Here is a 72089-nt window from a genome sequence, read left to right as displayed (position 1 = left end):
CCTAAAGAGGGAAAAAATGCCCCGGCGGTCCTAGTGTGTTCACACACATCACTACCACATGTATATGGTAACACAATGCTCCACCATTTCCCTGGCGCCGACATACAGTCGTTGAAAGCGCTCCAGATTAGAGATGAGTTCATCATCCTCAAGATACCGCCTGGTTATAGGAGCCTGCTGATGTCTCAATCTCTTGTTCAGCGTGATGAGCTGTAATGAATGTTGCTCATCACCTGCTAGTCCCTCAGTCACACAGCTTGAGTTTCCCTTAAACATCCCAACTGTGTTATGACTGGTGTGCCATTGATTTTCGAGTGTTGCTAGGTTGTTGCTTTCCCAGCTGTTGATGGCTCGACTTCTGCCCTTCAGGCTGGTCTAGTTGGTCTGCCTGAGACTGATCATTTCCTCCTGTTGTCCCTGCACCACCAGTATCAGGTTCTGAAGGTGGAGATGGAGGAGAGGCATCATCATCATCATCATCATGCCCTTTTTCTGGTTCACCCTCTTTCTTTGCTTCTTCTTCCTCCTTATCCTCGTCTTCCTCAATGGCGTTCTGATGTTCAATGTAATCAAGGATAGCTTGATTTGTCAGAGCACTGTTATATTCAATAACTTTATCCTGCAAATCACTCTGCATCGTCTCCATAAGAGACTTCAAGTTATCTATATTGAAAACAGCATTGCCTGCTGGATTCAAGATATAGGCCAGATTATTATAGATATATCTTTCTGTTAATGTGGCCTTCAGAGCATTGTGGCAGATCAGTAAAGAGTTGAACTCAGCTCGCTTCATTCTCAACATGGTTTCAAACCGATCAGCAGCTCCTTCAGCTTCTGCTTTTTCTTCCCGCATGGTCTGCATCTCAAGCTTTACCTTGGCTAGCTTACTTTGTAATTGCTGAATAGTCCTATCTCAATGATACTGTGGCGCAGGTTCTGGGCTGCTTTCCCTTGCTCGAGCTTTTCAATGTGCTCCTCAGCTTACTTTAGTTCCGTTTTTACTTTATTCAACTCACCTTCTGACCCTACAGCATCTAGTATTTGTCCCATGCAATTGACAATAGTATTCCATGATGACTGAATGAGTACTGAACAACCATCAGTAAGTGTTGATGGGTTAGAGTCAGTTGGCTCATAGACTGTGATAGAAGCCAGATAAGGTAATGCAGCATAATCAGATTTTTGCAATAGGAGACGTCCCTTGAGCGGATGAGTTTGCAGCTGTTGTAACCTGTCTTTCTTTGTTAAGTGCAAGGCTTCTTCACTATATGGGATGGAAACTCTACCAAGTGGATTTGGAGAAGCTGGGCCTTTGCCCTTATCAATCTGGTCTGCTGACTGGTCAGGACTGACCCTTTCTCACTCATCTTGTCCAGTACTGGTGGTTACTGAAATATGGACTGCTGACTGGTTGATTCCACCAGTGGTCTGGTCAGTATGTTGTTCAGTCTGGCTAACTGGAATCCTTTCAGTAGACACTGTTTTGATTTGACTTTCCAACTGCTTCAGGAGAGCAGTGCTTTTAGTCAGTGTCGTCCTTGGCTTCTTTGAACTGGCTTCATCTTGTTTAGCCTTTTTTTTCTGTCTAGTGGGGGTTGACTGGCTTTGTGGCTCTTCTTCATCCGATGACAAGTCTATATTCCTAGATATTGGGAACGGCTTTTGGCTCCAAGCCATTCTCACCTGATCACGGGTGTTTGGAGCAGTTGCCCAGTACAAAAACTGCCAAACATACCAAGCCTTGAATACACTTTGAGATTTCAGCTTGGCAGTTTGTTGAAGCACATTATGTGACAATATCTGGCAGACGTTGATAGAGACTTTGAAATCCAGACTTTTTGCTAAAAGCATAGCAAAACGTTTCTCTGACATATATATCGGATTATTCTTCAAACTCGCAGCTTCAGCCACAAATCGGTAGGCAGCGGGACCTTCCAGTCCTGCTACTGGAATCCCTTGCGCACTGTCTTTCCTTTTCCTCCTGGCAGCATCATCTTCCTTCAGAGCTGCACTGATCTGCTCTACAGTTGACACAAATGGCTTGGGCTCGTTTGGCATGCGGAATGCATAAGCAATACTTTCTGGTGTGACAGACACCTTCTTGCCATAAACCACAGCATTGCTATCTTCAGCATTAAAAGAGTCCAGGACTTGCCTTATGATGGCTGTATCAAACTCAATTCTCGTGGCTTGCAAAACCACATGAAATTCCCACAGTTGGAGTAGAGTCTTAGCTTGCTCAGTAAACACATAGCGCTGAATTTTGCTATGCAAGATGAGTGGAAGAGTTGCCTTTGTAGCAGTAATAAGGGCTTGGGTTTCGTCAATAGTCTCCTGCATCTTTTCTGACAGTTTCTTCTACCCATGCACCGTGAAGATGATGAAGCAGGAGAAGAAGAAGATGACTTACTTGATTCTTTGAAACCGTATCCAGGTGTGGCTGGCAAAGACAGACGACAATCCACGATCTCCTCAGAGGACGAGGTTTGCGGCTGCAGTGAAGAAACTTCAGAGCTCGGCGATGGTGAGTGGACAGCAGAAGGTAAGTGTCACGCAGGAGATTTGCGAGGAAAAACGCCTACTCGCCTTACTATTATACGCGTTTGCACCCAAATGCTCCACCACTTACCATTCCTAAACTTCTGTGCACCGCAAATGACATGGCAGGCATGCATTGGACAAGAATTTTGCCCGTCTTTGAAATGATTACCACTGATATTTCATCTGACCATTGGTCCCCTAAAAATTGATAACTTTGTCCCCACTTTTCTGGTCTTGGTATAAGCATGGCTTGGTCGTGTTGGTACTGGTTTGAAACTGGCTCTGGAACTGGTTTTGGAATTGGTTGCACATGAAAAAGTCCCAAGATAGCTAATTCTGGAATTTCTTGATCTTCAGCGCCCAGATCCTCAGTACCTTGTTCCTGGCAAGTCTCTCTGGCTTCTGAATAGTAGAGCTTGATTTTAGCTCCATTATACACCCCTGGCAGCAATAATCCAGATGGGTCTTTCAATCTTACCGTGCCGTTGGAGAAAACCCAATCCACTTCGAATGGTCCTCCCCATGCTATCTTTAGATTCGGCTTCTTAGGACCCAATTTGGACTGATATAGGAGTACCAGATCCCCATTCTGAAACTCCCGAACCTTAATTCTTCAATCATGCCAGTGTTTCCTTCTTTGCTGAACAATCTCCTGTTCCAGCATAGCCCGTTGTCTCAATTCATCTAACTGGGTAAGCTCCTCCAGTCACTTCTTAAGATTGTGATTAAAATCTAACCCATATTCTACAGCCATTCTGAGACTTGGAATAACAAACTCCATAGGGACAACAGCTTCAGTGCCATATACCATTCTAAATGGTGTTAATCCTGTAGTGACCTTATAAGTTGTCTTGTATGCCCATAAAGCAATCTAAAGCTTCAAATCCCACTGGTCTGGCTTTTTCTGCATAATCTTGGTGAGAATAGTCTTAATGGTCTTATTACTGCTTTCGGCCTGTCCATTGCATCTAGGATAATAAGGTTTGGATTTCCGATGCTTGACTGAAAGCATATCCATAAGGATCTCCATAGTGTCATTGATGAAGTGTGTCCCTTGGTCCGACACAATCTCCACAGGACAACCATAGTGGCAGACAATATTCTCAAATAAAAATCTTGCAGTGGATATGGTTGTGTTGTCAGGAAGAGCCTTAGCTTCTACCCACTTGGTTACATAACAGGTAGCCATCAAGATATACCTGTTCTTCCTAGGAGTAACCTTCTTGGAAGGTCCCATAAAATCCAAACCCCATTTCATGAAAACACCCAGTGGATGTACTGGTGTTAAAGGAGTCATGTCTGTTGCTATGGGTCTACCCATTCTTTCGCATATGTCATAGGTTTTGCAAAAGCTTTTGACATCAGATATCAATGTTGCCCACCATAAACCAGCCTGCAGAATCTTCTTGTAAGTAATATCAGTAGAAAAGTGTCCACTAGATTCTCCATTATGCGCCTCTGAGATAACTTGCATTCTCCCCTCCATAGGCACACATCGGCGAAGAATCCCATCGACACCTTATCTGTAGAGTGAGCCCCCAATGATGGTAAACTTAAGCTTTTGATAACCAGAGCCTTCTTCTGATTCTGCTTCCAGTCATCTGAGAAAGAAACTGATATACTTCATATAATTCAGGATCGACTGATTCTGCCGCTTCCATCTGAAATAATTCAGCATCCATTGGTTCGTCTCTTAAAGACGCTTCAAAATAGCCCTCCGTACTCCTAGAGAGGAAATCAGCGCCACAATGGTTCTTGCCAGGTTTATGGAAAATTTGAAATTCAAATTCCATAAGGAACATCATCTACCGTATTAGCCTGCCTTGAATAATGACTTTATTAATCAAGAATAATAGGGCCTAATGATCCACATAGAAATGAAACAATTTGCCTAGCAAATAATGATTTTGTAGCACTGAAAACCATCCCTAGAGCCTCTCGTTCAGTGGTTGTATAACCTTGTTCAGCCTGGATGAATCTGTGACTAGCAAAGTAGACAGGATAGTCAGTCCTTCCATCTGGCTGGGCTAGTATCGCCCCCATCGCTAGACCCGACGCATCCACATGTACATGGAAGATAACATCCCAATTTGGTTGCCAAAGGACTGGTTTACTGATAATGGCACTTTTTTAATTTCTGGAAACTTTCCTCACACTCAGCAGTCCAATTGAACTTGCTGGTTTACTTTGTGAGCTTATACAGTGGTAAAGCTTGGGAGGAAAATTTATGCACAAATCTTCTGTAAAAGTTAATATATCCCAAGAAAGAACTTAACTCAGATGCATTCCTGGGCGCCTTGGCCTACTGAACGCACTGGATCTTATCGTTGGCCATTTCTATTCCATTGCGGGATACCACATGTCCCAGTAGCTGTCCTTTCCAAACTAGGAAAACAGATTTGAATGGATTCAGACAAATCCGCTTCTCCTGACAGCGCTTAAAAACCATTTCCAGGAATAATAAATGTTGTTCCTCGGCTGAATATACAGTGAAATCATCCATGAATATGGCGAGGAACCGATGAAGAAACTCATTGAATATCTCCATCATACATCACTGGAAAGTGGCTGGTGCATTGCATAGGCCAAATGGCATTACCAGATACATAAATTCTCCCCACTCTGTAATGAAAGTGGTATTCCCCCGATCCTCAGGAGCAATTTGTAACTGGTTGTAGCCACTATATCCATTTATAAAACTGTACATCTCATACCTTGCAATCTCATCAAGCAACATATCTGTGAAGGGTAATGGGAATGGATCCTTGATGGTTTGAGCGTTGAGTTTCCTATAATCTACACATACTCTCAACTTCCCATTCTTCTTGGAAACAACTACAATAGGAAACAACCAATTGCTACTGGCTACTTCAGTGATAAACCTAGCTTTGAGAAGGTTGCCAATCTCTTCCTTGACCTTCTTAGCATAATTGGGATTCATTCAGTACCGCTGTAGTCTCACTGGCCTGGCATCTGGCTTCAGTGGTATCCTGTGTTGGCAGACCTCTGGATCCACCCCTTTTAGATCAGTGTGTTCCCAGGAAAAACATCTTTGTAATTCTGGAACATTCTGCGTGCTTTCTCCTTCATTGTAGGGTTGAGATGTTTGTTAACTTTGATCATTTTAGGGTGTCTTCATAGCCTAGATTCCATTCCTTGATCTCTTGGTCATCTGGGAGTAACCAGTTAGGCCCGCCGCCTTTTCTCTTGGTTGACTCTTCGGTGTAATCCCAAGATGGCCCTTTGAGTTCCGAATTACTATTCTGATTTATCGTGTCCTCCCCAAAATGTGCTGGCTCATTTGGCGTGCTGGATTCAATTGATTCTTCCGGCCTTCCAGTTAATTGAACTGAACGTTCTCCTGAATTGAGTTCAGTAAACTGGTCTGGAAACTGCTTCTTCTGTTTGTCAGCCTGCTCCTTGTTCAGTAGAACTGCATTGAGATCAATTTGTGCTAAGGGAAATTTTTTTAGAGCTACTAACATCCTTTCAATCTTCTTGATCTTATACTTCTGGCATATTTCTTTAGGTCTCAGCTCCTTTCTCTAGCTTCTAGTGTTGTTTGTCTGAATCTGGATCCTGCCCCACTGGCCCCTTGTATAGTCAAAGTTTGATTAGCATAGTCATGAAAATCCTGTGCCGTTTGCAACCATGGGTGCCCTAGTAGCATTCCATATGCTCCTTGCACATCGAGAACTAGAAAACTGGCCTTGAACTTCTCCTTGCCCACTCGTATCGGCATTTTCTCAATCATACCAATAGCTTGCACTACTCGATGATCTGCCATCCGCACTTTGAAAGGTGCTAGCTTCAAGTTTGTGATGCCCATCCTCTGTTGAAGATGTACTCCCATGATGTTTACTCCTGCTCCTCCATCCAGAATGACACTCGAAAGTGGTTCCCATTTTTTTCCAACTTTGTAATCTACTTGAATTAGCAGCACTTCATCATCTCTGACAGTCGTCAAGTCAATTGTCATGGCCTCCACCTCAGCCTTCCTTCGTTGTCTAATGAATTTCGCTGCTTCAGGGAAAGTTCTTCTGATGTCTTCCAACTCCACAGTGAGTTTCTGGATTCTGTCACAGATTTTGACATGAATTTCCTCTTTCTCATGATCAGAGTTGTTGTCGGAGCTTGAAGAACTGGTAATATCTTCACAATGCCATTCCTTCATTTTAGTGCTTTGAGCTCCTCTCTCAACTCCCAACTCTTCAATCAACCCTTGTACTGCAACCAACATGGTCTCAGGTATGCCGGGCTTTGACTGATCTATCTCAGTAGATTGGGCTGGTATCTTTTGAATGACCCATGCTTCAGAACTCTCTGGCTGCTCTGGCAGCTTCTTGGCTAAATCCTCTGTGATTTTTGCCGCTAGTTCTCTCTGCTCCTGCCATTCATCAACCACCTTTTCTTTACCCTTGGCCTTCCATACCTCTCTCTGTTGAGCCCATTTGCTGCTTTCAACAGTGACTGGTTTTTCTGGAATCTCTGGGATTTCCGCAATCACTGCCCCTTTGCTTCATGTAACTGCTCGTACTGGGACTGGCTCTAGAATCTTCACCTCAGTAGCCGCAGCCACAAGTGTTTCTGGACATTGAGCTACAAAATGCCCATACTTTCCACAAGTATAGCAATTCAGACTTCGGCTCTAGAAATTACCACGCCCTCGGCCCCGGCCAATACCTTCTTGGTATCTGTCGCGCCCTGTACCAGTACCACTAGTACCTGGTTTCTCCTCCTGAGAAGCGTTGGCAGTTTCCACTCTTACTAGTTCGGCATTGGTAAATGCCACCACTGACAATTCTTTGCCCTTTTTGAAATGATGAATCCTAATGCCATAGTTATTCCATAGATAGCCATAGGCTTTACAATAAGTACACTGTGGGCACTCATTGGAAACATGGTCCTTAGATTTACATTTTGAACACCAAGTCTCCATTCTTCTCACCAGTTGTCTGGTCTGGCTAATCTCAACAATTTTTCGAGCCATCTCTTCAATCTTCCTAGCCCAAGACCCCTTTTTAGGCTTATCCTTGGTCTTCTCATCGGAGCTACTCTCAGAACTACTAGAAACTCCGCTTGAATCAGATTCATCAGTAGAAGGACTGCTACTACTGGACCTCCTCTTCTTATGACCCTTTTCCTTCTTAGCTTGTTGTTCCAGCTTCAAGGCTCGCTGCACCAAATCATTGAATTTCTTTGTCGGTGCTGGCACCTCTTGCTCCCTAAGCTTCTTGCTGCGAAAGCCATTCAAGAACCATGCTCGCAGTCACTTTTTCGATGGTGGTTCCTACAGCTGCCTTGACAGCTCTTTGATTTTCTCAACATAGCTTTGGACTGCCAATTTCCTCTGCTTAATCTTATCCAGTTCACAAAGAATATCTTCATCACCTCTGTTGTCGGAATATTCCAGTCTAAAGGATTTAAGTAGTTTATTATAGGATCTAAGCTGGCAAGCTGGGTAATGGTAGTACCACTTCCTCGCTGCGTCCTTCAGCGTTTGCGGAAAGTATTCACCCCATTCATCCTCATCAATATTTTTCAGCTCAGCATACTGCTCAAAGTCTTGGATGTGAACATTCAGATCATCCTTCTTGCCCCCTTTAAACACGGGAAAAGAGATTTTCAACGAGGATGTGTAATCATGACGATCACCGTTGGTCCTTCCTCTTCTCATCTTGGTGTCTAGATGCCTCTTTGGATTTTTCTTACAATTGTATGTATCTGCATCCCAATTAACATCTGCCTCTGTCTCAGTTTCTGTGTCCTCCCTAGCTTGTCTACTGGAAGTATGGAGACTTCCTTTACTGCCTTTGGCGCCCTCGTCCCCCTGCCTGGACCGAGACTTTTAGCCTTGCGTGCTTCCCTTTCTGCCCTTCTGCGTCTGGACTGACTAGAATGTTGTGAGTCCTGCGCCTCATCAGCATGACTGTGCTCCTCCTAAGCCTCAGTGTCAGTCACCAGCTCATGCTTGGGGTCAGAGTCTCTTTCTAACTCCTCAGGAATAGGGTCAACACGGTAGGATGGTTTCTGGCCACGACTGGGTTTGGGTGCCATTGCTGCAACTAAAAAACTTCAAACTGGGAGATAAGTTTTCTAGTCAACGAGCAACAGCTCTAGCCACCGTGATTGCCAAAATGGAATTGGAGCTGATCTCTTTAGATAGCTGATTCCAGTGTTAGAAGTTTACAGCTACTGGTGATGTGTTAGTTCAAGCAGTAGAACTGGAAAATGAGATAGAAACTGAACTAGAATACATCTACTGAAATGAGAAACAGACTGAAGTACTGAGAATGATGTTCAAATTCAGATTCAGATTCATAGAGAATGAGTACAAAGTATGTATGACTGAAGTACACTGGACTGCTGTATTTAGGATTACAGATAAAGATGATGTAGCTCAAGAACAGCTCGGGAACTAAGGATTATGAATCAAAAGCTAAGCAGAATAATCCCGACAAATTCCAACCCGATTAATGTCAACCCGATTACAATGTAATGGATCCTATTTATATGCCTTGGGAGTTACTGTGGTAATTGCCGTGGTAATTAGTGACTGATCCGCTGTTCGTCTCACAGGAGCCGGTTCCCACCCATGAGACTATCTCCGCCATCTACAACTTGACATTCCGTCTAACCCCTTGTTGGAAATTGATGCGTGAATCAACCATGGTATGGTGGATTACTTCGTTGATAGAATGAGGCCGTTGAGAGTTGACATACTTGGCCATCTCTTCAGGTAATCCCGCACAGAATTGTTGCTTTTGCTCAACAAAGTCTGTCTTTTGAAAGAGAGTAGCCTTGAGATGTAAATCCCAAAACTTGTCCACATATTTGTGGATAGACTCATGAGAGAGAAGCCTTAAACTCCGCCATTGGGTGAGCACTTTGTCCTTTGCATCACTTGCAAGCAATTGCTTCATGATGGAAACTCGTAGAGTTTTCCATGTCTTTGGGGCTTTGCCATTGCCACGAAGGCTAGCCCACCATTGACGAGGAAATTTTTGGAAGTGCATAGCTACATGGCATACCTTGGAGGACTCTTTGAAGCCCTCGTCTCCAAAGGCCGCATTAAATTGTTGGATGAAGGCCAATACTTTGTCGGTAGCACCAAAGGTGCCATCATAGGTGAGAAAAGAGATACTCTTTCCTCCATCTTTGACCTTCTTGAGCTTTTGTGACCTTCGCCATGTAGGGTAAGATTTGTGATGTCCTCCCCTCTTATATTCTCTAGGAGAATAACCATAGATTTCATCGGTAGAGGAGGAAGGTGAAGAAGAAGGAGAAGAGGGTGACCTCTTTCTTGCCCTTTTCTTCCTTGGTTTCCTCTCTTCCCTTTTGAACTACGAGGAGAAGGACTATGGGTTAACCGTTTCCTCTTGGGAGGAGTTGGCGATCGTTTAGTCCGCCTTCTTCTTGGAGCCACATCTTCGGAGGAATTTAGGGATTCATTGCTTTCTTGACCTTTGGATTCCTCCTCTCGTATGGGAGAGAGTCTTCTTTTGGGGGTCTCATCAAGAGGCCTCGTAAGCTCTCTCTCCTCTTCGAGAGGAAAGGAAATCCCATAAGCACGAAGTTGCTGAGTAACTTCGGCTTGCAAAGTGGGGTTGCCCATAGCTTGTTGCAACCTAGTGACAACATAATTAACAAACATGGGGGCATCATCATTGGCACCTTCATGTGCAAAATCAAAGTTATCAATGTTCATTCTACTCTCTTGGTTATTAACAGCCATGCTAATTAAACTTATGTGTTTACTTAGTGTATGCTTTGGAAATTCAAAAACTTAGTTGCTACTCCTCTTAGCCTTTGAAAATAGGCACTTAAGTATCTACACCCACGGATCGAATTGGTTAGTTATAGAGAGTAGTGGAGTGATTTTAACATAACGAAGTTGACGAGGGACAACTCCTTTCGGACTTCTTATGGCTCAATAATGGTAAAGCCGTAGGCAAGTTTTAAAAGACTCCATTATTAAGACCAAAGCTCCCAAGGCATGCACCATATCCCACATAGTGGACTCAACAAAACCGATAATAGATCCCAGTCCAACACCCTAATATAATTAACAAAAACAACCATTAATAGGCTACTTAAGGACCTCTCTTCTTAAGAAAGAAAAGAGAAACCAAATGCTCTGATACCAATGTAATGAAAATGGCCTATGAATTTTGAGAGTAGCGGAATTAGGAAATTAGATGAAGCACTTTTGTGAGATTACTTTGTGAGCATAACGAGTGAACTTAATTGATGGTAGCAACATAAACATGGTACTTAGTTAACTTGGCATGAACAATACTTTTGCAAGAGAGAGAGAGAGTTTAGAGAACATGACAATAGTTGAGGCCCCGATTCATACGGAGCCGGTCCCCCCTCCAATAGGCATTTATATTATAGTTTCTCCCATCAAGAGAGACTTGGTACACTACAATCTTTGTGTTCCTTGTGACCTAGGTGATGCAATGAAGATGGAAAGCTTCATGCATCACAAGCATAACATAAACTTTGTAGAAAGCATTAACTATCCCAAGCCTCAGTCCCAAGGCCTCAAACACCTTCGAAGGTGGAGAGAGCTAGCGGGGAATGAGGATAGGGAAGAGGAAGACGAAACATTCCATAGGAGAAAGAAATAGTTCCTCACTTATCATTACTCTTCTTGCTAGCATACATAATAGCATAGTAATGAAGATGGAGAAGATGACAAGCTTAAGCATTGAAGCATGGCTCTTGGTTGGATTTGCATTTCATAGCCAAGAGTGTTGGTGTAGGCTCTCACTTCTCACAAGCTTGGAGAAGGAGGTGGAGTTCCTCAACTTTTTCCAAGTGAGAATCGTTCCACAAAATGAGTGTGTGTGTGTGTGGTGTATATCCCCCTAGCACCTCCCTTGCTTGCTTGGGGCGAGTTGTTGCTTTTCCACATGCTTCAAGCTCATTGGACCCCTCTCTCCCTAGCCAATCGCATGCAGCATGCAGTCAAGTACATGGGCAGACAAGTGTCCTCCTTACTCCTGAGAGAGAGAGAGAGAGAGCTTGAAAATATCTACATATTTGTTGGATGGAACTAGAAGCTCATTGGAACCCTCTTTAGCCCAACCAATAGCATTCAAGCACACCATGTGGTTAAGCTTAGGGAGAGTCTGACATGTGTCCCATGTGCCCTTTGAGAAATGGGATGCCCTTTGGGTGAGTGGAAGGCTAGGTCAAAGATTCCCCTAACTTTGGGACTTTCATACATAGGAAGCTTCTCAAGCACCTTCCTCATTAAATTTGTAGAGTCTCTTTTTGACTCAAGCACCTTACCCCCCATGCATGGGAATCTTCTCAAGCACCTTCCTCATTAAGTATGACAAGTACCTCAAGTACCTTAGTCATCAAGCATGACAAGCACCTTAGGTGGAGTTCCCACCTCAAGCTCAACCCTAGCTTGCCTAAGGTCTTTCCTAAGGTCAAATGCAAGTTTAGGTCGGTGAAGGGGATCGGGGAGCACCACAGACGGAGAGTGAGAGAGAGAGAGAGAAGGAGACACACACTCGATGTGGGTGGGGAGACTGTGAAGTGGCAGCTCCCCCTATACAGTATACTCACTATAAGTATAGGGTAACAGTGGGCGGGCGCCCCTGACCTGGGCGACCGGTCAAGGCACATAGGCCTTAACCCCAATGAAGTGACAGCTCCCCCTATACAATATACTCACTATAAGTATAGGGTAACAGTGGGCGGGCGCCCATGACCTGGGCGATCGGTCAAGACACATAGGCCTTAACCCCAACAACCTCCCACTTAAAGGCCAATGTGCCTTTAAGCAAGATCTACTAGTGTACAACTAATAGAAGGTGAGATATTCTCTCAACCTATGCCCACTGACTCTCGATGAGCTAGTGCATCCGGCTCTACTGATAGACAAACATCCCGCTGCGGAAGCCACACAGAGCTAGCTCCAAGCTCTGCAAAGAGTCTACAAGAGCTCATGCACTCCTGCAAGTATCGGTCCAATACCTGCAAACCTCCCCTATGCTCTATGCCGAGATCAGTCATCGAACAACTAATCAACCCTGCTGCAAATGCTCCCACTGCAGCTGCTATGTCGGGCCTCGAGATCAGCATCTCATACATGAGGACACCGAACGTTGATGCAACCCTGGCAACCTCTGCCACCTCCAACTCAGAACTCAACTCATGGTAATCCTGTCCCCTATCATAGAGACCATGGCACTCTGACTCCGAGCTCTGGAGTGACTCCTCGTGCCCACCACATATCACATGTGTACCAAGAGTATCCATCTGTCCTGAATCTGCATCAAGCTCTGGCATAAGCATATCAAGAAATGACTCCACAACATCCGACATCTCAACATCCATGTGAGTCATCTTTGTCATCACCTCTGATGACTCATCCTGATGTGACTCACGAGAGCTGTCCCTCTCTACCTGTGCATCCGTAGACGCAACCTGCACAACAAGGTCACTGCTCTGCACTCCATGCAAAGCATCCTGCAACCCACAAGCAAAAGAGACTTGCCTGCTCTCTCGCTGTCTACCTGGCTGCATGATCACAGAGACAACACCGTCTCTCTCGTGATCCACATGCAATGGGTAACCTGTACCACTCCTGGCACCTCTCGCAATCACTAGCGAACCCAAATGCATCACAAAATCTCGCTCTCGTAGCGAAATCTGACATCCACAATCTCTAAGATGACCAATCGAGATCAAACTGACTGTCAAATCTGGTACATAGCGCACATGTCGTAACAAGTAAGATGCACCACTCGGTAATGACACTCTCACATCTCCTGCACCTGCTATCGCATGCATCGATCCATCGGTCAAATGTACACTGCCAAGCATCCCGCTAGAATAGCTACAAAACCATTCACGATGCGGCGTGACATGAAACATAGCATCTGCGTCTAGCAACCACTGCGAAGGGAGTGCACTATCCACATGTATAGCATCTCGTGCATAGATCGAGGTAAAAGTGACATCCCCGTCACTAGTATACTCCGACACTACATTTGCCTCAATTGTCAAAGCAACTGAGTCCATGGCATCACTACATACATCTCTGATACTGCCATGTCTCCTACGATGTCGCATACGACGAAAACAGCGCCGTCTAACGTATCCAGAATGACCACAATACCAACATGTCACCTGTCGGCGTGCTCGTGAATGTACATGTCTCACACGAGTCCATGATGACTCAGATCTATCATACATTTCATGTAATCTGCGCCAAAGTGCTCTCGAAGTAGTCTCATACATAACAAGAGCATATACAGATTCCGCAAGGTGCAAAGAGAGTGTAGATAGTGCCATCTCCTCTAGCTCTTGCCACTGATCGTCAGACATGTTTGAAGGTCTACCTACATCACCACTCAATGGTCGATGCAACCCTCGCTGTGTCAATGCATCAAGCATACACTCTCTCCATGCCGCAAAGTCTGACCCATCAAACACGCGCATCTGTGAGAGGTCACAATCTGATCGATCGCCTGTCTCTGCCATGAGCACAATGTAGCAAACTAGAAAGCAAAACCACCTCACCAACAACACCTGGAAACTCTCTACCAATATGGCCAGAAACACAATGTAAAACCTGTGAGACACACTCCAAAATAGAGCTCCTGCAATGTCAACCAAATCAGCCCTAAACTGGCTCGAATCGCATCAATAAAAGTCTGCAAATATGGCTGTAAGATATGGCTGCAAATCAGTCCCAAAACAACCCCAAAATTCAGCTCTTAAACAACTGCATAAACAAGTCACAAACATGTCCCAGATCAGCCTACAACTGAGCCATACATGGACACCTGCAAAGAGGAAACAATGGCTGAAAATTCAGCGCCCAAATAAGCCCTCAAACCTTCCTGTAAACTTGTAAACCTGTAGCTGAATCCTGCTGAAAAACCTCAAGCCATTAGTACTCAAATCCAGCTACCTAGCTCGTAGCCACACAAGCATACATCACAATACTCACTCCTGTGAGTGTGCCAAGATAACTGTACGCCTGTCAAACCCATGAGCTAATCACCAAGCCCACAATGTGCGGTATCGATGCATACACACGCACAAATCTCCCACCTGCAGAGAACACCGCACGCAAATGCTGAGTGCAACCCGCAATCTCTACCTAGATCGCATAAATGATACGCATAAAACTCTTGGGAAAATTTCGCCAGAGTTTCGTCAGTAAAACGGCCACAAAACCAGTAACCAAACTGACTGCACGCTCAAAACCATGAGCAACCAAAGTACATCAAACCGCACTCCAAATGCATGCACCAATCTCCACACTTTGCATACATCATTGCAAACACCTGCAAATCTAGTACACAAATATCTGCTCTACCTGTGATTGCCAAAAAACATGCTCGAGGCATACATTGCCGAGCTCAAAATGCAATCACATTAGTCTCCATGAGCATCAAACCACATAAGGCATACATCGTATCCTCCCACTTGTGAGGAAACTTGCAGCAAATATCACTCTCACATTTGAGAGCAAACCATGTGTGGAATCCTCGACACACAATAAACAACTGCTGCTGCAGAAAATTTAGCGTTCAGAATTTTAAAATTCTGATATAACGAGTGCGTCCGGAGCATGCCAAAACCCCAAGGTAGACTCCTGGATCACACGTATCCGAGTCCGGGTGTGAAAGCTATGCCAAAAAACCTCCGTTTCGATCCAAAAACGCGGCATAAACTGTCAAAAGAGGGCTGAAAAATGCAGCTCCTCAACCGTAGCTCGAATGAAGTTTTTGATGGCTCGAATGGCTTCGAAAGGGGGGTAAAATGTCAAGACGCCTGGTGGAAACGCTCTCGGAAAGCTGAATTTGCCGATGCCGAAGTCGAAACCCTGTTTGCACTCTTGAAAGTGCGCTCGCGTGCGGACGCGATTTCGGGAATGAAACTGGCTCTCCGCTGTCGCCGTGACTGTGCACACACGCGCTCCCTCCGCACCTACGCTCTGATACCAATTGAAGGGGATCGGGGAGCACCACAGACGGAGAGTGAGAGAGAGAGAAGGAGACACACACTCGATGTGGGTGGGGAGACTGTGAAGTGGCAGCTCCCCCTATACAGTATACTCACTATAAGTATAGGGTAACAGTGGGCGGGCGCCCATGACCTGGGCGACCGGTCAAGGCACATAGGCCTTAACCCCAACAGTCGGGTTCCCACCTCAAGCTCAGCCCTAGCTTGCATAAGGTCAAAGGTAAGTTTAGGTCGGGTTCCCACCTCAAGATAAGCCCTAGCTTTCCTAAGGTCAAAGGACTTTTAACACTAACCATTGGAGGTCTTTAATGAAGCTAACCCTAAGGTCTTTTAAGCTCCATTAGTTAACCTTGCTCTTTGACAGACCACCTCTCATTTGGGCCCCTTTACCATTGGCCCCATGTTGAGATAGATCCGTAAGCACATGTCTATATTCTAACCCTTGTTCCCGTTTATTATCCCACATTAAATGATCAGTTTAATATGAGAAAATCATTTGGGTTGGTTAGATATTAGATTTAATGACAATAAATCACAAAGCATATCAAATGACAAAAACTTGTGGTTTCGTTGTTTAAGACGTCCCACAAAACCCTAGAATCAAGTAGGAATCGAGTGCATTTTGTAAATAGTGGGGTGATAGAGCAATTTCACATTGACTCATTACAATATTCTATGAGACAAATAGTCTCAAGTGTACACACATCTGCATAGAAAGTAATGAACAAACCATTGTTAGTTTCTTTTGATAAAGTTCTCCTATGAAGTTAGCGAAGAACATGCAAGTTATATAAAGAAAGAATTTGGGAGATTCTATTAAGTTGTGGTCCTTGCATGTAGAGTATATTTTATAAAGGTGATAGAGAAACTTTTTTTGACTCTTCATCTCGACCAGATCAGTAGACAAGCTATTTAATAAGAAAGATACAAAAATGTGAGCTCACAAATAGTAAATAGGTCATTGTGATTCTCATGATGACACCATTTCATTGTTTCGATCAAGTAAACCAACATTATTGAAAGAGGAATTCCCTAAGCTGCATGGATTTCTTTACAATGTGCTATGGTCAAACAGACAAAGATTTTTGCAAGACAAGCTCACTTAGCTATGTTGATTGCTTTACAGTGTGGTATAGGTCACATCTATCAAGTATCATTGTAGCTAAGCAAAAAATTTAGCTCCCAGGTAATTAACTATCATTGTGGACAATGCATCTTTTGAAAGGGTAGAAAAATTAGTAGGAAAATTTTCACTGCATAGAGAGTCATAGACTAACAAGTACTCCGTATATCATGACCATTATGATCATTAAAAATAATATTAAAAAACTCTTCATATTAAAAAAATTATGATCTTTGATGGGAGTGTTAGATTGACTTTGTGACTTTAGCTATAGCTTTTTAGTAAGTAGATATTGTAAGGGGAAATATATAGTCCAAGTCTGGACAAGACACGACGTTACAAAATGGTAAGTTGACCATAACTGATTTTTAGCTATAATCTAGCACAGGTTTTGCATACTAACTACACCCTTCAAAGTGATCATTGAGGACAATAAGTTAGGTTAAGAGGGTGAGAGGGTGAGAATGTTAGACGTCAATTAAAACTTGACGTATTAGGAAGTGAAAATTCAATGAATCTATGAGATCTAGGAATAACTAGGGTCTTTGGACAAGGCATAGGTTCCAAATATAGACCAAGAGTAAGTATGTAAGTAGGTTAGATGGCTAGGCATGTCAAGTGTGAGTATAGCACACAAGGACGAAGGTGCCACGATTAGCCATGGATTGCAACCCCGGGTGATTCACTAGTATTACTAGGGAGATGTCACCCACGTACACCAAAATTTCCCTTTTGACCCCTTTTGGGTTGCAACCCTGGGTGATTCACTAGCAGTACTAAGGAGATGTCACCTACGTGCACCAAAATTTCCCTTTTGACCCCTATATACAAGACATTCCTTTGTAAAATCTCTCATTTTTTCCTTATAAAATCCAGCTATTGTACACCCATGTGATAGCATGTGATAACCCTTAGGTAATACCTCAGGATTGCAACAAGTAGCTAAGAATTTGGCCTACACTCAAGGGAGCTTAAAAGAAGAAATAGTTTCCAAGGGATAATGGAAGATGCTCCAAAGGGCAAGGTCTCATGGATTGTTATGAAAGGGAAACTGATTTTCTTATACAAGCTAGGGTTGGTGGTGGACAATTCAGCACACTATGCTCATTTCTGACCTTCTCTCTCTCATTTTATCTACGAGTGGTGGAGTTCACTATCTTAGTGAGACTAGTGTCTCACATCATCATGTTTATAATTCGAATTGCATCTGCATAATAATAGCTGACAAATCGGGTGGCTTTGTCACTTATGGTTTCATTGAAGGACTCATGTGGAAAGAAGTCTCAAAGAAGTAGTGTTGGCCCCTAGCATAAGGGCACCAATGTTATGACATAAAATTGAGGCCCTATGATTTGCATTCCATGAGTTGCATACGGACTTTTGCGCCAATCATCTTCTTTGTGAGGATCAAATCTGCTCACATAAAAAAAAAGTAGCCCGTTTTTGTGTTCTTTAAATGAAGCTCGTGGGAAAAGAAACAAGGACACCCATGAATGATTTTAAGCACATATTTCATCTCAACACCTTTGCTTTATTGGCCAACACATCAACCACAGTGATGAGATGCTCCCCACAAAATTAGATGTGGAATGTAACACAAATAGTGGAAGAGGTCACTTAAATTGGGGGTTGTCACTTTTCTGGCCCCCTTACTCTAGTTCGTGTTTCTCTCTCTCTCCCTCTCTCCCTCTATCTCTCTCTCATCTCCTCTCTCATGTACATATGTAGAACTCTAATCTAGGAGGTGTGCATGTCCGCTTTCAATCTCACGCTCCCCCCCAATGACTCACCATGAGAACTATGTAGCAATTGTCATTGAAGATATGCATGTTCAATTGTCCTCTTTTGTATGTCGTATTTTTGTGTGTTTCAAGACCGTCATGCCCACAATTGTTGCATGTCCTCTCATATTCTATAAGTTTTGCTAGAATGTTATAACTTACATGATTTTCCCTCTACATAATAACTTTTACCTTCTCGGATATTCATATAAGGATTAAAAGTAATATAAAATATTATCATCATAAATACTTATGGATCTTTGTTGAAATGATGATTAAGATCAATGGCATTTTGATTTGTCAAGATCTGAAGCATACTACTTATTCTGGTAGTATGGGACACTAAAATATCAGTATTTGGATGACTCAAGGCGTAAGTGGTCTCTATTATCATGCACTTTTAAATCTTGTGAACCAAAGCCTATGACTTACAAATCATTTACTTGACACATAACTAAAAATAGTTTTGTTCTCGTAATGGGGGAGTATATTATGATAATTGTAATATGTTTAATAAATATGATTTCAAAATTATCATAAGGTTTTAGAAATCTCTATCATCGGGCCATCACTCACTAAGCGAGCGGCATATAACATTGGATGCACACCCAAATAAAGCTATGTTATTATTAACAGAGATATGTATTTTTGTAACCTCTCTCGAATCAATAAATAAGCTCACATCGGTTCATTGAGGGACTCGTGTGGAAGGGAATAGTGTTGGCCCTAGTCTCTCATCTCTCTACTCCTCTCTTGCGTGCATATGTAGAACTCTAATCTAGGAGGTAAGCATGTCCGCTCTCACTCTCACACTCTTTCGCATGACTCGCCTTAAGATTTGTGTAGCAATTTTCACTGAAGATATGCATGCTTCATTTTCCTCTTTCGTAAGCGATATTTTTGCATGTTGCCAAATCATCGCTCTCCCAGCTTTCGCATCCTCTCTCAAACTTTATAGGTTTTTCTAGATTGTCAGACCTTTCCTCTTGTATTTTATAATTTTACCATAGCTTTATCAAATCCTTTCCCAAGACTCTTTTCTTTCTACGCACCGCCAAGTGCACTTATTACATGTTTCAAACAGTGGAAGATTGTGCCGATGCTATGATGTTTAAATTTTGTAATTTTTTTCCTTAAAATCACATTAAGGGTCAACTATGGAGGATTTGATGCGCATATTTATACAATGGCATGCATCTCTACCCTAGCCCTTACCCCTTTGCACTAGAACTCACATAAAGAGTTAGTAATGTAAAACTTGTTTGTATTATTCCTTGGAGAATTCGTTGTTTAGCCAAATTGTGGGCACTATCTTAAATCTTGGTTTTTGAATTACCTTGCCCACAATGGAAAGGTTGAAGAAATAAGAAGTGTTTGGCACTACCTAGATTCTCACTTATTCACATATTTTTGTTGTCTACCTAAAGAACAAACTTTGGGAAGTTTGTTTTATTGAAAGGCAAACTGTTTTGATTGGTGGATGAGCTAGTGGCTCCCTTATTGTATTTTGGAGTTAGCTCCTGGATTAAGTATAATCCATCACAATGGCATCAAACCCTGGTTGTATTCTCTTTCTCCATGTGGGATTTTGACCTATATATACAACGTCCCTTCTTTCAAATCTCTAAGGATCTTGTCTTTTGTTAAGAGAGTTCTAAGTCCTTTAGTCTATAGACCTAAAGACTTTAGTCTCTCTTTCACATTTGAAAGATTCGAATAATTGGATGACATAAGAGTATTATTTTGTTGCCACTAATAAGCCACATAGAAGAAGGGCATATCACCATTCTAATGCTTTGGAATTGAATGTGTGTGTGTGTGTGTGTGTGTGTGTGAGAGAGAGAGAGAGAGAGAGAGAGAGAACAAGGATTTGAATAGGAAACTTTTTAATCATCAAGTTTTCCAAGCTCCATGGGATAGGAATTCATGAGACCTAGACTTTAGGTTGAAATTTCAAAATCCCGGGTAGATTTCAAGCTTGTCTTGATGACAATTAGCAACATTTTCACATATAATGACTTAAAAACCGACAAATTCTTAAACTTTTGACACAATAACAAGATAATTTCAATTGTGTCCTTTTTTCTTACTAGTTGGTTCCTATCAATGATTGAAAAAAAAGAACTCAATGTAATGTAATCCTACATGTAAATTTTAAAATTTAATTCTAAATTTTAACTTTGAAGGTGAGAAAAAGTACAAAAATTATAGCTTTTTTATGTAGAACCTTAGCCTCATTACGCCTACACCTGATGGCTTAAGCCACTCTAATCAATCTACCTTTGAAGGTTTCCTTGTCTAGGTTTTCCAAGTCATCAAAAAAAGGGTTTATTTTGAGCACTTCTTGTCTTGAACATATTGTAGTGTAAGAACGAGCAAATCCTTCAACATTTGACAAAGGAATTAGGAGAATTTTACCGGTTGGTATGGGATAATTATACAGAGCTCGAAAAAAACTGGATGTTTGTATGCCAAATTCAGCATAGTTACAAAAAGACTTGCATAGTTGCACACAAGACACATAACTGGTACACGTGACCATGCATGAGACACAGTTATTTCAAAAGGTAACAGATAACTATGCATCGATTGACCTATTAATACTTAAGAAATAGGAAGGAAACAAGTTAGCCATCATGTAGTTGCCATGTGACATTTATCGACGACAAGCTGTATCCAACGGTCTACAATTGCTCCCAAGATTCCATGTTTTACTATGGCCTTATGTAGCCCAAAAAAAAAAGACTTTGTGCAGAGAATATGTCACTAGTTTCTTCAAATGCTCCTAAGCTTGTCGTGTAGGATGTGTGCATGTGTGCGTGCCGGCGGAAAGGCCTAGCAGAGAGCCGGCCTTTTAAAGCACGATGAGCACCCCGCCCTTGCTCAGACCCTGCTGCTGTCGCTCGCATTTTGGACATGGAGGAGCGCCCGCGCCCGCGCCCACTAAAGTCGCTCTCTCACTCTACCTCCCTCTCTGTGTGGGGAAGAGAACCCCCTGATGCCCCCATGAAGTATGCGCGCAACCCCCTCTTCGCTGCTGCGGCGGCAGCAGGCAATGACCCGCTTGCCTCCGACACCTTCTTCAGCGCTAACGACGTATCCACCACATCAGAAGCTTCACAACCCTCTGAACCAGCACGGAAAGTAGCCCCTCCCAGCCCCCCTTCTTCCTCTCCAGCACACGGGACGGAAGCTGTGAATGCGACCAATGACGACAACAATGTCGACGGCCACAATGACCCCCATGAGGAGGATGATCACGATGAAAAAGATGATCAGGATGCGGTCACCACCACCCCCGTCTCTTTGTTCCGCATGCTTTCTGCAGCCTCCGACAAATGGGACTGGCTCCTCATGATAGCTGGATCATTGGGAGCATTCTGCTTCGGCCTTGTGCAGCCGGCATTCTTCATCTTCTTCGGGAAAATGATCAATGCTGCTGGGGACAATGCCGATAAACCCAAGTATCTTCAAGCAGAGCTTTCTAAGGTAACTTTTGTGCTTTTCTATGGGTCCTAATGGGCTTGTTTTTCATATGAGGGTATTCCTTGTTTGCTTCCTCTCTACATCTCCTTGTTTATGATAATTATACACATAGTAAGTTCTTCTCTTGGTGTTTCCCTTGCACTATGTCACATGTATGTATCGAATTTATTCTTTGGAAGCTATTAGGAGTGAATCCTATAGGGCAAGTACCCTCAATCAAAACTAGGGTGAGTCGAAGGGAAGTTGTGCAAGCAGCGAGCCGTGTCTTTGACCGGTATTGCGAAAGCTAGAAATTGAAAATTACTTAACACGATACACAAGACTATTGCTGGTGATGTGCTGAAGGCAAAGACAACAAGAACTAACTGCCCTTGTTACCTTTTGTCTAGTTTTCTAGCCTTGCAGATGCCCAACAAATAATCGCAAGTCCCGCACATAATCAAGGAAGTATGGCATGAGGACGAGGAAGACAATGGATGAACATGCTATGAGAAACTTTTGAGGAGTATTTCAAGAGATTATTCAATTTTTCTAAATTTAGAACCATTTTAACAATGTGAATTCATACAAAGGAATTAATATATTAAGTTCTAGGATCTAGGCTAATAACTATCCACTACCTCAATTAAGGGCTTTCTTGGGGGGATCAATAGAGGAGCTTAAAACTATCTTCTCACAAATGTTGTTGCATTGGAGCTTTCAAAAACTATATTGATTTAATGTTTGTGCTTTGTAAGGAGTGAAGTAAACCATTAAAGCTTAGAACTTTTCACACAGAGGAGGGAGGAGGCAATGAACCATCAACCTTTATCTCCCTAGGTGTGATATGTCCATGGCCACTTAAAGTTTTTACTTGCTTTATGAAGCATTCATGTCCATCTGTCCAAACACACATTAGGCACATCAGTCACACGACCACCCTCGCACACACTCACCGACATGCCCAAACTTGCACACACGACTCACAAAACATGCTCACTTAAAAGACAGCCATAACATGCTATTAATCACAAGTGCTTTTTAGTCACGACTCTTTGTGTGTGTGTGTGTGTGTGTGTGTGTAACCTAAGCCCTAACCCATTGTTTTGTGGATGAATTGCAGCTTGCATTCACTATATTCACAATCTCAACTAGCGCTCTAGTTACTATGTGGGTTGGTAAGCACTCCTCTACAAAACAAGTTATTTGAAACTGATGCCAACAATTAGTCAAATTTTGTGTTTTTTCTGGTGCAAGAGGATTTCCTCGCAGATGTGGAAGCAAGACATCTCTCTCTCTCTCTCTCTCTCTCTCTCTCTCTCTCTCTAGTGTCAAATAGATCTTTAAGGTCTCTTGGAATAGTTTCCTACAACGTTAAAATTCTCTTCTTTTCGGGTGTGTGTGTGCACTAATAAGAAGAGGAAAATGGTATAACCTTTCTATCACCCACGTGTGCAAGAGGATTTCCTCACATATGTGGAAGCAAGACATCAATTAGTCGTGTCTCTCTCTCTCTCTCTCTCTCTCTCTCTCTCTCTCGTCGGATAGATCTTTAAGGTCTCTTGGGATAGTTTCCTACGACGCAAAATTCTCTTCTTCTCAGGTGTAGGTGTGTGTGTGTGTGTGCGCGCGCGCGCGTCGATAAGAAGAGCAAAATGGTATAACCTTTCTATCACCCAAGTGTGCAAGAGGATTTCCTCGTAGATGTGGAAGCAAGACATCAATTAGTCATCTCTCTCTCTCTCTCTCTCGTCGGATAGATCTTTAAGGTCTCTTGGAATAGTTTCCTACGACGTTAAAATTCTTTTCTTCTTCTTCTTCTTCTCCTCTTGTCTCTCTCTTTGATACACAAATGGCACATGATTTGTGTAACCGGCCGGCACCAAGTGCCAATCGGCAGTCACTGATAAAAACTTACCAATAAGTATTTTATGGCCACTTTGAGATTTAAATTAAGTCAATGATGTGACTTTTGGATAGGATTTTCCACAGCTCTAGTGAATCCATATTGCTTGTTATACTAGCCTGCTACTGCTGTATGTCAGTGATCCTTCGACAGAACCAATTAGTGAAGAACCTCCGAATGTTGGGAAAGCAAAAGAGCAGGTCCTCCAAGTAGAGTAGCTTCAAGACTACCAACTTCAGTCTTGTACAAGTCAAGTCATGTATTTATTTGAACTGAAAAGTTACTCCCCTCTAGATCCTCATAGGATGACTCAACACGATTACCGTTGTTGCTTCATCTCTCTAATTCATAGATTCTAAAAAGAGTCCAAAATAGACAACCTATTTCTTGCCATTTTCCTTCCCCAAAATTGCGTATTGAGCCTACGGGTTTTTCTTTCAAAAGATGTTTGTAATCACCCAAATTATCCAAACTGTAGTATCAAACATGTGCCTTCTTCCCAATCATCTGTCAAGATGTTTTTTAGAACATGTCTAAGCATGATCTACGGGCGAAGCTCTTTTGCCAAATAGGCTCTTCAGATCAACAAATCTAAATTTCACCTCTTGAAATCTCTAGAAATTTTATAATGCACAGATCTAAATTTTTGTGAACTATCAAACTTTTAACCTTGTAACACCATGAAAGAGTGGAAGCATGATAAAAAACAAATATTACTTATTATTTATACATACAAAAAATTCCCTTTTTGGTGTCAAGGAAAGTAGGTTGCCACTACCTCAGTCATGCATTCCTTGGCAAGGTCAGTTTTCTTAGTCCTGGATCTGGTCATCCTCAAAAGTATACCTCTATGCCATAGCTGGTTCCCTCTTTCCCTCGGGAGAGATTTTTCCCGAAGGCCTTTCATATTGTATCAACTGTTTAGTATGGTGGTTTTTATCAAGTTTTTTCCCTCATCAATATGTGGCTTTGTGCATCGAGGCTTTGTAGGGAGCCCTTGATCAAGTGGCTTGATGTTTTACCCCCTTTCAAAGCCAATGTACCCTCAAAAGCTCCATTACAGCAATAGTTCAAAATTTACACTTTTGGATCTTTAATTTCTTTTTACTTCTATCAATCTTCATCCGCGCTCTCAACTTCTCTAGATTACTTAATCTACATATAATTTAATTTCTTCTTGTAAAGTTGAGCCGATTCATCATAATAAGAGGTGGAAAGCAAATACGCAAAATTGATAGAGGGGATGGTTGGTACCCAATCTTTGTTTCGTGTAATTTTAGTTGTTTCTTTCATGTTTGGTGCTTGCATTTTTTGTCTATGATTGATGAGATGGCCAAGTTTGTCAACAGAAGCCAAGTAAAGTTCTTGATTTATCAGATAAACAATTGCCTATCAAACAAATCAATACAAAAATATTTGTGTCATGGGTAAAAGAAAAGACCAAAATGTTAACATAGCAAGTCTAACGTGCATCACTACGACATGTGCCAAAGCCTTCTATCGTTAGCATGCTATAAGTATGCTCACCTAAAAAATGACTAACAGCATCCCTAGACAGAAAGTGAGGTGGAGTATGCAGTACATCCATAGCGAAGAGATATAGATATCGCTCAAGACATACAGCAAAAGCCCTCTAGGTACAAGTATGCTCACCTAAGAACGTTACCAACACAATCTTAAAGAGAAATATGGGTGAATAAAATGATACAAGTGTGGTGGTGAGATAATCTCACTCAAGACACACAGCAAAAATCAATGTCTCTCTGCCTCTCTCTCTCACACTCTGGCGCGCGCACACATGCAAGGTTTGTGTTGAAGTGTAGAGCAAAAGGTCACCGTGCATGTTTTTGTTGAAGTGGAGAAAAATAAGTTAATTCAAGAAACACAAAGCTAAGGATTAAAGATAATATATGCATGCTGTGAAATAATAATTTCTTGTTGATGCTAGACTCCACATGCTGGATGTACACGGCAGAGCGACAAGTCTGCAAAATGAGATACAATCTTCTGAAGGCAGTGCTATACCAAGATGTGGAATTTTTCGACACAAAATCAAAGGCAGCTCAGATTGCAGGAGTGATGTCAACTGACATAGGTGTTATTCATTCAGCCATTGGATTCAAGGTAGGTGTGTGTGCATGCATGCATGCACATGTGATCATACGTTTGCATAGTTGCACCATTGCAAACAAACGAAGAAACTAATTTTTTTCAACAGATGGGAAAATTTGTTCAATATATGACAACATTTGTCGCTGGAACATGTGTGGGCTTATACTACTGCTGGCAACTCGCTCTTCTCACCATTGCAACCGTACCCATTACAGCAGTTCTTGCTGGGATCTACAGTAAGGCTGCCGTCAAGCTAGCGGTCAAAGTACAGGCCGCCATCCACAAAGCTGCTATTGTTGTTGAAGAGGTAGACTCTCATTGATTGCTCCAACTGAGGTGAAGTTGAATTTCAAAAAAGGTGAAGTGTGGGTGTGTGCTCCATAGTTGTTGCACACGTGTGGCCGCACACACACAGAGGCCTGTTCTACTTGCCTGCAAACATGTGTGTGTGCAGACTTGTGCATGTGGGTGTGTATTTTCATGAGCAGTCTCATTCAAGCTTGTATCTATGCACATCTGTTCATGTTCACGTGTACCCATGAGACTTATAGCTCACGCAAAGGCCACACGCTCACGTTATCCAGCTGTGCAACAAGTTATTAACTGTATATCTACAGCTCACCCTCCAATGCTTCGCACATTCACATACACTACACGATCAACACATCCCCACATACTTGAAATCAAGTTCCTGTGCATAAATAAGCATGTGCAAACATAAAAAAAATGAGCTGCGAGTAGTAGCCTGTATGAGTTTATATGCCCGCAGATAAAACAAATGTACATCAAATGCTACTCTGAACTGCATGCTGCAGACCATTTTACAAATCAGGACTATCTACTCATACACATCCGAGTCGAAACAAATCAGGAAGTTCACAGATGCATTGGAAGAAAAGGTCCAGATTGGCGAAAGAGGAGGACTTGTAAAGGGATTAGGACTGGGTGCTCTGATCGCATCCGTTCATCTCTCTTGGGGACTGCTGTTATGGTTTGGAGGAGTCCTAGTAACAAAAGAGGACATCAAAGCAGGGAACATCATAACAGCAACTTTCAGCATCATATATGCTGGCCAGTAAGCCTCCTACTTGCACACTCAAAATATGAGTTGCTTGTCAAATAAAATGCATTTCACAAGGCTACAGACACTGCTGACTGTTTACATAGTGACATGACGCATAAAACATGATCAATATACCATAATAAATCTAGGAAAACCCGTAACGGCAATAGACAACCTTTTTGTTGGGTGTTTACACCCAAGGCATATCACAATAGACATGCATAGATAGACACAGGAAAAGACCAAATTCTCGTACAAAGGAAAGTACACACAGAGATGCACAAAAAGAGATGCGGGGCAGGCTGAGCCATGTCTATCCTATCACTAAATAGAAGCATCATGGGACAACATCAAAAAGGTAGTTCATAGGGCATGCTCATCATACAATACTCACTGGCTGCAATCCATCAAAAATTTCACTTATCCACTGATATGACTGATGTATTTCACTAGATTGAGCCAGAAAAAGGTGAAATTCACCAGAAGCATTAGTACAAGTTATGTATTCACAAGACAATAAGAACCATCAGCTCCATTATGCATAGTAATGGCTAGAGATACTAGCATAATCTATGTGTAACTAAGTAGAATGCATGAAGAAGGAAAGCTGACAAATCTGCAGCAAAGTACTAACAACAGATCATTGTCATAACTTCAAAACCTTGTAACTTTCTCCTAGCAAGTTAACTTTATTAATCTAATGATGTCGCCCATTGTTCACTTTGCAGGGCATTGGGTACAGCAACAGAATGCCTACAGAGCTTTGCAGGGGCAAAAATATCAACAGCCAGAGTTTTCCAGCTCATTAACAGGATGCCCTCAATTTTAAACTCAGATGAAGGCGAGAAACCTCATTCTGTCACTGGTACAATTCTGCTGACGAATGTCAGCTTCAGATATAGATCACGGCCAAATGTCAAGGTCTTAGACAATGTCTCCTTGGAGATACCTGCTACAACGATAGTTGCTCTAGTGGGAAGCAGTGGATCTGGCAAAAGCACAATAGTCTCTTTGATTGAAAGATACTACGATCCAGAGAAAGGCAAGTACTCACAGAAAATTCATACACGTCTCCATGAAGATGCTTTCGATGCTTATGATATACCCCTACTGAGCCACTTCAAAGCCAGGCATATCCAATATGCAATTACAGAAACTCTGCATATTTGCTTGAAGCTAGGCTGTTCCTTTTGCCATGGATAAAATGATCTGCATGTGAAAAACTGTGAAAAGCAGTGCATGCATGTACCTCCTGCCACACCAGAGAGCACCGTGTTGCCTCCACTACCAGCTTTCCACCTGATGTACATGCACCACATTGCAGTCCACACCCATGTTCCCAAGCAGCCAGCTATAGAATCATCCACATTGCCTAGGAACCCTGGAGCTCCGTGTCTCTTATATGAACAGAACAACTTTGCTCCAGCACATATATAAAACAGACCAAGGCACTTGCTAAGGGCTTGTCCTGTGAGTACCAAGCACCAGTAAAAGATGCACAGCGTGGGCCCCTCAAGACTCCCCGAAAATTAATTTTCATGCCTTGAGCTAAATGGAATCGAAAAAAGGACATTTCATTCTTTAGAGTAAAGCACAGAAGCACTTACATGAACTCAGCTGCAGATATGCAGATGAACAGACTCCACTTTGAGAGCCTTGTTGCAGCCTGCTATATATCAAGCGAGTGGTAATAACATCTTTGTTATTGCATAATCAATCTGGTAATAAGTACTATCATTTGTTGTAAACACAATCTGGTATCATGCAATAAGAGAAACGCATTTCCCAGCTTGTTATACAAAGTTGGCAGTCTAGACTCGTTAGACAAAATAAATAAAAATCGTTCATGGCTGATTGCCGCGTTCTTCAGAAATTCTGATGGTGTACTGAATCTATGCAGGTGAAATTTTCTTAGATGGCATCAGCCTCAGAACTTTAAACTTGAAATGGCTAAGGTCACATATTGGGCTAGTTGGACAAGAACCTGTCTTGTTTGCAACCAGTATTGTTGAAAACCTGCGATATGCCAGAAAGGATGCAACCATGGCGGAAATTGAAGCTGCCTCAAAGGCCGCAAATGCACATTCATTCATAATGCAGCTCCCTCTTGGATACCAAACTCAAGTATAGTACTCATCTCTTACCGAAGCTTTTGGTAATAGCTAAATCTCTTTCATTAAGCAGTTGCTTCAAGAGCGTTAATTACGAGCACCAGAAAAGATGCTATTGACCTGGATATATTTTGTGTAAATTGGACACTTTTTATCAAAGAATACGCACAGAGTGTCTTGAAACACAGCAGCTTCAAAATGTGACACAAAGAAATTGAAGATGTATTTTCTAATCATCACAATGTGCACAAAATCTCTGGCAGCACATCAGCCTCCTAGATGACATAGTTTGAAACTTCAGGGCCACATGTATCCTAAATTGTTCCATGAACTTCCATCAAACATTGCAATTTTGACCCCTTTTTTGTACACCCCTTTTTGTCATGATAACACAAATCTCAACATTATAGCATAATATTCCGAAATCCTTATCACAAATATCAAGTCACACAAGTGTGTGGGTCTTGAGGAGCGTTGGCCAACCTGCCTGCAGTATGAATGACTTTATACACACAATGTGGGCCACTGTGGGCCTTCAGGTTGCCACCTATTTCTTTAACTCTGTTAAGTGTACGATATTCATCGATTCATTATATGGTACAAAAGTGACATTTTGATGATGTATTTATTACACCAAAATGGTTACATGGTTTTGGTATAAACAGCTTTTCCCTGGGTACCGTGGTTCTCCTCCGAAATTTAGGTTGAGCAATTAATTTAGTAACCAAGTTAGGGCATCCCACTGATTGGTAGCATGTAGCCCCAAATCAATATTTTCGGATGCTACAGAATCATCCATAACACATGATTTTTATATAAGGCCCCTCATGAACATGTCTGCACAGTTTTGTGAAATTATCTGATGTGAAAGAAACCAGATAGAGGTGCCTGATACACCATTCAAAATTGAAAATGAAATGGCTTCACCTTTAGTTTTTAATCAATTTTTCAATAATGCAAAAAAAAGTTGTCCTGGTCTGCTAAATACACAGGTAGGAGAGGGAGGGACTCAATTGTCAGGGGGTCAAAGACAACGGCTTGCAATAGCTCGGGCTATTCTGCAAAATCCTCCTATTCTGTTGCTTGATGAAGCAACAAGTGCGCTTGATACACAATCTGAAAGACTTGTTCAGGAGGCCCTGGAGGGGTTTATGCAAAGCCGTACTACAGTGGTGGTTGCACACAGACTATCAACAATTCGTAATGCAGATAAGATTGTACTCTTGCGCAGTGGTCAAATTGTTGAAACAGGCTCACACGATACACTTATGAACTTGGGACCCAAAGGTGCTTATTATTCGTTGTTACAAATGCAGACCCTTGACCCAGATCAGAAGTAAGAAAGCATACCACCCTTGTTAAATTTTGTGCTAAGACTGATGATGCTAATGCACACCAATTTTGCAGGATAAAGCCTGTTGGAACTCCACATTTGAAGTCCCCACTTATAAAACATAGTGATTACCAGACTCAGCAGCAATCCGTATCATTCTCACCTTCTATACTGAGCACACCCATATCTCCTTGTCTTAGCACGCCAATACACATCAGTGCAGTCTATGACGGAAAAAGCATGGAAATTAGCAAGGCTACTGAAAAAACTGGCTGGAACAATTATGGCAATAGAGAAATGATGATGTCCTTCTTGAGAAGATTAATTTCAGCAAAAAAAATTGAACTGTGCATAGCCACCTTGAGTGCTATTGTCAGCGGTGCGGCAATGCCAGTTTTCCTTTTCTTTTTATACGAAGTGTGTATTGCCTATGTTAACAAGGACAAATCTGCCAGGGAAAAGGAGATAGAGCATGTTCTGCTGCTGCTAGGCGGCCTTGCTTTCTTCTCCTTCACATTCAGCATACTGCAGCATCTCAACTTGGCCAAATCTGGGGAATTCTTGGTGAAAGATGTCATGGACACAAAATTCAGAGGTAAGCATCTTCAGACTTCACAAGAACAGTGTTTTACAAGTAAATCCTTCAACAAAAATGACAGAAAAATTTGACCATTATGGCTTAAATACGAGCACTTTTCTGATGCCCATGCAACACCCAATCCAACTCCAATCTCAGCCAAAAAGTCCTCACAACCATCAAGTAGCTTCTTCCTCTGCTAGAGAAGCTCAAAGCACCCATGCTTTATCCTTTCTTCTTATAGATAATGCTTTTCCTTGTGATCCCCAAGAGAAAAGAAAGCACCTAAATACTTCAATCAATCTGTCACATACACAGGTTCCCACATACTTCCAGTTCTTAGTTAAGTCTAGTCTCTAGAAAGCCCAAAGGATTAGATTCTGCAACTGTGAAAACTTTTCAGAAGACTTGCATAACTAGATGGCAAATTAATCAATTAAGTTGCGATGCACACTGCATAACTCTCTTTGCAAGCAATGGTTAGTTGAAACCAGACTCTTGGTTCAAGCACACGCAGGAGAGAAGAAAACCCTGCAAGCCACAAACACTAGCACAATCAATCAAAAGACAATTCACCACTAGCACAAGTGGCGCGCACACGCAGGAGAGAAGAAAACCCTGCAAGCCACAAACACTAGCACAATCAATCAAAAGACAATTCACCCACCACTTGGCAAAGAAGATTGGCCCCGAGCTCGGTGTCCATTGCAGTATTTCTTTATATAAGAATCCAGGCACGCAGTGCCGATACAACTCTTGCCAACTCTGGGGTGGTTATGCTTGCATACACTTGGCAATCAATTTTTGTATCTTGAGCTCTCAAACTCAATTTGAGATTGTAAGCTCACGCTATTCCAACCTTACTTCCAGCTACCCGCAAGGGAATTCAGAGCTTTGTGTTTTTTGTTGCCATAATTGAAGAATTTTCAAGAAAATTCCAATCTTGGCACCGAGAAAACAGATTACTTGAGCTGAAAAGCAACCACCTTAAATCTGTGAGCTCAAGAAAAGTAGTCGTGGTATGTGTGACACCAAAAGTAGACTCTATTTTTATCCAGTGATATCTCCAACGTTGAGCATCTAACCGGCCTGTACACCGTAGAGGGCGGTACTAATTCAATTACCTGTTAAGCACTAAGAAGAAAAGAGAACACAGATGCGTCCAGCGACTAGATTGTCATTGCACACACAAAGACCGACACCCTATAGGCCCCAAAGACTAGCGCCCCTTTCGGTATTTCTTTATTCGATTAAGAACAAACGATCCGGACACGTAGATCAAAGTCTCACAAAGCTGTCCAAATCTGGCGAGGGATGAAATTGCAGGTTTTTGACTCAATTTTGGCAACATCACGACGCCAAATCCCCTATAGGTCAAAAGTACCTGTCTAGGATGGATTCCCTCGCAATTTAGAAGCTTTCTGGTCAGCTGTAACAAAATTTTAGCGCGCTGTAATTCCCTATTTTTCCATTGTCGGGTGTCCAAAACCCTGTACACGCATCCCAAGGCTCCCTTGGTGCTAATTTGCAGTTTAGGTTCGAAACCCTAAACCCGCAGAAAAACACAACAGGCTGTAATTCTCTGTTTTGGATCGTTTAGCGGAGCAAACACGTCTACACGTGTCCCAAGGGCTCCCACACACAATGGGACAGTCCCCCTGTGATTTGGACGAGTTTTCACGGAAGAAAACTCTCCAAATTCGCAATCTTTCGTGATGGAACTATGCATATTTCTGGGGAATTAGCAATTAGCTAATCCGGTTTCTATTCAAAAGGCTCTTGCCTTGGCAAATGCGCAAAACCCCCATAACTGTACATAGTCAACTGAGAAGCCCAGCTAGTGGGGCATTACCATATGTGCAAAGGGGAGAGAGAGATACACGAGAGAAAATCATCGTGCTACATGAGACAAAGGAGTGTGAGAGTGAGCAGTGGAGAGTGTGTGAGCCACATGCGCCGAAAACGTTGGGGAGAGAGAGAGAGAGAGAGAGAGAGAGAGAGAGAGAGAGAAAACACAAGTGCTTTGCAAATAATGCTCTCAATACACAATGTCTGACTACAAGACCCTAAGCATTCTATTTATAGAATCTTAGGTTGAGGTAGGGCAAAATGTGTAACTGGTGCAAAAAACATAAAAGCCCAAAAATGGCTAAAAATGTGTCCACCCAGCGAGGCTCAAAAAATGACCGGCCGAACACGTGCTAAGTGTCCGCCCATGCAATCTGCATGATGTGCGATGGGTGGCCAACCCGGGACAATCACTAGCCGTACAAAATGGAGAAGCAGCGGTGGTGTAACTCTAACACCCCCTCTCAGCACCGGATGCTGAGACAACACAGATGAGTCCACTGAGGTACAGCGTTCATGAAGATGTCTGCTGCATTGTTCGCTTTAGGGACATACTCCAAATGAAGAACTCCGGCCAAAACCCGCTCCCAAACAAAGTGATACTGCACCTCGATGTGCTTTGTCCGAGCGTGAAAGATACGGTTCTTGGCAATAGCAATGCAACTCTGGTTGTTGCACAAAAGACGAGTCGTAGCAGTATGGGGAAAACACAACTCTCCCAGTAATCTCCGTAGCCATATGGCCTCACAAGCAACATAGCAAGCTGCTCTATACTCCGCCTCTACGGAAGATAGCGCAACGGTGTGTTGCCGCTCATTGCTCCATGAAATGGGTCCCGAGCCGAGTGTGAAAACTACTCCTGTAGTAGAGCACCCAGTATGTGGATTTCCTGCCCAATCTGAATCGCATCAACCAAGTAAGGTGCAACCCTTGGAGCGACCATAGAATACACCATGGTCCAAGGTGCCGCTGATGTACCGCAAAGTACGTTGAGCACATTGTCGATGCCAATTCTGGTGATATGAAATTTGCACGGGCTGCTGGATCAAAGAAAACCACACTGTCTGGTCTCTAACTTTGCTCCAAGCTCTGCACAATTCCATGGCATCCAAATCTGGGACACGTTCTGCATTGGGCTTACAGCATTCATGAAGATGTCTGTTGCATTGTTCGCTTTAGGGACATACTTCAAATAAAGATCTCCAGCCAAAACCCGCTCCCAAACAAAGTGATACTGCACCTCATTGTGCTTTGTCCGAGCGTGAAAGATATAGTTCTTGGCAATAGCAATGCAACTCTGGTTGTTGCACAAAAGACGAGTCGTGGCAGTCTGGGAAAAACACAACTCTCCTAGTAATCTCCGTAGCCATATGGCCTCACAAGCTGTTAGGAAATAAGACGTAGCTAAATAGATATTTGAGTAGATTACTTAATGGAGAGAGATAGATTTCACACACAAGAGATTATAGAGTAGAGAGAGAGAGAGAGTACACACGATATACGTGGTTCACCCAATGTGGGCTACGTCCACAGCACTCAATGGCTTTAGTACTTCAAAACAAGAAGTAGTTTACAAAGGGATTATACCCTTAATGGAGCTCCCGCCTTGCTTCACTCTCACCACCTCACACTCACCTTGTTGCATCAACTTCACACTATGAAATGTGTGTAGAAATGGCCTCCTTTTATAGGCCAAAAGGGCTGTCCTCTCTCATGAGAGGCAGCCATGTGTAGCCGCCCTTGTGTAGATAAGTCCAAATCGGACCCTTCAATCCGCCCATGTGTGGCCGCCCTTGAGAAGACAAGTCCGCTTTTGAATTCAACCACCGGTCACCGGCCATTGACTTCCGACCACCGGCCACCAGCCATTGACTACCGGCCAACCGACGGTTGTTTTCTGACCACTTTCCGGCCGCCGTCCAGCCATAATATTCTGGCAAAAAGGAATATTCCGACGAGGGGAAAAAAAGGCCCCTAAAGTTGCCCCTGATTTTTGGCCGTGAAAATTTTGGTTTCCGGCGAGTGATTTTCCTTCACACACGATGGCTTCTCCTCATAATGGGGGCCTTACAAATGTGCGCTTTTACCACAGAAAATTACAAGGGTAAATCAGGCTCCATACTTAACACAAGCAACATAGCAAGCTGCTCTGTACTCCGCCTCTGTGAAAGATAGAGCAACGGTGGATTGCCGCTCACTGCTCCATGAAATGGGTCCCAAGCCGAGTGTGAAAACTACTCCTGTAGTAGAGCACCCAGTATCTGGATTTCCTGCCCAATCTGAATCGCATCAACCAAGTAAGGTGCAACCCTTGGAGCTGATGTACCGCAAAGGACGTTGAGCACACTGTCGATGCCAATTCCGGTGATATGAAATTTGCACGGGCTCCTAGATCAAAGAAAACCACATTGTCTGGTCTCTAACTTTGCCCCAAGCTCTGCACAATTCCGTGGCATCTATGTTTGACTGATCACCAACCAAATATGGGACAAGTTCTGCATTGGGCTTACAACGTTCATGAAGATGTCTGCTGCATTGTCCGCTTTAGGGACATACTCCAAATGAAGATCTCGAGCCAAAACCCGCTCCCAAACAAAGTTATATTGCACCTCAATGTGCTTTGTCCGAGCGTGAAAGATACGGTTCTTGGCAATAGCAATGCAACTCTGGTTGTTGCACAAAAGACGAGTCGTAGCAGTCTGGTGAAAACACAACTCTCCCAGTAATCTCCGTAGCCATATGGCCTCACAAGCAACATAGCAATCTGCTCTGTACTCCGCCTCTTTGGAAGATAGCGCAACGGTGGGTTGCCGCTCACTGCTCCATGAAATGGGTCCCGAGCCGAGTGTGAAAACTACTCCTGTAGTAGAGCACCCAGTATCTGGATTTCTTGCCCAATCTGAATCGCATCAACCAAGTAAGGTGCAACCCTTGGAGCGACCATAGAATACACTATGGTCCAAGGTGCCGCTGATGTACCGCAAAGTACGTTGAGCACACTGTCGATGCCAATTCTGGTGATATGAAATTTGTACGGGCTCCTGGATCAAAGAAAACCACATTGTCTGGTGTCTAACTTTGCTCCAAGCTTTGCACAATTCCGTGGCATCTATGTTTGGCTGGTCACCAACCAAATCTGGGACAAGTTCTTTGGCTTCTTCCCTTAAAGCTCTGATCCTTATCCTGTGACTGCTTCTGTGGGCATTCATTCGCAAAATGCCCCTCCTCTTCACAAATGTAGCATTTCTTGGCCTCTCTTAGAGCTTTCCTTTCTTCAAAAGATTTGCCACAAAAATGCCTTTTATTTCCTTGTCCTCGCCCAGAAGAAGATTTAGATTGCTTCTTGGACGTGTCAGCTTCATCAATGGAGTGTTTCTTTGTGGGAGGCACAAAAGACTTTGCTACAACATTACCCTTGGCTGAAAACTGTTCGCCTTGGGACCCTCTCTTGTTGCTTTTAAATCCATTGGAATCTCCCTTTGACAGATTGCTGGCCATTCTTGGATTCTCAATCAACTGCGTCATATTCATGACCGTAGTCTTTGTGCAGTAGTCCCTAATTTTCTTGGACAATCCGCAATAGTACTTCTCAACCATGCGGCCCAAGAATTGTTTATTGTACTCTTCCAGATTCGCACACTCTTTAGCATTCAACTCGTGGCATCCTGTCATCACATGCACTCAAAAGTGTTTGTAAGCCATGCAGGTGCAAAAAGCTATTTGAATTGGACCCACGTTGTAGGGGCTTGACCCTGATTCAACAATGCGGTCCACCATTGAAGCGCATTCCCTTTCAAGAAAGTGAAAGCCTTGCATATCTTCAAAGACTCTGTGAAGTTTCCTCCAGCATAAGCTGCATCAAACTGTTGTGTGAAGGTCAAAGCCTTCAATTGATCCTCAGTTCCCCTGAAAGTTTCAAACCTCACTGCCTGCTCACCTTCCTTGTAATCCTTAGGTTGACTCAAAGGACTCACATTGTCATAAACAAGTGCCCGCAAAAGTGGTGCTCCACGATTGTTCATTCGAGCACTCGAATCACCTGTTTTACCTGTCATATCTACATTTTGGGCATATGGCTGCAAAAAACCAGCCATACCAAATTGTGTTCCAAGCATTTGAAATTGACCATAGGCACCCTGAAAACCTGGTTGGACACCCATGTTCACATACATAGGGTTAGCCATGCTTGTTTGCACTGTCCCAAACACATTCCCTGGCATATAACCTGTGGAAGCTCTAGCCATAGCTTGAAACATTGAACCACCTCCAAAATAACCAGGGTAGGAAGTAGGTAATGGAAGGGTCTGAAGCATAGCTTGCTCATTACTCCCTTGACCATTCACAAACGGTTTTTGTCCAGGTAAAGCAAATTGCTTGGGATTAATGGACAATGTTGGTTGCTCAATCACATGGGCTTTCCCTCGAGCATCATGAGTCCTCTGTGCATTGAAAATCCCCTTTTTCTATAACGGCTCAGTCATGCCCTGTGTCGAAGTCTGAAATTCTTGTGCAAGAGCCTACAAGAACTCCTACATCCTTGTGTTGTTAGCCACATGCTGAAACATTTCCATGCAACTACACAATTGAGCCCTGAACAACCTGTCCTCTTTATGAAGAGTTGAAGGAACTTTCTCTCTGCCATGTGAGGAAGATCCCTCTTCAAGTACTTGATCTCTCTTCTCTGCCATAACGACAAGCTCTGTGTTGCTTTCACCCACAACAAGCCACGTTGCACTTTTTGAAGAAAAAGTGGCTATCCCATCGATGGAACCATTTAACCGGCCTGTACATCATAGAGGGCGGTACTAATTCAATTACCTGTGAACTTTACACAGAGCACTCAGAAGAAAAGAGAACACACATATGTCCAGTGACTAGAATGTCACTGCGCACACGAAGACCGACACCATGTAGGCCCCAAAGACTGGCGCCCCTCTCGGTATTTTTTTATTCAATTAAGAACAGACGATCCGGATACGTAGATCAAAGTCTCACAAAGCTGTCCAAACCTGGCGAGGGATGAAATTGCAGGTTTTTGACCCAATTTCGGCAACATAACAACGCCAAATCCCCTGTAGGTCAAAAGTACCTGGCTATGACGGATTCCCTCGCAATTTAGAAGCTTTCTGGTGAGCAGTAACAGAATTTCAGCGTGCTTTAATTCCCTGTTTTTCCATTGTCCCGTGCCCAAAACCTTGTACACGCACCCCAAGGCTTTCCCAAGGCTCCCCTTGTGCTAATTTGCAGTTTAGGTGCAAAACCCTAAACCTGCAAAAAAACACAGCAGGCTGTAACTCTCTGTTTTGGATCGTTTTTAGCGAAGCGAACACGTCTAGTGTGTCCCAAGGGCTCCCGCACGCAATGGGATAGTCCCCCTTTGATTTGGACGAGTTTTCACGCGAGAAAACTCTCTAAATTCGCAATCTTTTGCAATGGAACTGTGCGTACCTGTGGGAGATTAGCAATTAGCTAATCCGGTTCCTGATCGGAAGACTCTTGCCTTGGCAAACACCCATAAAACCTCCAGAACTGTGAATAGTCAACTGAGAAGCCCAGCTAGTGGGGCATTACCATATGTGCAAAGGGGGGAGAGAGATGCACGAGAGAAAATCATCACGCTACAAGAGACAAAGGAGAAGGCAAGCTTTCCATTCAAGTTGTGAACCTGAAGCCACTACTCACAAACACTTTGTGGGTCACACTGAAGACTAAAATCAGCCTTCACTCTCATTTGGGCGCCCCCTCTTGCTGAGGTGTCCTGCAGGTTGCTCTGCTCTATTGCCAAGTGTCCAATGTGCCCCTTTGGTTTAATTCCCTAGTTCCCACCAACTTATAAAGTTGTAATTGACTTGCCAAGTGGCCCAAATTCTCTTCTGGAGCACACAAGCTTCCATACTCATCAGAATTCAATGCTAACTGGCCCGACGAGTCCCAGACTGACCAACCTAGATTCTCGATGTGAGAAACTCGTTTGGCCGCAACCGTTTCACACTGGCCATGCAACATCCACTTGCACCTTTTCAAAGGTTCTGGGGAAAACAAGTAAAAATAAAATAAATAAAACTATGTAGTACATATTTAAAGAAGGCAACAAGAAAAAAACCTCTCTTGGTGACACTGCCGCCAAAGTCGCAAGGAATCACGGCACTCCCGCATGTAGTCGAGGCTACCTTGGAGTCTCTCAAACTGGCCTCTGAGTGTGTGAATCAGCTTGAGCCAAATGTCACGGACAGTCTCTGCCGATGGGACTCGTCGAGCCTTGAAGATGCAGAAGCAACAGGCTCACCAGATGAACCACAGTGTCAGGCTGCAGATGAGCTCCCAACACCACTCTCTATCTCTACTCCACTCCAGAGGGACTAGCTTTGTGGTTGGCTGAAGTGTAGGCCGGCCCTCTTGAATCACAATCATCCTACTAATTAAAGCCATCTCAAAACGAAGTGCTCGGCCCGTGACTGTGGACCAAGCTGTAGCACCCCAAGTGTATTGGCTGGCTGTAAAAAGTGCAGGCATCAGCCAAAGAATCCGAAGCCAAATTTGTTGTGCCATGGGGCGCTCCTGACGGGTTTGGGTTGATGACACAAGTCCTCCGACTAATGCCCGTAGCTTTGATCCGCAGAAAGCAACACTCAGCCACCTCTAGTGCCTCATCAGTGACTCTCTGGAAGCGGCCCTCCCTCTGAACCTCGAAGAAACTGCAAGAACTTGTGATTAAGCAAGCCCTGACTGAGATGAGGACCTCCAGTCGCTGAAGGCCACCATCCAGCACGGTGTTGCAGGCTCCCTGGGGTGTGCCACTCTGCAGGTATAGTCTCTACAATATCCTGACGCTTGCTTCTACGCCCCCCTCATGTCTCGCAGCTGAGTGTCTTGAATCTCCTCAAAAAGTGATGTAAGTTGTGGCCAGTCCCCAAAGGAACGAGCTAGACCCTCTGCCATGGGACCCCAAGAGACATGAGGTCTGCTACTGTGACGCCCTCGTTCGAGGCGTCGCGGATAAGGGGCCGCGCCGGCTCACCTGCGATGCAAACGGGACCTACAGGCAAGCAAACGCATGTACAAGAACGCAACTTGAAAACTGAACGCAAGAGGGACACGAGAGTGAGGGACGCGAATGAATGATCAATATCATAAGAAAGTGCCGAATACAAGGGACGCAAGTAATCACTTGAAAACGGGGCTGGCAAGTTGGGGGAAGTGGCACATACTTCCCTTATATACACCCCCGGGTTGAGAGAGCTTGACGCCCATGTCAAGCCGGGGTTTTGAGAGGTGCCGATACAAAATTTGATGCCGAGGTTTTGGGGCGGATATTTACAAGGGGGGGAGTAAAGTGTTGCCAAAAATGTCTAGCTACCTAGGGTGATGCTAGTTACAAGTGGGGGGGAGAACTACTCTATGTTGTTGTCATGTAGTGTGTTGTCCTCCTCTTCCGTTGGCATGTTGTAAGGGGTCTTCCAAGTCGAAGCATGATTTCTTCAGGTACCCAAGTGCATTCTGTCATGGGGCAATTGCGCCATTTGACATAGAAAAGTTGTCCCCGGCGTCCAAAACGCGACTTTAGGATGGCCTCCGGCTCATGTGGCGGGCCATCCTTTACATATTCGGGGAGGCTTCTACCATAGGTGTTATCCGGCACGAACCTTTTGAGGAGACTTACATGGAAGGCGTTGTGGATGTTGATGTGTGATGGGAGATCCAGCTTGTAGGTGATGTCGTTGTAGGACTTGAGTACTTTGTATGGCCCATAGTAGCGGTGGTTGAACTTCGGGGAGAGACCTGGAGGGAGGGTGATATTCTGGGAGCTGACGAGGACTAAGTCACCTTCTTGGAAAAGTTCGGCAAGCCTTCGCTTTTGGTTGGCGTATTTGGCGATGCGTACCTTGCTTTGCTCGAGACTCTTCTTTGCCTTTGCATGCGGGTTTGCCATTGTTGAAGAAACTCTTCACATTCCAGATCCTGGGCATGCACGTCGCCGGTTGCCAGTGCAAGAGGTGTGATGACTTCTTTACCTGTGGAGAGCTCGAAGGGGGTGTAGCAAAGTGCTGCTATGGATGGAGTTGTTGTAGTGGAATTCCAGGACGTCCATGTATTCGGACCAATCCTTCTGATTTGCTTTGACATAGCTGCGGATGTAGTCTTCAATTCCTTGGTTGACTCTTTCAGTTTGGCCATCGGTTTCTGGGTGGTAGGCGGAGGAGAAGCGGAGCTGGGTGCCTAGCAGCTTGAAGAGCTCGCGCCAGAGGTCGTTGAGGAAGCGGGTGTCGCGATCAGAAACTATGGCTAAGGGGAGGCCATGGTATTTGAAGACTTTGGCGAAGAAGTGTTTGGCGACCCGGTAGGCGGTGACGGGAGGCTTTGCAGGTATGAAGTGGGCTTGCTTGGTGAAGTAGTCGACGACCACCATGATGGTAGTGTGGCCGTGGGAGGGGGGGAGGTCGACAATGAAGTCCATACTTACCATGTCCCAAGGCCGGGAGGGTGTTGGCATGGGGTGGAGGAGGCCAGCAGGCTTGACTCTTTGAGCTTTGACCAGTTGACAGGTTGGGCAGGTGCGCACGTAGTCGATTACGTCGTCCTTCATTTTTGGCCACATTTAGTGTTGATGGAGTTTGTCATAAGATCTCTTCTGGCCACCATGTCCAGCTAGCTTGCAGTCATGAGCCTCCCACATGAGGTCTTTCTTTAGCTCTGGATCATTGGGGATGTAGATTTTTCCATGCGCGTAGAAGAGGTTATCTTTGACTTCAAAGAGACCCACTGCCGCTTTCCCAGAGATGTGATCGTTGAGCATGCGGAGGACAGTAGGATCAGCTTTTTGAGCGTCGAGGATGCGTTGGCGTAGGGTGCTGGTTGCTGTGGAGATGGTTGTGAGGGTGGGCATCCGACTGAGGGCATCTGGCATGACATTTGTGGTTCCTGGTTTGTGAATGATGTCGATGTCGATGTCGATGTCGATGTCGTACTCTGCCAGTGTATCTTGCCACCTGGCTTGCTTGGGGGTGATTTTGGGTTGTGTCTGGAAGTACTTGAGGGAGATGTTGTCTGTATAGACCTTTGTGTGTTTGTCTTGGACATAGTGTCGCCACTTTCGGAGGCAGTGGACGACAGCGAGCATTTCCTTCTCATGGGTGGTCCATCTGGTCTCCACATCTGTGAACTTGTGGGACTCGTAGGCGATGGGTTGATTCTCTTGCATAAGGACACCGCCAATGGCACCATCGGAGGCATCCGTGTGGACTTCGAAGGGTTTGGTGAAGTCGGGTAGTCGGAGGACGGGGGTACTACACATGGCGATCTTCAGGTTCTCAAAGGCTTCTTCTTCTTTAGAGGTCCATTGAAAGGGCTTGTGGCCTTTGGTTATCTCTGTCAGTGGCGCAGCAATCTTGCTGAAGTCGCGGATGAAACGGCGTGTGTACTGACAGAAGCCCACAAACTCTCGGACTTCTTTGATGGATGTCGGAGGGGCCCACTTGATGACGGCGTCGACTTTCTTGGGATCCATCATAATGCCTTCTGACGTGACGATGAAGCCAAGGAACTCGATTTTCTGGACAGCAAACTCACACTTCTCCAGCTTGGCATAAAGTTGGTGTTCGTGGAGGCGCTGGAGTACTGCGGCGACATGCTTCTGGTGCTCTTCTAGAGTCTTGCTGTAGATGAGTAGATCGTCAATGTAGGTGATGAGGAAATCATCTATCATGTCCCGGAAACTGTCATGGATGATTCTGCAGAAAGTGCCAGGACCGCCGGTGAGACCGAACCCCAGGACCATCCATTCCCAGGAGCCGTAGCGTGTGCGGAATGCAGTCTTCGGGATGTCTTTAGAGGCGATTCGGACTTGGTGATAGCCTGAGCGGAGGTCGATGCGCGTGAAGTATTGGGCACCCTGTAGTCTGTCCAGAAGATCTTCCATGAGGGGGACTGGGTACCTGTTCTTGATAGTTATCTTGTTGAGGGCCCGATAATCCACGCATAGTCGCATCGAACCGTCTTTCTTCTTGACGAACAGGACTGGGGCCCCAAAAGGAGAGCTGCTTGGCCGGATGAAACCTTGATCCTCTAGTTCTTGGAGTTGCTTCTTGAGCTCTTTGAGCTCGGTATCGTTCATGCGGTAGGGGGCCTTTGCTGGAGGTGTGCTTCTTGGGAGGAGGTCAATTTCATGTTGAATTTGACGTGCAGGGGGTAGGCCGGGGGGGAGTTCTGGAGGCATGACATCCTTGTACTTCTGGAGGATGGGGGTAAGGGAGGGGTCACCCACTTTGGCCTGCTCGATGGTGATGGAGTTGAGCCTTACTGTGGGCTGCTCCTTTGCCTGCATGATGCAGAGGTGAACCTGAGCTCCTTTCTTGAGGGCCTGCTCTGCTTGCTTTGCACTCATGAGGTTGAGCCTGGGGGAAGATGTCTCTGGGACCTTCTGTTTGCCTTTCATCGTTGCCAATTGAGCGGGGTCTTGGCGGTTGATGGGAGGGGGAGTGGTTTGAAGATGCGCCTGGCGGGTGAAAGCTTGCTGCGTTGTGAGTCTGGCGCCTTGGACTGTCACTGCTTTGCCTTGATTATTCAGCAGTAACTGGTCGACCTTCATGCCTAGGAGTGCAATGAGGTACTTGTCGTTGAAGGATAGACCAATGATTGCCTCAAAGTCGTCCATTGGGACCACGATGAAGTCAAGGCGACATGTGAATTCACCCATCTCGATCCTGACTTGCCGGGCTGCCTTTACGTTGCTATCCTTTCCTTGGGCAAACTTAACTGTAGTTTCATTGACAGTGGTGAAGCGTAGGCCCAGGCGAGCGGCGCACTGCGGGGATAGAAAGTTGTGTGTAGCGCCTGAGTCTACCATGATCCATTGTGGCTGGGATCCGATTGTTGCCTGGACATACAGGTTCTGGATGTCCGTTATCGCTGCTGCCATGCATTGAGGGTGGAGGGATACTGCTCCAATCCGAAGTTGTTGGTCAGCAATAGGGTCATCCGTTTCTTCGATTCTTCGTTGGGGGGGGGAGGGTGGTTCTTCGATTTGGATGGTGTTGGCTCTGCTAGATGATGTTGATGCCTGATTTCTCTTGCGGACACAGGCGTTGTTGGGTCCATGGGCGATTCTGCAGTCATTGCACCAGATGCGATCGGGGTGCGACTGGTTATTGTTGCCGTTGTAAGTATTGTTGTAAGAATTGCGCGCAAAAAAGGTGCGTGGGACTAAGGCGCCATTTCCGCGGCCTAATCCCGGGTTGTCATTGGGTGGTGGTGGGCGGGGGTCATTGCTTCTGTTATTATGTACAAATCCGCGGCCTTGCCCGGCGGGTGGGCTAGGCCGGTTGCTGGAGGGCGCGGGGGCAAAATGGTTGGGGCGAGGGTTATTGGGAGGAAAACCTGGGGTTGAATTTGTGTCGCGGAGTTTTTCGGCCATATTGGCGGCCACTTCCCAGGTGTTGGGATTCTGCTTCTCTACCTCGCGGCGGGCCCAGGGCTTAAGGCCGTACAGGAAGCCATGTAACCTGTCTGCTGTGTGCATCAATGGAAGTTGGAGCATGAGTCGCCAGTATTTGACAATGTAGTCTGATATGTGGCCGTCTTGGCGTAGATCGCGCCACGAATCCCTGACTTTGTTTCCTTCATTCTCTGGGACAAAGTAGCTGAGCATGTCTCTTTGTAGGTCTTCCCAGTCCTCCCAGTGCTTTGATGGCTGTTCAGTAAGGAACCATACATAGGCGTCGTCGGCCAGGAAGGTTTTGGCCACGTGCACCCATCTACGTCTGCCTATGTTGTTCCACTGCATGTAGTCTTCTACCTCGCTGAACCACTTGTTGAGTTCCAGTGAGGTGCGGTTGCCTTTGTATTTCTCTGGGGGACTGGGTCTGAACTTTCCCAGTCTGTTTTCGTCTTCTAAGTGTCTGTCAGGACTGTAGTAGCATCTTTCGCTTTAATCATCCTGATACTCTTCGTCTTCGGGTCGCGGTCGTCTTTGTGTGTTACACCGCGTGTTGACATTAGAGGTGCCTGGTCGGTCTTCGTATCGATGGCCTAGCTGTGTCTAAATCAATTCGCCCAGGTTAGCCGACATCAAGTTGATCTGTTGTTCCATGGAGGCCATGATGCGGGCCTCCAGTCTCCGTTCTATTATGTCTTGGGTATCTTGTAATGTCTTCGTTTCCTTCTTCTTCTTCTCCTTCTTATTCAAATCAGGCTCGGTTCGGTATCCGTCATCATATTCTTGATCTCCAGCCATTTCTGTACTTTGGTGGCCGAAGCTGAAAAGAAAAACTCAAAAATGTCGAAAACTGAAAAACTGCGAGAAACGGCTTGAAAACGTTGAAAAACTATGAAACGGCGCAAAACGGGGTCCAAAACGACGAAAACCGCAAAAAACGGCTCAAAAACGGTGAAAACCGGTCCCAAACGGTGTAAGACGGGGCAAAACAAGGTAAAACGTTGAAAAAAGATGGGGAACGTGGAGAAACGCGTCAAAACGGAGCAAAACGGGCCAAGAATGCGGAGAACGCGGTGAAAACGGGGCGAAACGCGGGTCAAACGAGGCAAGACGGTGAAAAACTGTGGGGAACGTGGAGAAAACGCAAGGAACGGGGCAAAACGGGGCAATCACGCGAGGACGTGGTGAAACGGGGCAAAACGGGGCAACACGGGCCGAGAAACGCGGAGGAACGTGGAAAAACGAGGCAGACGGGCCGAGAACGTGGTGACAACCACAGGCCACGGGCCGACGTCGGGTCGGCGGGGACTCGAGCCGAAGCTCTGATACCAAGTGTGACGCCCTCGTTCGGGGCGTCGCGGAAAAGGGGCCGCGCCGGCTCACCTGCGATGCAAACGGGACCTGCAGGCAAGCAAACGCATGTACAAGAACGCAACTTGAAAACTGAACGCAAGAGGGACACGAGAGTGAGGGACGCGAACGAATGATCAATATCATAAGAAAGTGCCGAATACAAGGGACGCAAGTAATCACTTGAAAACGGGGCTGGCAAGTTGGGGGAAGTGGCACATACTTCCCTTATAGCTACCAACCATGTGGCCTCGCTGTGTGTTGACCATAGGGTTCCAAACAAGTGGTTGTCTCAACCGCTCCTCAATGCATGTGGATTGATGCTGCTCAAGGCCACCCAGCAACTGCCCCCAAGACCGAAGCAGGCTCGCAACAAAGCGATCATCCCATCTCGTGCTCGAGCCTACTCTGCATATCTCTGAGAAAATCCAACGGGTTCAGGGCTCCATGGGTCGCCCATTTGTGGCCGAATCCGATGAAGCAACAGCTCCTTCCAGGGCTCCCCCCCTGGAAGAAGTCCGCTAACCACAAGCTTCCCAAGGAGGACTCTACTCTGTCGTGTTGGGTCGATGATCCCTAACCCTCCCTAAGAGCAAGGTAAAGTGATGACCTGCTAGGAGACCATGGCCCGAGCGGACTATGTGTCTCGCCCTGACGTATACACAAGAAATTTCTGATCAGCCGCTCTAGTTGGCTGATGCAAGAGCTCGAGAAAATCGAGTAAGACTAATGTACCACATCGTGTCCAACAGCACCTGGTTGGCCACCCAGCTAGAGAAGTCGTACTGACCTTCATTGTAGCAATATCCTCCTGATGGAAAGGAGGAGAGAAGCAATCTGCTGCTCTGGTGACGGATTCAAACCAACCTAACAGCCCAAGTAACGTGCTAGTGTCCCTGCAAGAATAAAGCCCAGGCCCCTTTCCAGGCAACCAATCGAGCGTGGGAGCACTACTAACCCATAAAGCCACTGTCTTCTGCCAATTGATCAGTGCTCCCGACGCACAACTGAACACCTCGTGAGTGAGTATTCAAAAATCAGGTTCATTTCCGAGAATTCTAGTTTATCAATGACACACTGAGTTCATACTGAACAGAGTGTTTCAATCATTCAGTCTAGTCATCTTATCGTTGTGTAGCCATCTCATCCCTTGGGAACTCTTGATGCGCTCACCACAGTATCCAATCATATCATTCATCATCAGTCATCATCATCATTCAAAATTCATGATTCTTATCTCGAATCGTGATTAGGTTCATTCTGGAGCTGTCATTGCTCCCGATTGCATTCATATGCACATTCGCCATGATCTCAATCTCAATTTCACCTGTTATCTATTTAAAAATAGCCATATCTTTCAAACACATTAATTTCGTACATAAATCAGAGTCATCTTCGAGAATTTCCCATTTCAAAGTTATTCATTCATAAAATCATAAAGTAGAAATATTGTCAGCACATCAATATCCCTTTCAACTTTCTATCCAGTATTTGTTCTGGAGCGAGTATCTCCTCGTCCGGTTTTATTTCAGTCTGCCAGTCGTTCTCATTCTTGTGTCTTTCTAGGGCACCATGCACATATATGTCCTTGTTCCCCACAGTCAAAGCACTTCCCCGTTTTGAGGTATTCGTCTTTCTGTTCCTCTGTCAATCGGGAACGTGCATCTTTCTTTCCTCTTCTTCTGTCGTCATTCGTCGAAAGTTGTTCGGTTGGATAAGTCAAGTTACCTAAATGCATAGCAAACCCTTGATTAGCATGTCCCATCAGCTCATGTATGGACTCAGATTTCTGTAATAAGCAGTAATCTCGTATTTCTTTGGGAAGTCCATAAAGATGAGGCGGGTAGAAAAACATCCCAAAATCTCTCCCAATAAGTATCTAGAGAATCTGCCTTGGCCATCCGTAGATGATTCTAGGCAGTAACCACGTCATGTTTGTACTCTTGAGTGAGCCATGAGGAAATAAAAAGTCCTTTGAACTTTAGCCACTTTGTCGGTACTTCTTTTCGTAATAGAAGAGTGGACCACCATGTCCGTGCATTTCCTTTCAAATAGGAGGCTGCCATCTTGGAGTGCTCTGAATAGCGCCCTCCAGAAAAAGCTATGTCAAACTCTTGAATAAATGCGAGGGCCTTGTCTGCATCTCGAAAACCTGAAAAGGTATCAAATTTATTGCTTGTCTGCCCTCCTTAAATTCTTTGGTCTTCTTGCTCTCATCTTCGAGAAAGTCGTATTGATTGGCTCTATAAAAGTGCTTGCTCTTTGAATAAAACATCTCGTCATCGGAATCCAAGCTCTCAGAAGAGGATGAATCCTCCTCAGAACTCTCAGAAAATGTCCGAGATCTGCGCTAGGATCTGCTTTTCTTGGCCTTCTTGTTCTTTTTATGTGTTTGTTCTTCTTTCGTTTCTTGCCCTTTTTGTCCTCATTACTGGAATCAGAAGAGGAAGAGTTATCGGAACTATCAGAAGAGGATGAGGACGAGCTGGACACACCCTCGAAGCGTACACGCTTCTTGACTTTTCGTGCATTTGCAAACGAAGACTGTTGACCCAAATAACCAGGGTAATATGTTCCCTTGCTGCGTCTCTTTGGAGGTTTCGTGATCTTCAATATTTGGTTAACTCGTCGTTCCATCACATCATCAAGTTCATCTTCACTGTACATTCGCGGGGCAGGTAGTTTCTTCAGTGCGGACTTTAATGGTGAATCGATGGCCGTACGCCATCGGGAATGCACCTCATTAACGACTGCTTGGCACAAGCATCAACCTGCTGTTGACGCTGCATCTCCATCCGTTCATACTCTTGTTCCAATTGCTCATTTCAATTTCCTGTACTTTCACCCGATACGAAATTGTCGAGTGGGTTCATTTGATTCTTGCGGGATTCGTCGTTTGAATCCATGTGCCGTGGTAAAAGGATCAGATTTCCCGGTGCAAGGAAAATCGATTGAGCTCTTATACCACTGTAACAGACTTGGACACCCCAAGTCGGAAATCTAGCACGACACACGAGAGAATCACTTAGAATACTTCACAACTTTATCACACTTTTAAAATAGAGTCGACACAACCCGCGTAGTTCCGTGCCCAGAGGTATTGGCCTTAAAATCTGGCACCCCTTTCGGTATTTATTTTTATATTAATGCTTAAGCAAAGTTAGAATCCCGCGGGCCCTCTATGCTGAGAAGCTCGTCAACTAACTGAGGGCAAGAGTGGCTTGTTTGTGTCTCATGTATAATGCTCTTAAGTAGCAGTTGTATTCTCAAACTCAAAGCCTTTGCTAAGATTTTGTAGGCTGAGTTGAGAATGGTGGTGGGTCGCCACTGACAAATTTCGTCCAAGGAGCCTCCCTCCTTGGGGACAAGGTAGATCGATCCCTCGCTCATGCTGTCAGCCAGTGTGCAGAATGTGCTGGTAAGCACTACAGAGGTCTCGACCAAGCATCTCCCAGTACTCTTAAGAACAAACCGGGAGTCAAACCATCTTCCCTTGGGCAACTACCCCTAGGAAGTACCCTGAGGGCTTCCTATAGCTCCTCGGGCTAGAGGAGACGCTCAAGCCTCTGGCACATCTCCTCAATGACTAAACAAGACATCTGTGCCCACACCTGCTCTCAGCATGCATCTTGATGCTCTTATTGTGTGACAAATTGATGACATGGCAGTGCCACCCAGACAAAGACGCATGCTGACGTGGCAACCAGTACGGACGCCCAGATAATGCCCTGACAGGCTGACATGGCTGTACGGATTTCCGCGATACGTGTTGACTGTGCTGATGCAACAGCAGCATACGGATTTTTTGCTTTTTGCGTTGACAACAGCGTATGGATCTCCGCAAATTACATTGGCAGCTTTTGGGACAGTTTTGCTTTTGATTTAGATGCTTTTGGGGCTTTGCTTTTAACAACCCTTTGTAATGTTTATAAGTGGCCTTAGGGGCTCACTCTGCAGAGCATCTAGATGCAGAGTTTGAGAGCGAGTACCCGCGGGCTCAGTTGTACTTTGCTCAAAGATTAATATAAAAATAAATACCGAAAGGGGCGCCAGTCTTTTGGGCCAATATCTCTTGGCACGGAACTACACCGGGCCGTGTCAACGCTCTTGTGATCTGTGAAGTAATTTGAAGTGAATCTCTGTTGTGTCGCGGTAGAAACTTGACTTGGGGTGTCCAAGTTTGTTACAGTGGTATCAGAGCATGGCCGATTTCTCTTCTATCAAGAAATCCGATCCCTTATCTTGCGACACTTATGTATTCCAAAAAGAATCAATCGACTTCTTCTGCATCCGCTGAGGCAAGAGGACACAAGCAGAAGATTTAAACGAATTAACAGAGGAAGAGTACGGGCCACCTCAGCCTACAAAGTATGACCTCAGCCTACAAAGTATGAACTTCAAGAGATGCAGCGTCGACAACAAGTTGACAAGTGCACAAAGCAGATGATTAAGTTTGCGAAAGACCCTCAGTTCGCAAAATTTTTGTCTCAGCAATCCATCGCAGAAGTGCACACTCAATGGCAAAAAGCCACCGAACCACCAATCAAACCAGCAATCAGGAAACCTCCTTCTCCGAGGATGTTTACAGAACAAGAACTTCAAGAGGTGGTTCAGACTCAGATTAGTCAGCTTTTGGACTCGAAGAATCAATCCAAAAAGCAATTGAAAAAACGCAAGGGGACCAACTACCCTGGTTATTTGGGCCGTCAATCTTCTTTTGCATCTGCAAGAAAGCAGAAGAAGCGAGTACGCTTTGAAGGACTACCCAGTTCTTCGTCTTCCTCTTCTTCTGACAGTTCTTCTAGCTCTTTCGACTCGAGCGAGGAGGACAAAAAAAGGCAAAAAGCAAAGTAGAAAGAAAAGCTTCGGAAAGAGCAAAAAAAAGGCAACGAAACTCAAGTTTCAACCAGTTTTTGATAGCTCTATGGAGGAGTCATCCTCTGACAGTTTGGACACCGATGACCATATGTTTTATGCAAAGAAGCACTTCTACAGAGCCAACCAATATTACTTCCTCGAAGACAAGAGCAAGAAAACAAAGAATTTAAAGAAGGTGGACACTCGATAATATTTGAATCCTTTTTTGGATTCCAAGATGCTCCGAGGGCTTCGCCTTCATCCACAGCAGTTTAACATAGCCTTCTCCGGAGGGCACTACTCAGAGCACTCCAAGATTAGGAGGGCTGCAGGAAATGCTTGAACTTGGTGGTCCACTCTTCTTTTGAGGAAAGAATGTCACGATTGTGACTATGTTAACAGCAATACATCTACTCCTAGTTGCAGGTACGCAAAGTGTCATGCCAAGGAGAACCCCTACGCTTGGATGGTCACGACCCTTCGCTCAAGAGACGTGCCTCTTCGCCAAAAGCCACACTTCTTCGACGACTGGTCACACCCCTTCGCTCTACGAGTGCAACTCTTCGCCCAATGGTTGCAGCTCTTCGCCGAAAGGATGTGTCTTTACGTCTAAAGTCGCGTCTCTTCACCATGAGACGTGTCTTTTCATTTGTGTCTCTTCGTCTCCTATATAAGGAGCCTATTGTACTCAGTTTTAAAACAAGTCATCAATCAATCAAACACAGAGTTTTCTAAGTCTTGTTCTAAGTTCAGTTTCAGTTTTCTAAGTCTTAATCATGAGTTTAAGTATTTAATTAAGGATTAGCGATTAGAATCCTTACAGTGGTATCAGAGTAAATTTTTTTCCCGGGACTCGAAGGTTGTGAGCCTCTCACCCTCGCCGCTCCCCTCTCCCGCCCTTCCCGCAGTTGTATGGAAGCAGAAGAAAGGTGGGCTTTCTTGATGGATACTAGCCGGCGTACTTAACCTCACCCGCTCTCGAAGCAAACATTGCCTTGCACAAAGATGACATGCATTTTACCCGAAGCTTGGGCTCACGTGCTTGCTGATTCTCTACAAGCGTGGCCCGGCAGCAGGTGCTTGTTCCGCGTATGCCCCTTCATGTGTTGCCTTCCTTGGTGAAGGGGCACACACCCCTTGGTGAAGGGACACACCCTACACCTCTTGGCACCTGTGTGCTTGCGCTCTTTCAAGTGAACAGACACACTCCTGGCGTGCAAGTGTCTCCTCGTTGGCTCCTCGTTGGCTGGATACCCTTCGCGACACACCCCTTCGCGATGCCATCTCCAAGCGTTGCATCCTTTCACTGTCTGGCTGCCTTGTGCTGGCTGCCCTTCGTGAAGTTTTTTTTACGCAAAGTAAATTAACCAGCAGCGTTTCAGTTTTATTAACGCTACATGAGTACCTCAATTTCCGTATTAAGTGGCCATTCACCCTTTAATGTGAACACCCTTCACAATCTCCAGCCACAAAACCTCTACGTAAACAAAATGCCTCCAACCCAGCGCTTGCAGATATCGCACGCTGCTCTTCCTCCCAGCGCTGGCAATTGCTGAAGCGTACACGCTGGAATACTGACGCTGATTTTCAAAAAAACAGATCGCTGGCTGTGCTTTAATCGCCCAAGCATAAGCAGCCTTTAAAAAATTTTGCCACATCATCACTTGATGCCATGTAACCACAAGTTATAGGATGATGTTACAATTTAATGCCACATCAGCAGAAAAACAAAGCCTCTCAGCAAGCATCGTAAAAAAGAAATTCAGCCACCGCTTGCATAAAATGAAGGCATCGTAAGCAAAATTCAGCACCCCTTGCTGACCCAACTTTGATCGCCCCCCTCTGCTAGCCATTTTCCGAGTATTGCCCGCTCGTGTGGACACGCCCCTTTCCTTTGGCAATCAAATTTCAGTAGCCGACAATGGAACTTCAATCCCTGTGAATGTGCCATGGCCAATTCTCCATATGGGTTCAAAGGCTTTGCGTTCATCACGTAACTGAGTTACGTGGACGATATTCCCTCTGAGCTGTCAATATGTCCGAAGAAGGTGACAACGATATTTTACCCGAGAACCCGATAGCAGTTCTCAAAAAGCAGATGGCAGGACTTTCAACAAACCTCGCATCAATTCACATTCGCTTGGATCAGATACAGATGCGAAACGCTTCCCGGAGTCACCCAACAACTTCTCGGACAATACATGCATCTTCTTCCAACGCTTCAGTGGTCGACCAGGAAGAACCACTCAAACAAAAGCCTTCGGAACTCAAATTTTCTCACCCAAAGCATGGTTTCTCAGAGACAACGAGACACAAAGTATCTTCATGCGAGCAACAAAAGTCTCAGCATGAATATTCTTGGAAAAGTTACAGTTCTAAGCAACCAACTTCTTATTGGAATCATCAGCAACAAAAGCAGCAATATGAAGCTTCCAACAGATCATCAACAATATCACGATGGACTTACTTAGTGGCACATATATCCGACCCTAGTCAAGTACTCGATCGTGAACGCCATGACGCTGGACAAGTTTCCCCTCACGAGCCATGCCCTACATTTAAGTCTTTCTTATCTCATGGTGATACAGTTCCAGATTTATTGATCCTTTCCTTGTGCAAGAGGATCCTTCAGAGGTCTAAGAGGCAACAGCTCCCTCGACCTCCCCCTTCTCAATTGGAAGCCTTAATACCCGTTGAGAAAGCTGAAGATTCAGAAGATTTCCATTCTTGTGTGACAACGGACAAGCATATAAACCCTTCTTTGGCCGTGATTCAGGCAGGAAAATTCGCCTCGTCACCGCCCTTGCAAAATATAGTCTTTGTCTCTAAACAGATACCAGATGCTATGGTGAATGATAATTCTTCAAACTTGAAGATTGCAGTCCTTGCCTTCAGTGGTGCAAAGGATAAAGCGGATACAAACTCTTGCAACACGACTTCAGTCATCTTTGGACACAACTTGTTCTATTGATAAACCTTTACAGATGGATATACCTCCAAAAACTACTCTGTCTCAGTCTACGACATCCCTTCAAAAGGAGTTTACTGTTCCAGACAAACCAATAGAATACTTTACAAATTTCCGACTAGTAGTCATCATTCAACAGAAAACTCAAGTCAGTTTACCAATAAGCTCACTCAAAGCAGATCAGATTCAATCTTTTCTTGGACAAAGCTCGAAGTTACAAATGACTTTGACAAAGGCAATAATTAGGTTGCAAATGTGATACTCATACTTTTGACAAAGATGAGACAAGTTGCAAATATGATCATTTCACAGTTTAGCAAAATAGTCATGGTCAATAACAGTGCCATGACGTGGGACTTAACAGAAAGAGCTTTGGATGCAGAAGTACTACAACAATACATTTCCTTCTCCTGGAGTTTTCTTCAACTACCCTGGGTTTTATTTAAAGAGAGAGGAAATGTCACGATTGTGACTATGTTAACAGCAATACATCTACTCCTAGTTGCAGATACGCAAAGTGCCATGCCAAGGAGAACCCCTACGCTTGGATGGTCACGACCCTTCGCTCAAGAGACGTGCCTCTTCGCCAAAAGCCACACTCCTTCGACGACTGGTCACACCCCTTCGCTCTACGAGTGCGACTCTTCGCCCAATGGTTGCAGCTCTTCGCCGAAATGATGTGTCTTTACGTCTAAAGTCGTGTCTCTTCACCATGAGACGTGTCTTTTCATTTGTGTCTCTTCGTCTCCTATATAAGGAGCCTATTGTACTCAGTTTTAAAACAAATCATCAATCAATCAAACACAGAGTTTTCTAAGTCTTGTTCTAAGTTCAGTTTCAGTTTCTTAAGTCTTAATCATGAGTTTTATATTAAGGATTAGCGATTAGAATCCTTACAAAGAAGCTCCAGTCAAGTGGTTGAAATTCAAAAGGCTCTTTGTTTTTTCTTGGCTGACTCGGGAGTACAAACGAGATGTACGAACCGCTTGGAACTATCTTCGGATGACCAAGGGAGATTCTTTGGACGCTTATTGCGATAGGTTTTGGGACTCTTTTCTACCAACCTCTTCATTTAAGAAGATCACCTTTGAAGAACAAATTGAGCGGTTTTGCTGCGGACTCCCTATAAAGATCCGAGATTACTGAACAAAAGTCGAATTCTATTCAAGAATTAATGGGTCATGCGAAACGGGGTTTCTTGATACATTTGGAAAATTTGACTTACCCCACTAATGAGATCTTGACTCAGAGAACCAGACAAACCTCCAACAATGAAAGTAGAAAGAAAAGAGTTCCCAAGAAAAGAAGGATACACAACCCAGACTGACTCTTCGAGAAAGGGCTAACTATATCAAAGAGGGAAAGTGTTTTGGTTGCAGGGAACAAGGGCACATCTCCGCAAAGTGCCCCAAAAAGGCACGGCAAGGACCAACTGAAGACAAGCCCAGAGAGTTCTAGAGCAGCTGAGGAACGCGGCAGAAAAGGCAAGATCAAAGCAGGACTGGTACCAGATTACCTGGGTACTGACCCAAGCTAGATAGATGAAAGTACAAAACTTTGTCGAAAAAGCTCCTAAAACATGCTTTTTGACGCTAGTCTGTGTCGCAGAGGCCTCTAAAAATCTTTTCAACGGTTGAGAATTTGGATATGCAACGGAAGTCAAAGTTGATCCTCTCGACGAGCCATACGCATTGACATGAGAGGATTTTGATTTTGACAATTTTGAAAAACATAGGCTTTTCAACAGCAAATTAGGGTTTCTGCAGCATAGGTCAAAATTATGTTTAGGGTGCTTTTCATAGACAACGGGTAATACTATGAGCATTTGGGAACATGGAGCTGGAGATCCACTCTTTTGCATCAAGGAGAATCATTTGCTTGAAATTTTGCTTGAGAAATTGTTTGAGAATCTTTTTGAGAAATTGTTTGAAATGGATTTTATCTGTTTTGAACTTGTTTTGGTGCCGACTTAAGATTGCTTGATTCTAGTTTTGATATTAATTTCAATGTTTTCTTAGAAAAACTTTGAATACTCATGGCCCGGTCCTTGTTGGTTATCTACAAGAGTATTCAATGCTTGCAAATTGGTATTTTACTCATGGCCCGAACCTTGTTGGTGATTTGCGGAAAAAGTATTAAAAAGGAAATTGGAAACACTCAGAGAAGTATTTACTCTTGGAACCTCCAAGCGATACAGATTGTAGTCTAGGAAGTGTTTGGTTGTAAAAGGCCTCTATATCTCATGGCCCAAACTTTTTTAGGTTATTTGCGGGAGGAGTGATGAGGGAGTCGTTGAATACCTCATGGCCTGGACCTAAATGGCTATTTCCACTAAATATTCCTAATAAGATGAGATTGCCTGGGTATGTAACTTTAGTGCATCGAGACACCCGTTACAGATCAACGCGATCTAGGTGTGATGGCTAATTTTGCTATGCCAAAATATCAAGAGCTCCGACATGGAATGCGAAAACTGAATGACCTCAGAATGATCGTCAGATATTTTTTTCTCTAACTTGAGTTGTTTAATCACGGCGATTACTCTTCTTTCAAGGAGGAGGGATGTCACAAATTGCTGATGTGTCAAGCCAGTGAAGACCCAGAGGGTTAGGATTCCCTAGCCTACCTGCAGATCCTGGCCAAGGGGCCTAAACCCTAGTAGAAGAAGAAGAAGAAGAAATCCTCACCAACTTACAGAGCCTTGTCAAGTGGCCCATGGGTTAGGATTAAAATCCTAACCCCAACAACTTATTGAACCCCGATCCATGGGGCCTAAACTGAAGACACACTCACACAATAAATTGTGTGCAAACTGATGATGTGGCAGGCAACTGTACAGACGCTCGCATTTTGCACTGACATGTTGACGTGGTAATTGTACAGATTTCCCTGAACTGTGCTGACAGCTCTTAGCGCTAGCTTTTGGGACCAGATGCTTTTAGACTTAATGCTTTTCATGTAAATTGCTTTTGGATGGCCAAGGCCCTTTATATATGAACTCAAGGTTCACTCTCTGGCATGCTTCCTGCGGGAGATAGAGAGCAGTGGCGCCAGTGTTGTACCATATTGAAGCCATGAAATAAATACTGAAAGTTTGGGTCCAATGCACTCTAAGGGTGGAACTCCTCCACTCTTATGTCTCGTGTGAAGTCTCTCTCTCTTAGTTCAGTTGTTTTGAAGCATCTAAAGTCTATTCAGTCTATTCTTGGCTCGTAGTGCCACCTCGTTACAATGCACGAGCAAGAGGGAGGGTCGAGGGGCTGCAACTATGATAGCGAGAAAGAAGCAAGCGATAGTAGAGAGGGATGTGCGAGTGGGGAGAGGGCTTGCGAGGTAAAAGGGGAAGGGGAAAGGGGGAAGGGGGGGGCGGGGGGAGAGAGACGGTGACATTCAACAGTGAGTGCTTCGTCTGTGATATGCATATCTTGAGTTAGTATTCTAGTAAGCCTTGTCTCTCTCACTGGCAAGGCGCTCATTAAGTACTTTGGCATGTTTGTGGGACTATTGACTATGGTATTCACTACACTAGCAGGAATATTCTTGTTGGTTATAATGATTCTGATTGGGCTGGTTGTGTTGACAAACAAAGATCCACTACTGGTTATTGCCTTCTCTTTGGTAATTCTCTCATATCATGGAAATGTCAGAAGTAAAACACCATTCCATCTTCTTTCACTGCATTCCAGATAGATGTCCTTTCTAGAGCTCTTCATGAAGATGCTAAAGGCCCATATGTGCGTCAAAGGGCACGCCCAGAGTGCTATCGCTTTAGCACATAATCCTTTTGTTTGTTGGTTGTACTAAGCACATTGATGTTCATTACCACTTTGTTGGGGATTACCTTGGGGTGGTCGTATCGGCTTGGAGTATTGTCCCGCCCTTAACAATCTTGCAGATCTTCTCACCAAGCCTCTACCTTAACCTAGATTGGATTATCTTCTTCCTGGTAGAGTTGGACCACACATCCGACACTAAAGAGATGTTGGAGATATGTCATCACCAGATGGTGTCATTTTAGGGTGTACAGCGTGGTTGTATGCCACAATGGCCCTACATATGCATTTTATCACTTTTTTGCCCATTTATTAGCTTTTTAACTGATGTGACGTAGTTTTAGTTGGGGTGGCTTATTTATTAACTTTTTATGCCACTTGTCATTATTTGATGATGCGACTCATTTATCAGAGCATGTCAATCATAAACTAAGGCATCTCCATTTTACTGGTATATAACTGACCCTTTGCCTCTCATTCTCATTATCGAGTAGTATAAACATCCTCCAGAGTTATTGACTTATTGCTCTTGAGTCACTCTCTCTCTCTCTCTCTACCTCTGTCTCAATTAAGTCTCCTCTACCTGCAGTCCTCTCTTCATTCCTTCCCCTTCTTTGTCTTGGTGCCAACTTTTTGTCCTATTCTTGGGTTTAGCCTTGGGTTCATGTGTAAGAGACGCATCCTATTTCTGCAATAGATCATCTTAATTATTGCATTATTCTCCCCTCTTTGTTACTTCCCATCTTGTATATGTGGTTTATCCTCTTTAACATGTGTGATTTCTCCCTTTTCTTGATCCCTCAATTGTGTAATCTTCTTGCTTTCTTTCCCTTCTTGATACCATAACTTGATCCCAACTTTCGTCACTCTGATATAATCATTGCCGATGTGTTATCTAAGTTGCCATCTAGCTCTCTCTATGATGGCTTGAATTGGTTAACAAGTGCACACATCTCCACACCAAAACAAGAATGAGTGTATTTCGATGTTTATATACTGATCTCTCATTTCTAGCTTTCATAAATCAAAGATGGTGTATGACTCTTTTTCAATCTGTTGTGTGTATGACAACCTTGCAAGCTATGACTACCACTATGTGCATTAGTTTTACAGCATTAGAACTGGTAGTTGTTTGCTAGTACAATCAAAAAATTTGTTTCTCGAGTGCAGCACTTTTGAAGAAAAAAGTCGGCTGGTATGATCAAGAACAAAACAACAGTGGTGCTCTGATGGAAACCTTCCTGGAGATTGCAACTCCCATCAACTCAGTTGTAACAGACTTCACTGGCACAATGATAAAGACAGCTTCTACTCTCTGCGTATGTATTGGACTCTCCCTTAAAGCATCCTGGCCACTGGCTCTTGTAATGATGGCCATCTTGCCCGTGACAACGTTCGGTTCCCTTCAAAGGGTAAGTTCATCACAAAAGTTTCCCTTAAAGGTTGTTCAATCCATAATCTGAGAACATCTACTGTGTTGATTCGATGTGCAAAGGGCAAAGATGTCAAATGTACACATTCAAAGGAAATGAAGGAGGCATCTGCAAATGCCAACGCAATTGCTGGCGAGGCTATCAACAATATGAGAACAGTGGCTTCACTGACTGCAGAAGATAAAATTATTAATCAATTTGAGCAGAGCCTCAAAGGGCCACTCAGTATCAACTCAAAGAAAAGTTTATACATCGGTCTCATCATAACCATGGGCCATAGTTCTCTGCTACTCGCTATCAGCTTCGTCCTGTATGTGAGCGCTTTATTGGTGGGAGCTAAGAAGTCCACATTTTTGCGATGCCTACAAGCATCACAAGTTCTGACATTCACAGCAGATAGCTTGGGAGAGGCCATGTTTGTTGCCCCCATACTGGAGAGTGCAAGAAAATCCTTCAACACGATAGCGTCTATCATAGGGCCCAAAATGGAGGACGATGAAAATGATGACACTGGTATGACGACAACTGCAGGACGAATAGAGTTTTCAAAAGTAAAATTTGCATACCCCTCAAGACCTGAAAACTTGGTGTTGCGCAACTTTAACTTAGATGTACCAGCAGGGAAGACAGTAGCGCTTGTGGGAAGAAGTGGATGTGGCAAGAGCTCGGTCCTGGCTCTGCTTCAACGATACTACGAGCCACAAAGTGGGCACATCCGCTTCGATGGTGTCGACATATCCAAGCTTGGGATAAATTGGCTTAGGCAGCAGATGGCCCTGGTGCAGCAACAACCTGTTCTCTTTACAGGGACAATAGAGGAAAATATTAAATATGGGAGGGCAGAAGCCACAGACGCAGAAGTGAGAGATGCAGCAAGAGTGGCAAATGCAGATGGATTTGTGAGCACCTTACCGGAGGGGTACAAGACGCAAGTGGGGAACAAGGGAGTGAAACTGTCAGGGGGGCAAAAGCAGAGGATCGCCATAGCCAGGGCGGTGCTGAGGCAGGGGAGGGTAATGCTGCTTGACGAAGCTACGAGCGCACTGGATGCAGAATCGGAAGGAAAGGTCCAGGAGGCGTTAGAGAGGGCAGCAGCGCGGACAGGAGCGACAGTGCTGGTGGTAGCGCACCGCCTGGCTACCGTGAAGAGCGCCCACTTCATCGCTGTGGTGGAAAATGGGCGCGTCGCTGAGCTCGGCCCCCATTCCCTGCTCATCAAACGCCCCTCCGGCCTCTACGCTCAGCTAGCCCGCCTCCAAAACGCCTCTGCATGACCCAGCTGCGTCGTCCTGTTGTACTACTGTTGTACAGATCCTCTCGCTCTCTGTCCCGAGGAAACATGGAATTCTTGGTAGCAAGCTTGTGCATTAGTGGCAAGTGCCACTCGGCAAGTTAATGGTGGCAAAGTCGTTAACTAAACGTTGTCTAATCCATACGTCAAGAGTGCGAGATATAGTTGATCAATGACATTTGTTTTTTTCTATTTATGTAAAAAGGGACATTGAGTAGTGGGTCACATACACTCTTTCTAATCCTCTTATGTAGGCCAATATAACTCTTCACCTTGTTAAACTAAGTCCAAAATGACAGCTGCATTTCTCTCTTGTTTCTCTTAAGAACAAGGTGAAGAATCACCCTGCTAATGAGTGTTTTGAAAATGGAGAGATAGAGTTGTGCTATGCAACTGGAGGGTTTACAATGTTATTGATGAAAGACGACAAGGGACAAAGGATTGCACTTGCAGCTTTTAGGAACTATGTTTATGTGTGGTTCCCCTAAGATATCTTGCTTATAGATCTAAGATGTGGCTTAACACCCAAGATAAATTCAAAAAAGGTGGGATGAGATAAAGCCAAATTGTAGAAAGTTGATGCAATATGCTTCATGTGTATAAATGTGAAGGCACTGTTTGATATGATACAATCTTCCATGGCATGAGATCTAAGAGCTAGTTCACATGGGTCTCAAGTTGCCAACATGTGCCCAACTAGTTGCGAGAATTTCTTATTTCCGTGGAGACTGCTTGGAAATTTGTTGCACACTTTTTGGGCGCTGGTTGCGAGCCCACTCCTACCCTGTGAGGTGGAGCAGCATTGCAACCACAGAAGATCACAAAAGATTTCAACTTGTTCGCTGACCATTATGCTTGGAGTTTACTGCTGCTAGGAATTTTATCGCCTTTAGAGAGCTTCAAATTTACCCTCACTCGTCACTTTTCAGTTGCACACCTCTTCACATGTGAACTATGCAATCATGGTTGCGGGTTGCCAACATGTTGACAACCTAGCCTACATGTGAACTGGCCTAAACTGTTGCATTTTTTATACATATGGTGCATTCAAGAAATTGTGTACTTCTATAGTTGTGTTGTGGGTAAGTGATAGCTAGTTCACAAGTTTGTCCCTTCATGTTTGAAAAACATTATGATGTCACGAAAACCAGTTATCACCAAAGCTCTACCTGTTTTGCTACTGATTTTATGTAGCTTTGCTAAGGTTTGCAAAGTGCACAGATTGCCTTGGGGATAAGCTTATTTCATTGGGTGGTGATTTGCATTTAAAACTCAATTTCTGATGACTTGTAGGGACTTCATAATAAGTAGTTTTTGTTGCATGTGAGCCAAGATTGGGAGGCATATTCCCAAATTGCTTGAAAATATTAATTCATAAGAACTGTCCTTTTGACCTTATGGCTTGTGCCTGAGGATTTTATCCCCAATCATCTGTGGATGCTCCCTATAATCGGATGTTCATTCCTAGAAGAGAGGCACAAATCTCATTGTAGATGTTGTCTGCATTTGTGGAAGCGTGCTATTTTTGTTGCATGGTGCACGAAAGCAATACTAGGCACCTAATGTTGGGCTTCACATATGAATTGATGCACATTCGCGATTGGCTAAAGCTTTTAATAGACATAGACTTGACAAAGAAAGAGAGCCCAGGCCCTTACAACATCATGATAATCATAGATTCTCCATAGATTTTGATAAGTTTGTCATCGTAGGAGAAGAAAAAAGGATCACATTTACTTGAGCGCTTATTCCAAATGATAAATTGCCCCTACTTCCTCTCTTATGTCGCAGGAGACATTGGGGATTTCACTTTCACCTCATTTTAGGTAAGGAGAGGGGGAAATGTCGAGCCTCACTATGTGGATGCATGCTTGTGTGTGTATTACCAAGAGAGAGAAGCAAGGGGAAGGGGGGGGGAGGGGAGAGAGAGAGAGAGAGAGAGAGAGAGAGAGAGAGAGAGAGAGAGAGAGAGAGAGAGAGAGAGAGAGAGAGAGAGAGAGAGAGAGAGAGAGAGAGTATGGAGGGTTGAAGGGCTTTCTTGTTGTGTGAACATGGGCTTATCTCGTTAGCTTGCAAGGTGAGCTAGTGTTGGATTTGATGAAACATAACGAGCAAGAGAGAGAGAGAGAGAGAGAGAGAGAGAGAGAGAGAGAGAGAGAGAGAGAGAATGGAAGCGCATGTTGAGACTCAACTTGAGAGAACCTGCATATGAGCTAATTTTACCGGAGTTTGTATACGAGAACCTAAACATTCCAATCGCCCTTGAGTCTTCCTTGTACACAATTGACGAGGCACACATGATGAGCACCACAATCTAGCAGTCTCTCTCCATTTACTCTTGTTTATGGCATTCACATGTCTAGAGGAAAAGGGAGAAAGGTGTACATTTTTTGTCCTACTAAACAAGGACTTAGAGAAAAAGGTATTTCCATATATGCCCTACACGTTGATGGCCTGGATTAAAGAGTGGGGGGAGTGTAGGTCGTGAATTGAACATGGACTCAGTGGCGTGCAAATAAAGTAGAGGCAACTAGGATGGCAACGGGTCGAAGCCTAGCCAAACATGTTAATGATTGGGCCTACGAAGTTGTGCAATGACCAGATCAATTATGCATTGGAGTCTCTTCTAAGAGCATGTTCAAGTCGCATGTGAGAGATGGTATTACAATTTCCTCAATTGCAACAAGCTCATGTGACCACGGGGAAGGTATAGGCTCAAGGTCGGCCTAACCTACAAAGTACATGGCCTTTCCTTATGAAGGGGGCTTCTTCAAGCTATGATGCAATGCGGAGGCTCTCTCTCTCCTATTAAGCGAATGCATTTTTCCTGCCCACCCCATGGATGGATTTGATGGATCATTTTCAATTTCAAATTCGAGAGTTCAAGGATGAGAATGCAGAGCTCTAGGTGCTTCTTGCATCCCTTGAGACACATCTCTCCTCCTTGGAGTCTCAAAAGCAAGACAAAAATGAGCATGCCCTCACCAAGACAAAAAAAACATCGAACTCATCCTCACCACAAGTGTGGCCAAAATTGCCACCCAAGTTCATGAAGCAACCGTTACAGTCTCTTCCAAGGTAGAAGAATGCACACAAGATTTCATAAAATCTAACATCTTACCAACCCAAATGATTTTCTCATATTAAATTGATCATTTAATGTGGGAGAATAAACTGGAACAGGGGTTAGAATATAGACATGTGCTTATAAATCTATCTCAACTCGGGGCCAATGGTAAAGGGGTCCAAATGAGAGATGGTTTGTCAAAGAGCAAGGCTAACCAATGGAGCTTAAAAGGCCTTAGGGTTAGCTTCATTGAAGACCTCCAAAGGTTAGTGTTAAAAAGTCCTTTGACCCTAGGTAAGATAGGGTTGAGCTTGAGGTGGGAACGCGGCCCAAGCTTGAGGTGCTTGTCGTGCTTGATGACTAAGGTGCTTGAGGTGCTTGTCGTGCTTGCTGACTAAGATGCTTGAGGTGCTTGTCGTGCTTGCCGACTAGGGAGCTTGAGGTGCTTGTGGGAACACTACCCAAGCTTGAGGTGCTTTGTTATGCTTGCTGACTAAGGTAAGGTGTTCAAAAAGTCAAATTCCATCCCTACAAGAGAGGGGGCGAGCCCTAAAGCTAGGGGGATGAGAGAGAACACACACACCTTCCAGCACAAGGCGGACTTGGTACAAAGAAAGCAAATAGGACACTTGTCAAGCTCCTCCTCATGTTTCCCTCATGGTGTGCCTAAAGCCTATTGGTTGGCCTCCCAAGGAGTCTAATGATAATTTAGTAGATTTAATTAATTGTTTTTGCATTTATCAAGTCCTCTCTCTCAAAGGGGAAAGGGGGACACCTGTCCCAAGACTACCCTCGTTGCTTATAATGCATCCAGCATGTGATTGGCTAGTCTTGCAGGGGTCCAATGAGCTTCAAGCTTGAGCTACAAGGGGGGGTCGACCAAAGCAAGAAGGGGGCTATCTTGGGGGGTATACTTGCCCACACACACCCTCTCATTGTGTGAGGTACAAAGTGCAAGAGCTCCATCTCCTTCTTCAAGCTAGTAGAGAAGTTGAGAGCCTACACCGACACTCTTGACTATGGAATGCAAATCCAACCAAGAGCCATGCTTCAATGCTTAAGCTTGCCATCTTCTCCATATTCATTACTATGTTGTTATGTATGCTAGCAAGAAGAATGATGATAAGTGAGGAACTACTTCTTTCTCCTATGGAATGTTTCTTCTTCCTCTTCCCTATCCTCATTCCCCGCTAGCTCTCTCCACCTTTGAAGATGTTTGAGGCCTTGGGACTGAGGCTTGGGATAGTTAATGCTTTTTGCAAAGTTTATGTTATGATCGTCATGCATGAATATTTCCATCTTCATTGCATCACCTAGGTCACAAGAAACACAAAGATTGTATTGTACTAAGTCTCTCTTGATGGGAGAATCTATAATACAAATGCCTATTGGAGGGGGGACCGGCTCCACATAAATCCGGTCCTCAACTGTTGTCACGTTCTCTAAAATCTCTCTCTTGCAAAAGTATTGTTCATGCCGAGTTAACTAAGTATTATGTTTATGTTGTTGCCATCAATTAAGTTCACCCTCTATGCTCACAAAGTAATCTCACCAAAGTGCTTTATCTGATTTCCTAATTCCACTACTCTCAAAGTTCATAAAAATTTTCCATTACATTGATATCAAAGCATTTGGTTTCTCTTTTCTTGCTTAAGAAGAGAGGTCGGTTGATTTTGCTAATTATATTAGGGTAAGTGGGACTGGGATCTATTATCGGTTTTGTTGAGCTCACTATGTGGGATATGGTGCACACCTCAAGAGCTTTGGACTTAATAATGGGGTTTTTTTAGACTTGCTTACGGCTTTACCATTATTGAGCCATAAGAAGTTCGAAAGGAGTTATCCCTCCGTAACTCTGCAATATTATCCCACTCCACTACTCTCTATAATTAACCAATTTGAGTCATTGGTGTAGATACTTAAGAGTTGATTTTCAAAGGCTAAGAGGAGTAGCAAACTAAGGTTTTGAATTGCCAAAGAATACACTAAGTAAGCACACAAATTTTGTTAACATGGCTGACAATAACCAAGACGGTAGAATGAACATTGATAACTTTGATTTTACACATGAAGGTGCTAATGATGATGCCCCCATGTTTGTTAATTATCTTGTTACTAGGTTGCAGCAAGCTATGGGCAACCCTACTTTGCAAGCCGAAGTTACTCAAAAACTTCGTGCTTATGGGATTTCCCTTCCTCTCCAAGAGGAGAGAGAGCTTAGGAGGCCTCTTGATGAGACCCCCAAAAGAAGACTCTCCCATACGAGAGGAGGAATCCAAAGAACCGGAAAGTGATGAATCCCTAAGTTCCTTTGAAGATATGGCTCCACGAATACGATGGTCTAGACAATCGCCAACTCCTCCCAAGAGGAAATGGTCAACCCACAGTCCTTCTCCTCGTCACTCCAAAAGGGAAGAGAGGAAACAAAGGAAGAAAAGGGCAAGAAAGAGGTCATCCTCTTCTCCTTCTTCTTCACCTTCCTCCTCTTCTGACGAAAGCTATGGCTATTCTCCTAGAGAATACAAGAGGGGAGGACATCGTAAATCTTACCATGCATGGCAAAGGTCACAAAAGCTCAAGAAGTTCAAAGAGGGAGGAAAGAGTATCTCTTTTCTCACCTATGATGGCACCTTTGGTGCCATCGACAAAGCTTCATCCAGCAATTTGATGCGGCCTTTGGAGATGAGGGCTTCACGGAGTCCTCCAAGCTATACCATGTAGCTATTGAACTTCCAGAAATCGGGTCGTCAATGGTGGGCTAGCATTTGTGGCAATGGTAAAGCGCCAAAAACATGGAAAACTCTACGAGTTTCCATCATGAAGCAATTACTTGCAAGCGATGCAAAGGACAAAGTGCTCATAGAATGGCGCATTTTGAAGCTTCTTTCTCATGAGTCTATCCACAAATACGTAGGCAAGTTTTGGGATTTATATCTCAAGGCTACTGTCTTCCAAAAGATAGACTTCACCGAGAAAAAGCAACAAATTTGTGCGGGATTACCTGAAGAGATGGCTAAGTATGTCAACTCTCAATGGCCTGGTTCTATCACCGAAGTAATCCACCCCACCATGGTTGCTTCGCACATCAATTTCCAACAAGGGACTAGAGGGAATTTCAAGCCCATGGAAAACAAAGACAAAAATGATACAAGGAGAAAACCAATGCCCAAAATTCTTCCTTAGGTAATTTCAACAACAACAACAACAACAATCGGTCCAAGGAGAAGGGAGTTTACAAAGGTAAAAACAAACTCTCTCCTAAAGAGCTTGAAGCTTTTCGCAAGGACCATAAATGTTTTAAGTGTGGGGAGCAAGGACATGGCTATTGTTCTTGCCCCAAGAGAAATGCCCGCAATGAGACTTCTAGAGCTTCCACCATCGAAGCTCCAAAACAAAATGCTCATTGCAAAGGATCACCTCTCTCCTATGCTTGGGGAAAGGTAAGGGAGAATGATGCCTTCATCTTGTTTGACCCTGGCTCTACTCACAATTTCATATCAACGGAGTTGGCCACCAAGTTGGGCATTCAAGCTTTCGAGATGGGAGATACTGTAACGGTGACACCGCTTTCAAGGGATAGAAAGCCTCCATTACTCCCTTCATTGGGAAGTTGAGGCTTCATGTCCAAAGCTATGTTGACAAAGAAGACTTTTTCATCTCTCCTCTCCAACATGAGGATGCTATCCTAGGGGCACCATGGTTCAACGGCATGGCTGCCAACATGAAGTTCCCTGAAAGTAGAATCTACTTCACCTACAGGGAAAAGAGCATGCATATAGATGCTAGTGAGTCTGGCAGTACTATACCACTTGTAAATCCTCTTGCTTTTGCTAAATCAATGAAGAGCTTAGTTTTTGCGTACATGATTTTTGTCAAAGAGTCCTTAAAAGATCCTAATGTTTCATCAAATGTAAATGGTAGGAATCAAGAAGAGTTAGACTTGTCTAATTTTCTAAAAGGATTCCAAGATGTGTTTATTGATGATATCCCTATGGATTTACCTCCAAAACGAGGGCATGATGAACATCAAATTGAGCTCCTACCAGGAAGCTCACCACCTAACAAGCCTCCTTATTGAGTTTCTCAAGCTCAACAAGAGGAGATCATGAGGCAAGTACAAGAATTGGTTGACAAAGGGATGGTGAGGCCTATCTACTCTCCCTTTTGTTCTCCAGTCCTTTAAGTGCAAAATAAAGATGGTACATCCCGTATGTGTGTGGACTATCGAGCACTAAACTATATCACTATCAAAAACAGATTTCCCGTGCCTCAGGTAGAAGATTTATTTGATAAGCTACAAGGCTCTACCTACTTCAGTAGGATTGACCTTAAAGTGGCTATCATCAAATAAGGATAGTGGATGAAAATATCCTAAAGACCGTGTTTCGTACAACGTTTGGCCTTTATGAATATCTAGTCATGCCTTTTGGCTTAACTAATGCACCAAGCACGTTCAATCGATTAATGGAAAAATCTTTAGACCCTACCGCAAATCCACTGGAGTGTTCTTTGATGATATCATCATCTACTCAAAATCCTTGGAGGAACACAAGAAACATCTCCAAGTGATTTTTCAAGCATTGAGGGAGACAAGCTTTTTCTCAATCAAAAGAAAAGTGAATTTTTCCTTCAAAAGATTCAATACTTAGGTTATATTATCTCTCAAGATGGTATCTGTATGGACCCATCAAAGTTAGAGGTAATAAAACCATGGCCTAATCCAAGGAATCTACATGAGCTAAGAAGCTTTATTGGTATGTGTGCATACCAACTATAGACGCTTCATAGCAAAATTTCCTCAAATAGTAGGACCATTACATGACTTAACAAAGAAGAACGTTAAGTATTCATGGACTGCTAAGGAGAAAAATGCTTTTGAAAAGCTCAAAGAGAAGCTTACCTCCCAACCAGTTCTCATGCTTCCAGATCTTTCAAAGCCATTTGAGGTCCAATGTGATGCTTGTGGTCATTGCCTTGGAGTAGTTTTGCTTCAAGAAGGGCATGCAATAGCATATGAGAGCCGAAGGCTCAATACGGATGAACGGGTCTTAGGCATTTATGAGAAAGAGCTTTTAGAAGTTCTACATGCCCTAGACACATGGAAGCACTATTTATTGGGGACTCCATTCATTATATGAATAGACCATCAAAGTCTCAAGTACTTCATGACGCAAACAAAGCTTTTCAACAAACAAATGAGGTGAGAAAATTTTATTTCGCAATCTAATTTCACATTGCTCGTAAACACAATCAAGTGGTTGATGCACTTTCACGATGACCAAAAGTTAATGCGGTGTCTATAGAAACTCACAATGATCTATCTTCTATGATAGATCATTGTGAGTTTCTATCTGAGTATGCTACTGACCTTGACTTTAGAGACATACTGTCAGCCCTTGCTTTGAGAAAGAAAGAGGAACCATTCACCTTGCAGTGTCATAAAATCTAATATCTAACCAACCCAAATGATTTTCTCATATTAAATTGAACACTTAATGTGGGAGAATAAACGGGAACAAGTGTTAAGATATAGATATGTGCTTATAGATCTATCTCAACACGGGGCCAATAGTAAAGGGGCCCAAATGGGAGATGGTCTATCAAGAGCAAGGCTAACCAATGGAGCATAAGACCTTAGGGTTAGCTTCATTGAAGACCTCCAATAATGTGTGTAAAAGTCCTTTGACCTTAGGTAAGCTAGGGCTGAGCTTGAGGTGGGAACCCGGCCCAAGCTTGAGGTGCTTGACCTGCTTGAGGTGCTTGTCGTGCTTGAGGTGTTTGTCCTGCTTGAGGTTCTTGATTAAGGTGCTTGAGGTGCTTGAATTACTCCATGCTTGAGGTGCTTGACTTGCCGCTTGATTAAGGTGCTTGAGGTGCCTTGACATGCTTGCCTGAGATGCTTGTGGGAATACCCCCTAGTCCAAGTGCTTTGTCATGCTTGATGACTAAGGTGCTTGAGCTCCTAAAGTCAAAAGCATCCCTACAAGAGGGGGGGCGAGCCCTTTTCCTAGGGATTAGAGAGAGAACACACACTCACACTCACAAGGGAAGCCCCAGCTTGAAGAGGCAGCAAGGACACATGTCAGGTCCCTACCCATGTTACCTTCATGTGTTGCTTGAAGCCTATTGGCTAGGCTTCAAAGGGGTCCAATGATAAATTACTTGAATTATCTAATTGTTTTTGCATTTATCAAGTCCTCTCTCTCAAAGGGGAAAGGGGGACACTTGTCCCAAGGCTACCCCTGTTGCTTGTAATGGCTCCTGCTTGTGATTGGCTAGCCCTGGAGGGGTCCAATGAGCTTCAAGCATGAGCTACAAGGGGGGGTCGACCCAAGCAAGCTAGGGGGGTGCTTAGGGGGTATACTCACCCACACACACTCACAAACACTCTCATTGTGTACTATGCAAAGTGCAAGAGCTCCCTCTCCTTCCCCAAGCAAGTAGAGGTTGAGAGCCTACACCAACACTCTTGGCTATGGAGTGCAAATCCATCCAAGAGCCATGCTTCAATGCTTGAGCTTGCCATCTATTTCTTCTTCATCTATGCTATTATGTATGCTAGCACAAGAGTTATGATAAGTGAGGAACTAGCTCTTTCTCGTATGAAATGTTTCTTCTTCCTCTTCCCTATCCTCATTCCCTGCTAGCTCTCTCCACCTTCGAAGGTGTTTGAGGTCTTGGGACTGAGGCTTGGTATAGTTAAAGTTTTCTTCAAGTTTAAGTTATGCTATGATGGTGATGCATGAAGCTTTCCATCTTCATTGCTTCACCTAGGTCACAAGGAACACAAAGAATGTATTGTAACAAGTCTCTCTTTATGGGAGAAATCATAATACAAATGCCTATTGGAGGGGGGACCGGCTCCACATAAATCCGGTCCTCAACTGTTGTCATGTTCTCTAAATTATCTCTCTTGCAAAAGTATTGTCTATGCCAAGTTAACTAATTGCTATAATTATGTTGCTATCTTCAATTATGTCTACCCGCTATGCTCACAAAATCATTTCTTGAAAGTACTCTCATTAAACTCCGCTACTCTCAAATTGAATAGGCAAATTCCATTACATTGGTATCAGAGCATTTGGTTTCTCTTTTCTTGCTTAAGAAGAGAGGTCCTTAAGTAGCCTATAAATTGTTGATGTTGTTAATTATAATAGAGTAAGTGGAACTGGGATCTAATATCGGTTTTGTTAATCCCACTATGTGGGGGATGGTGCAGACCTCGGGAGCTTTGGACTTAATAATGGAGTCTTTTTAGACTTGCATACGGCTTTACCATTATTGAGCCATAAGAAGTCCGAAAGGAGCTAACCCTTGGCAACTGTGCTATGTTAGACCTACTCCTCTACTCTCTATAATTAACCACTTTGAGCCGTGGGTGTAGATACTTAAGAGCCGATTTTCAAAGGCTAAGAGGAGTGGTAACTAAGGTTTTGTATTGCCAAAGCATACACTAAGTATAAACATAAATTTTGTTAACATGGATGACAATAATCAAGAGAGTAGAATGAACATTGATAGCTTTGATTTTGCACATGAAGGTGCTAATGATGATGCTCCCATGTTTGTGAATTATCTCGTCACTAGGTTGCAACAAGCTATGGGCAACCCTGTTTTGCAAGCCGAAGTTACTCAACAACTTCGTGCTTATGGAATTTCCCTTCCTCTCCCAGAGGAGAGAGAGCTTAGGAGGTCTCTTGAAGAGACCCCCAAAAGAAGACTCTCTCCAATTCGAGAGGAGGAATCCAAAGAGAAAGAAAGCAATGAAAGTCTAAGTTCTTCTGAAGATGTGGCTCCACGAAGATGGCGGTCTAGACGATCGCCTACTCCTCCTAAGAGGAAAAGAGCAACCTATAGTTCTTCTCCTCATCACTCTGAAAGGCAAGAGAGGAAACAAAGGAAGAAAAGGGCTAGGAAGAGGTCACCCTCTTCTCCTTCTTCTTCACCTTCCTCCTCTTCCGATGAAAGATATGGCTATTCTCCTAGAGAATACAAGAGGGGAGGACATCGCAAATCATTTCCTGCATGGCGAAGGTCACAAAAGCTAAAGAAGTTCAAGGAGGGAGGAAAGAGTATCTCTTTTCTCACCTACGATGGCACCTTTGGTGCTACCGACAAAGTGTTGGCCTTCATCCAGCAATTTGATGCGGCCTTTGGGGACGAGGGCTTCACAGAGTCCTCCAAGCTACGCCATGTAGCTACGCACTTCCAAAAATCAGCTCGTCAATGGTGGGCTAGCCTTCGTGGCAATGGAGAAGCCCCAAAGACATGGAAAACTTTACGAGTTTCCATCATGAAGCAATTTCTTCCAAGTGATACTAAAGATAAAGTTCTTACCGAATGGCGCGGCTTGAAGCTTCTCTCTCATGAGTCTATCAACAAGTATGTAGACAAGTTTTGGGATTTACATCTCAAAGCTACTGTCTTTCAAAAGATAGACTTTGCCGAACAAAGACAACAATTCTGTGCGGGATTACCTGAAGAGATGGCCGAATACATCAACTCTCAATGGCCCGGTACTATTACCGAAGTAATCCACCACACCATGGTTGCTTCACGCATCAATTTCCATCAAGGGGCTAGACGTAATGTCAAGCCCATGGAAAACAAAGATAAAAATGATGCAAGGGGGAAATCCAATGCTCAAAATAATTCCCAAGGCACTTCCCACAACAACAACAACAACAACAAGAATCGGTCCAAGGAGAAGGGAGTTTACAAAGGTAAAAACAAACTCTCTCCTGAAAAGCTTGAAGCTTTTCGCAAGGACCATAAGTGTTTCAAGTGTGGAGAGCAAGGACATGGCTATCGTTCTTGCCCCAAGAAGAATACTCGCAATGAGACTCCTAGGGCTTCCACCATCGAAGCTCCAAAAGAGGATGGTCATTGCAAAGGATCATCACTTTCCTATGCGTGGGGAAAGGTAAGAGAGCATGATGCCTTCATCTTGTTTGACCCAGGCTCTACTCTCAACTTCATATCAATAGAGTTGGCCACCAAGTTGGGCATTCAAGCTTTTGAGATGGGAGATATAGTAACAGCCGATGCAGCTTTCAA

The 72089-nt window shown here is 44.1% G+C and overlaps 2 protein-coding genes across 2 annotated transcripts; one reads left to right on the top strand and one right to left on the bottom strand.

Moving 5' to 3' along the window:
* The first annotated feature begins 21277 nt into the window (after positions 1-21277).
* LOC147419775 (ABC transporter B family member 19-like) lies at positions 21278-60253 on the top strand. Its single transcript, XM_086506226.1, has 11 exons — positions 21278-21936; positions 23036-23090; positions 25767-25942; positions 26037-26237; positions 26746-27005; positions 27722-28035; positions 28894-29117; positions 30097-30440; positions 30512-31032; positions 58412-58653; positions 58737-60253. The coding sequence occupies exons 1-11, from the start codon at positions 21364-21366 to the stop codon at positions 59946-59948; spliced, it is 4122 nt and encodes a 1373-aa protein (XP_086362352.1). The 5' UTR covers positions 21278-21363; the 3' UTR covers positions 59949-60253.
* Positions 40815-45091, bottom strand: LOC147419776 (uncharacterized). The gene is made up of 2 exons (XM_086505261.1): positions 44925-45091; positions 40815-44765 (listed from the first exon to the last, which is right to left on the bottom strand). The coding sequence occupies exons 1-2, from the start codon at positions 45089-45091 to the stop codon at positions 41459-41461; spliced, it is 3474 nt and encodes a 1157-aa protein (XP_086361387.1). The 3' UTR covers positions 40815-41458.
* Positions 60254-72089: the final 11836 nt, after the last annotated feature.

The sequence above is a fragment of the Adiantum capillus-veneris genome, chromosome 29, assembly GCF_014529385.1.
Source record: "Adiantum capillus-veneris isolate H3 chromosome 29, ASM1452938v2, whole genome shotgun sequence".
Lineage (NCBI taxonomy): Eukaryota > Viridiplantae > Streptophyta > Polypodiopsida > Polypodiales > Pteridaceae > Adiantum > Adiantum capillus-veneris.
The sequence above is the reverse complement of the archived record's forward strand: the minus strand, read 5'-3'. Positions and strand labels throughout refer to the sequence as shown.

Excerpts from the sequence above, each read along its gene's own strand:
- LOC147419775 (XM_086506226.1), top strand. The coding sequence starts at position 21,364 with ATGGAGGAGCGCCCGCGCCCGCGCCCACTAAAGTCGCTCTCTCACTCT. Across the intron at positions 21,937-23,035 it reads TTCAAGCAGAGCTTTCTAAG|CTTGCATTCACTATATTCAC; the intron begins GTAACTTTTGTG and ends GATGAATTGCAG. Across the intron at positions 25,943-26,036 it reads ATTCAGCCATTGGATTCAAG|ATGGGAAAATTTGTTCAATA; the intron begins GTAGGTGTGTGT and ends TTTTTTCAACAG.
- LOC147419776 (XM_086505261.1), bottom strand. The coding sequence starts at position 45,091 with ATGGCTGGAGATCAAGAATATGATGACGGATACCGAACCGAGCCTGAT. Across the intron at positions 44,766-44,924 it reads GAACAACAGATCAACTTGAT|TCCTGACAGACACTTAGAAG; the intron begins GTCGGCTAACCT and ends ATGCTACTACAG.